Raw genomic sequence first — 72,089 nt, forward strand, 5'->3', positions numbered from 1 at the left:
TCTCTTCAATTAAGGAAACAAAATAATCAGGTTTGACCTAATCCCTCTCTTTTAGCTCACGTCTTCTTCACCTACAAAAGAAAAAAGAAATCAAAGGAGTCGGCTTCACAGTTTCACCATCATCTCCATCGCCGATCACCAATCGTACATACACACCACCACCAAATTTTTCGTTCTTCAAGGAATCTAATGGCTTCAAGAAACTATGCAGGTACCGAATAGTTGTAGGTTCGGATAGTACACCGACTGCCTTCGCTTTCTTAATCGACAGCTCTAATGTTCTTCAGTCGCACTCGCAACTAGGTATATTGATTTTTTTCCTTTCTTATAGTTTCTCTATATGAGGCATAAACCTTCTTATCAATATTCTTCCTGTTGTCTTGATTTAAGTGTTAGTGCTTTAATCCTTAGTTGTTTTGCAACAATTTATTTATACAAGTTTATTCGTCTCGAGATGTTTGTTTTGATTGTCAAAAGTGTTAAATTACGTAATATCACTGAATCATTAATATGTTAGTTCCATTACTAGATGTTAAACACCCATGCCCCTGAGGTGCTGTTAACATCATCCATGGAAGCTTTAAAGTCTTCGTTCCTAAACCCAATACAATTAAATCCTCACCCTTCAAATTATGAATTTTATTTTGATGTTCAAAATGATTTTGATCAATTAAGAATTCATTTTTTACCTATTGATTCACAATAAAATTTTGGTCACTTCTTTTGTTTTAATATAGTAGTTTTCTGTTGCACTCACATCTCGAGGATTGAATCCAGTTTTTTTTGGTTTGTTTAACATTCTAAATTTTCTTTTTGCATTGATATATAATATTGGTGAGGGGTCATTCTGCCAGAATTGAATCCATTTCTGTCGGAATGGAATCAAGAATTTCAATTCTGTTGCAATGGAATCATGATATTTCATCACTAATATGTGCATTTTCTACAATTATTGGTTATGGATTTTGGAGCAATTCACAGGTCTTCAGATTTGTACAAAAGACTTTAGTTTTTTATTTTTCATTTGTTAATGTGTTATTGGGTTCTAAACTTCAATTAGATTTCATTTCACAGATGCTTGAAGAACGGACTGCAAAATTGAAAGAGATTCTCACCAACAATATTCTTTTAGAATGTATTTGTGTCTTTTGTTAGATTTTGATGTTTTTTTTTCAATTTTTAATTGCTCTTAGTTTTATTTTTTAACAATAAATGTAATTTTTAGCAATTGTTATCCATATTCTTTAAGAATTAGTATAATTTTTGTTTTTATTCTTCAATTGTTGGTTCAAGAATTTGTTATTTTTCAAGAAGTCCATTCCGTCAAAATATGTATTTTGTCAGAATATTTATTCTTTTATTATTCAAAAATGTTTCAAGATACTCATAAACGTATTCTGTTACATTGACCTGAATTAAAAGAATTTTGTAATATATGAACTGATATTCATTCTATACGAATATGTATTCTAGCATTCAATATGTATTCTGGCATTCTCATAGAATATATTATTTTAACAAAATGTCATTCTGACAGAATAAATTCGATTGTTATAAAAAATACATTAGAATTAAATAAATTAATATTGAATTACTTTAAAAAATTCAGATTTTTAAAATCAGGAGAATTAATTATCCCTAAGTTTCTGAAAATTTCCTTTTCTAAATATAGTTAATTGTTCAAAATACCTTTATGCCGAAAATTATGTGATTATTGTACGTGCTACCTTACTTTAATATCATAGACTCTCAAATCAGGACCATTGATTATATTCTATCCAATAATCCAGATCTGTGCATTCTGACACACAATAGTTAGCAAAAACAAAATAGCTTAAACATATATATATATATATATATATATATATATATATATATATATATATATTATTTAACCTAAATCTTAAGGAAATGTAAATTTATAGTTTTTATCACGAACTTTTCCCAGAAATATGATCGTGATGAGTCAGTTTTCAACCAATTATACATAAAACAACTTATACAAACAATTATAAGGATGAAAACAAAATTAAATGTTGGTAAAGAAACTAACTGATAAAATAACACTGATTTATTGTAAAAATTAGGTATAAGATTCATGTGTTAAATGAGTTAATTATAAAAAACTTAAATATAAAAGTCTAAATATTTAAAAATTTGGATTATAAGAAAATAAGAAAAATAATAAATTATTAAAATTGATTTTTTTTATCTTTTAAATTTAAATAAATAAACAAAATAAACTAATGAGTTTTAATTTGAGAATTTTGAAATAAAAAGGTAAGTACATTAATGAAATTAATATTCAATTAACTATTACATTAAAATATTATGTAGAATTTATCAAAATAGAAAACCAATAAAATAACATGTGGAAAAGAAATTAATCTACTATAATAAATGAAGATAATTTTACCACATGTGAATATTTAATAAGTTTTGTCACTTATCATTTTGTGATATTTTTTAAATAAATAATATCCACATGTCGATTTATTGTTTTTTTTTTCAAATTTTAAAATTAAAAGACACATAATACTTATATTTATATATGTAAAGTAGAAAATGTAATAAATATTAGACAAACTGCAAAAATGGTCTCTGTGGTATGCATTTTTTCTGAGATTTGGTCCAAACCTCGACTTATTTAGATTGGTAGTCCTTTTGAGCTACTTTGGTTATGGTTTTGGTCCCTCGTTAAACTGAAATGACTAATATGTCCTCCTAGTATTTATTTATTTATTTTTTTTTATCTTTTTTCTATTTAATTTAATGTTTTATTAAAGTAAAATATAGAGCCTACTCTCTCTCTCTCTCTCTCTCTCTCTCTCTCTCTCTCTCTTAATTCCAACTATCCATCTTCTTCTTACAAACTTAGTCCTAGATAAACAAACCCAGATGAACAAAAAAACACCCATGCCAAAATTGCCCATGCTGTTTTCTTTCAGAATCAGATTCGTGTTTCTAGAAATAGGACTGTGTGGCAATAGCGATGGTGGATGAGAAGGAGAAAGAAAAATCAAACCTGAGGACCACCAGATACTCGATTCAACCAAAAAAAGAAGAAGATGATTTCAATATTTAACTTCAACTAGAAATCCAAACCTGCGATGGTGGGTTGTATTTGAACTTATGAAATTGAAAATCAACTTTAACTAGAGAATCGAATTTTCAGCTTCAACCAGAAAATCAAGTTCAAAAACCAAAAACAAAGTTATAATATTAAAAATCAACCAGGAAGCAAATATCAAAATTCAAGCAGAAAATCAAATCAGAAAATAAAACTATAAAATCCACCAAAAATTCACGTTTTAAGGAGTTGTGTTTGTACATCTGAGATGACTTATTTTTGGAATTAATCAAGGGTTTTAACAATTTCTAGGTTCGAGAGGAACCCAGGTAAACAAATAGGGAAGAAAGGGGAGGGTTATCAGCTCTGATTTTATTTTGAAAATCATTGTCTTCGTCACTACCTATTCGTCTGGAAAGCTTCGTCTTCTTTAAAGCTTACAGAAGACCCAACAACACATGAGTTGAATTTTGAAGTTTCTTATAATATCCCAGTTGGTCTCCTTATTTCTTGAATCTCATAACTATTGGCTTCAAACTCATCATTTTCGATCTTGATTACGAACCATAAAATCAACGACAAATTTTGAACAGTTTTGCATCGTAACGGTGGAATTAGGGTTGTTATATTGAAAAAAATATATAAAAAATATGGGGAGAAGGTGGAGATTGAAAAGAAGAGGGAAGGTTCGTCTTTTTGTGGGCGATGGAGAGAGAGAGAGAGAGAGAGAGAGAGAGAGAGAGAGAGAGAGAGAGAGAGAGAGAGAGAGAGAGAGAGAGAGAGAGAGAGAGAGAGGCCTAAATTAATTAACTATTTTTTTTTCTTTTTTTTCCATTAAATTAAAATGAAAAAACATAAAAGTATATCAGAAAGGATATTTTAGTCTTTTTAATTTTTCAAGAGACCAAAATCACAAACAAACATGGTCAAAAGGACCACAAAACCAAAAAAATCTAGGTTTAGACTAAAACTCTAAAAAAATACATACCACACAACAGATATCATTTTTATTTTATGTTTTTCAATCAAGAAACAAACTCACGAAAATACTCTCCTAAAATACGTGCTCTAAGCATGTCCCACAATTTCAAGAACCTGGCTTTGAAAAACTACTTTAGATAATTAGACTAAAATGAATCAAGAAAGGAAAAGAAGCTACAGTAAATATAATACTATATCCTTGAAACACGAAAATTAGGTAGTCTAGGTTCGATAGTGATTTGTTTAGAAAAATGTAAAGACTGCTTCCGCATACGAATCCGTTCGTTTAGCTTGAAACGATCTTACATTTCCTATAAAAATGCAAATAATAATAATAATAATAATAATAATAACAAAAATAAAAAATACAGCCAGCCATTAGCTTACAAGTCATATAAACTTACTCACAAAGGAAAGGAAGCGTAGAGAAAAAGATGGTAAGCATTCCTGAGACGACCATAAGCTCCTCCAATGGTCGTCGACCTATTCCGCTCATTGGGATGGGTATGGCAATGTTGGTAGAAGGCAGTGATAAGGTGAAAGCAACGGTTGTTGAAGCCATCAAAGTGGGTTATCGCCACTTTGACACGGCGGCGCTTTATGGAACTGAGAAAGCTCTTGGGGAAGGCATCACAGAAGCTCTGCGACAGGGTCTCATAAATTCTAGGGCGGAGATTTTTGTTACTACCAAGTTATGGTGTAACTCCGCCGAGGGACATCTTGTCCTACCTGCCATAAAACAAAGTCTGCAGTAAGATCACCACTTCCATGAACAACATATTTATTTTTCTTTTAAAAAGTTATTCTTTTTCAAATATTTACTAAACTTTTGTTTATAAAGTTTTTGAAAATCTTTACTTGAATAATAAAAAGATATTGCAAAAGTTTTTTAAGTGGTAATAAGAAATAATAACCTTTCGTGGAGATGCTTTTAACATTAAAGGACACACACAAAAATTTACATAGTTAAATTATGCTTTTTCTAAGTACATGCCGGCATGATTAGTATCAAAAATATGGTACATCAAAGCGATATGTGAAATTAAATTTACATGAACAATCGACAGGTATTTTGTAAAACGAATACTGTGAAACATTATATTCCCAACTTAAACTTAAATGATATGTGGTGTACAAAACTAATATATATGTAACAGAAAACATAATATTTTTGAAACTATGTTTTATTTTGTGATACTAAGCTTTAAAGATAACTGTAAAACAAAGTGAAGGTGGTGTATCATCTCATATGAAACCCAGATATTGATGATTTATAAATTAATGTAGAAACTTGGGACTAGACTACGTGGATTTGTATCTGATACACTGGCCATTAAAGCTAAACCAGGAGGAATTCAAACTCCCGATTCCAAAAGAGTGTATAGCTGCAATCAATATCAAGGACGTTTGGGAAGGCATGGAGAAGTGTCAAAATCTTGGACTCACCAAATCCATTGGTGTTAGCAATTTTGCTCCTCGAAAAATCGAAGAGATCCTTTCCTTTGCCAAAATTCCACCAGCTGTCAACCAAGTGATCATTTAATTATCAACTCTTTCTTCTCAATTTGAATCATGATGTTTATAGCATATATACTTAGGGGGTGTTTGGCTTAGCTTTTGAAAGCCAAAAGTCCTTTTTGAAAAAGAAAAAAAAGCAAAAGATGTTTGACAAACTTATTTTTAGAAGCTATTTTTGAAGTTTTTACATAAGGAAAATGAACTTTTTGGAAAAGTCAGGAAATCCTAACTTTTTGTAACTTTTTCAAAAAGGACTTTTGGGTTTGAAAAGCTAAGCCAAACACCCCCTTACTCAATGTTTTTTCTTTTGTACTTTTTAAAGGTTGAGATGAATCCACTTTGGCAACAGAAAAAACTCAATGAATTTTGCAAAAAGAATGACATCCTTATCACTGCTTACTCACCTTTAGGTGCATCTGGCACCAAATGGGGACACAACAGGGTCATGGAATGTGAAGTTCTTCAAGATATTGCCAAGTCTAAAGGGAAAACAGTAGCCCAAGTACTACAATTTTTATTCTTCTCTATTCTTCAAAAACACTAAAAACTAAGCAATATATAAGTTCATATATTAATCTTTAAGTATTTATATGCAGATTTCTTTAAGATGGATATATGAACAAGGTGTGAGTTTTGTGGTAAAGAGTTTTAACACGGAGAGGATGAAGCAAAACTTGGAAATATTTGATTGGTCGTTGACTGAGGAAGAGTTGAACAAAATCAGCCAAATTCCGCAACGAAAACATGTTTATCTGATCGGTTCGTTCGTGACTGAGCCTAATGATGTAATGGCTGAGATTGATGCGGATCTTTCATTTCAATAAGTAGTTTGATCTTATATAACAGAATTCTTGAACTACATTTTGGTCATATAATCAAAATGACATTGTTAATTTCTTATTATTGCGTTAAAACTTTGATTTGTAGTTGTGTTACGGAAAATTAATCATTTTAGCATGGCCTTCTTTATGAAAATGCACGGTTAGTTCCATATAATCGTATAAAATATAAATGGTGATTAAACAATGGGTCAAAAAGAGTTTGGATCTATTTATTAAAAAATATCTTAAAAATCAAATAGGGTGTATATATAGAAAAATAGGGTGTTTTTTTGATCTACCACTTAAAAAATTATGAAAGTGGTTTCCTTAGGGAAGAGGGAGTCGTTCCCTTCCAACCCATCGAACTCACTGCCACATCAATTTTTGTCTCTTATTTTTCTTCATCTTCTCCAACCCATAACATACGGAAATCTTATCTTTTTAGAAGATATGGACTCACCTCTTTTCAAATCTACAATATCCCGGTAAATTAAAAAAATGCATAATTTCATTCATATAATTACAAACTTTAAATATTGTTTTTATTTCCTTATAAACTACATATAAATCTGTCTAAAACTATAAAATTCAAATTTATGTCAAAACTAAAATCCAAAATATCATATGATATTACTAAATTACCTTTCTCAAATAAAAAATTAAGATTAAACCAATTTAATCTTTAAAAGCTTCAAACCTTCGACTTCATTTTCTAAAGCTTTCGACGAAAATATATTTAAAGTATAAAAACATGTTAATAAAAAGGCAAAAATCATAAAACAACATTATTTAATATAAATATTAACATCTAATAAGTTTGGGAAAAACAAAACTAATGTGATGTTAGTATTGGTTTAACCGACTTGATTCTCATATGTTTAAGGATTTTAACAATGCATCTTTTTTTTTTGTTTATTACTTCTAAATCATTTGTTTCGATTTTCCATAGATGGTTTAATTCATATAGTTTTTTTTCCATTAATTCTTTTTAGGGATGATTTCTCATAAGATGATTTCATAGCATGTTTGTAATTTTTTTTTTTGAAACCCGTTCATGCTACCATGTTGAGTCATACTAATGATTTGCCTTCATAAACACCTTATCATTGTTTTTGTTTTTTTTACAAAGTAAAATGTTTAGAGTCTGCGGACCATATCTGCATAACACTGCAGAAAAAAAAAAGGTGAACTAAAAGTATGCCGTATGTAAGAAGAAGATTGTTTTTTTTTTTTTTTTTTTTTTTTTTTTTTTTTTTTTATATAATCTATAGGCTGGTAAGTAAATTGAAATTTATATAAACTAGTTTTTTTTTAATTTAAAAGAGTTTATTTTCTCAATTAATTTTTATCAGTAGTTATCTTTAAGGGAGGAGGGAGTCGTTCCCTCCCAACCTACCGAACCCACTATCACATCAATTTTTGTCTCTTCTATTTCTTCATCTTTCTTAACTCACAACACACGGAAATCCTATCTTTTTGAACTCACTCAACCCACTTAATTAAAAAAAAAAATACAAAATAACTAAAGTACCAGTTTTAAAACACATGGTACAATAAAAAATAAGAAAGAGAAAGTAGAGAAAGATGATGAAGTGAGCTAGTGAAACCAATCAACATACTCGTTGAAGCGTAAGTGGTACCGTCGATAACTCTATTGCTAATTAAGATTTTGACAAAACTGCAAAAATGGTCCCTGTGGTTTCTCATTTTATGTGGTTACGGTCCAAACGTTTGAAAAGTTGCAGATTTGGTCCTTTTTAACAAGTTTTGTTGTGGTTTTGGTCCCTTATCCATTAAGTTCCTTAAAATGACAATTTTATCCCAATGACCATTTTCACAATTTTGTCTTTTACTATACTATAAGGACCATTTTTGCATACATTCTTTTTTATTTTAGTGAAGTATTATATATTAATAGATATTGTTTTTAATATATAATATTATATATTAATAAATATATTTTTATTGGATTATTAATTTATTTTAGTTGATTTTTTTTTTAAAAATTGTTGGAGTAATTCTTTTTTATTAAATTATTATATATCAATACATATAGTTTTTAATATATAATATTTATATCATAACAAATATTATATTAATTGATTATTAATTTTTTTAGTTAATTTTTGTAATTTTTAATTATTTTTATTGTATTATTACTTTAAAGTTATTATTTTCTTCATATACTAAATATTGTTTTATTGGGTTATTAATTTATTTTAGTTAATTATTTTTTTTAATTTTGTTGTCGAAGTAATTCTTTTTTATTGAATTATTATATATTAGTACATATAGTTTTTAATATATAATATTTATATCATAATAAATATTATATTATAGGATTATTACATATTACAAAACATTATTTTATTGGATTATTAATTTCTTTTAGTTGATTCTTTTTATAATTTCTTTTTGTTGGAGCAATTCTTTTTTATTAGATTATTATATATCAACAAATATTATTTTTAATGTATAATATTTACATCATAATAAATAATACATTATTGGATTATTAATTTTTGTAATTTGGTTTTTTGAATTATTAATTTATTTAAATATTACTTTTAATTTATTATTTTTTTAATATAATAAATATTATCTTATTGGATTATTATTTTATTTTTAATATATATTATTAATTGTTTTTAATTTTATTAGTTTCACCACAAAGTCGTCGAAATACGTAAAAGTGTCGATTATCTTCGTCAAAAATTAGTGGGATCACCTTCAAACACGTTCATCGGAGGTTCAATAGGTACCATACCCTATTCCACCCAGCGTTGTTGGTAGCCACCTGCGACAACCTCTTCATAATCCACTAGAATCCTTCATATCCCACATAATGCACAACAAACCCCGATAACATTTATAAGTGGTGGTGGTGACCGAGTGATGGTGGTGATATTTTCCCAATGGTTTCTCATTATAAGTTAGATGAATTGAAAGTGTTTGGCAGCGATCCTAACGATTTCGATGATGAGAGACGACGATTTTGCGTATCCCTTGACTTTGTGGTGGAACCAGTAAAATTAACAAGAACTATTATTATAATCCGATAAAATAATATTTAGTATATGAAGAAAATAATAAATTAAAAGTAATAATCCTATAAAAATAGTTAAAAAAAGAGATTACAAAAATTAACTAAAAGATAATAATAATCCAATAATATAATATTTATTATGATTTAAAAACTATATGTATTGATATATAATAATTCAATAAAAAATAATTACTTCGACAATTTTTTTTTAAAAAAAAGAGTTAATTAAAATAAATTAATAATCCAATAAAACAATATTTAGTATATGAAGAAAATAATAAATTAAATGAAATATTCCAATAAAAATAATTTAAAAAAATAAAGAATTAAAAATATTAACTAAATGAAATTAATAATCCAATAATATAATATTTATTATGATATAAATATTATATATTAAAAACTATATGTATTGATATATAATAACTCAATAAAAAGAATTACTCTAACAAAAAAAATTAAAAAAAAATCAACTATAATAAATTAATATTCCAATAAAACAATATTTAATAATATATAATATTATATATTAAAAATAATATTTATTAATATATAATACTTCAATAAAATAAAAAAGAATGTATGCAAAAATGGTCCTTATGGTATGGTAAAAGAAAAAACTGCGAAAATGGTCCCTGAGGGTAAAATTATCATTTTAAAAAAGTTAACAACCAACCAGTTAAACTTAACGGATGAGGGACCAAAACCACAATAAAACTAATTGAAAATGACCAAATCTTCAACTTTTTAAACGTTTGGACAATAACCACATAAAATAAGAAACCATGGGGACCATTTTTGCAATTTTGTTTAAGATTTTACATTTGATTGTTTTGTATTTTTTTTTTAATTGAGTGGGTTGAGTGAGTTCAAAAAGATAGGGTTTCCGTGTGTTCTGGGTTCGGAAAGACGAAGAAAAATAAAAGAGAAAAAATGATGTGGTAGTGGGTTCAGTGGGTTAAGAAGGAATGACTCCCTACTCCCTAATATACAAAAAGAAACACAAAATTGCAGTCTAGGACTGGCCTTGGGTCGGTTTCAAAATGGACAGATTTTTTTTTTTTTTTTTTTTTTTTTTTTTTTTTTTTTTTTTTTCTGGATCGATCCCAAACGGTCGTTAGCATGTCCTTTCTCGGTCCGGTATTTTTTCAAACCAGTCCTTTTCAGTGCGCTCTTTTTGTGACCTAAGAATTATCTTCCTTGATTAATTAATTGACTTGATCACCAATGTTAAATAAGCCAGGATGGCTTAATGAAAAAAATTATTATTAACTTATATATCACCACACGTAATAGAAGTTTTACCACTACAACACATAATTAAGGAATAAAACTTTAAAAGGACATCATCCTTTTATATAGATTCGTACATATCACATATGATTAGTGAGATCAATTCCAAAAAGAGAAATGAACATTGGATAGGTTACACAGAACAAGCAATGTACTTGCATTTATGCTTAAATTTATAACACAATAATATCAAAATAAAATTCTATGTCAAAATATACCTGCTACTCTACTAATCACATTTTATAGCCGCGTAAAGATACCGAACAAAGAGCAACGAGGCATTGAAACCCACGCTTCCAAGTATAAGAAATATTCCCAAACATGCACAAGCCATATATCCAAAGAAAAAGGACGTCTGCATGAAACCATTCATGTTTGATCTCTCGAAATAATAATAGATGCAATAAACATATATATACAATCCAGTAGATCCACCACACAAAAATGACCTGTGTCAAATAAAAAACTTTTATTAAATATTATAATCCCGTTTAGAAATCCAATCACACCAACTATATATTTAAACGTACCTCCACCACCATTGATGATCTTCAGCAGCAAGCTGGAAGTATGTCAGTGCCACAGAAACTAAAGCAGTCATGATAAGAAGAAGAAAGAAGACTATGAACAGAATACTATAAACTGTATAAAAGCGAAGTCCCCAAACACTTGCCAATATGTAGTACAACTGAATATATACGACACTGAAAGGCAAAATTCCTGCCAAAGCCATCTGAGGAAGAACACCCCTATACCAACGCAGCTTAGGAATATCTCTAGGAGTTTTAGCGGTTTTGCAGGGAGCTTGGAATTCAGACATTCTTGTTTTCCCAATAATGCCTCCTAAAAGATGCAATGGTGATGCTATGAATATCCACAAGAGAGATAGCATGACTATTGCTCTTAATGGTAATGCAGTAGTTGATCCATAAAATGTTGCAACAATGTCTAGGAAAGTAAAAGTAACAAAGAGTGGCCCAAAATATAATCCTCCTGTAAGTATTAGGTTCTTCATCTGTCAATGAGAAAACACGAGAGCCAATCAGTATTTAACTTTTTTTATATAAATAAACATCATTCAAATATATAAATTTGGAACTAAATTTTGATATTTTCACATACCCAGTTTGTTCCTTCGAGTTGAGAATAGAAGGAAACAGAAGTATATCCTGAGACCACAGATGTAACTGCATATACAATGATAAGTGCGTTCCAGAATACTCCTAATTGCATATAGGGCTGAAAAAAACCTAGGACACCAAGACCAAGAATTGCTAAGCTCCTGTAAATCCAACAAAAGAAAGGGTACAAAAGTGATTTCAGATACATGACCAAAAAGTCAAATATAAATAACAATAAAATAAATGGATGATGACAAAATGACAAAAATGGTATAACTCCATGAACAAAATGTCCACCAATTTCCGAACACATCTCGTTACGAAATTTCTTTTTGAATGGTCCCCACCACAAAAATCTTCAAATTGAAAAGAATTATAATTTTCGAAAAAAAATATAATTCTCAAATAAGTGTCACGTTATTCGGAGGTACTAACAATATAAGCAACTGGTTTCCAGCACCAAGAGCCGCAGCAAATAAAGACTTGTGTTGTGGGAATCTAAATACATCACCATGAACATTCTTCCATCCTATCTCTTCTTGTTTATTATAACTCAATATATCCTCTTCCACATCAGCTAAGTTCCTTTCACTTTTCATGCATTGGAAAAACAACAAACGCAACATAAGGGTTTTATGAGATGGAAACACAAACTTAGATTATTATTTTTATTTTTTTATTAATAGAATCAATACCTAGAAATGTCTTTGCGAAGGACAAAAAAGTAAAATGTGAGTAGGGAAATGATCAGAATGAGGAGTGTGACACTTGAGAATGTAACTGAGTGATGATGCACAGACATATGGTTTTGTGCAATCGAAGAACTAATGTATTTATCTATTCTCGTATCAAATGATAGTTGTGTTTGGCGCCACATAACAGAGTATGTGAAGCCCACATCAACTTCCTTGTCTTCTGTTACATCTGTGAATGAATCCCTACGCACTCGGACACTGACTTCAATAACATAATCCTTGTTATAAAGAACCTCGAAATCAAAATGTTTGAAAAGAAAATACTTGTTCTTCATCTTTTCATCGATAGGATCCTTTTTGAACTTTCCAATAAAAGCCCACATTGGCAAGTCATCGTAATACAATTGCATATAGTAATCCTTCTCTATTGCCTTTCTGAACTCAGAAACTTCTCTTTTACTCAGTGTCTTATTGCATAATAATTCAAAATGTTTTTCCACAAGAAATTCAAGCTTATATGGAGTTGAAACAAGGTGGTCTCCATTCAACATCTCCCCTAGATTAAGTTTCTTCTCTTTCACAATATCTTTTATTACAAAAACAATATAGGAATTAGAAAAGTTTTTAGTAAGTTGTAAAGATAACAAAAGGAAGACCGACATATGCAATAAAGAAGTACCTTTAGAACAAAAGGGAAGATCATAATAAGCATATGTTTCCCTGGAAACAAAGTAAACAAGAGTTAGTTAAAAAAATAAAAAATAAAAATAAAAACTTTGGAGGAGATATGGCTAACCGAGGATTAGAGTATGGGCCAACTTTGTTGGCATAGAAAGGGACAATATCTCCTTCTTTGTAGTGATGATTAGAGGCATTTGATTCTACTTGGTTTCCATGGAAGATCATTAGAAGAGTGAGAAAAGCGATTTTTGGTAGCAGTGTCATCCCTGTTGTCGAAGTAATTCAATGGCTGACCTAGCTTGTTCCAGATTGGATATTAAAATGCTCAGAGTCAACCCCTGTTTTGTCAATGCAATGGAGTACTCGATAAATGGATCTAAGTGTTATGAGTAATACATTCTAATAATAAACAAAAACGAAGATCCAAAGTGAATCGAAGTATCAAGATATGAACAATCAAACACAAGTAATTATCCGAAAACCATTGCAATTGCAAATTTGCAATTCATCGAAGCGTTAAGATAGACGACAAAATCAAACACAAAACTATTGTTGTCAGATAAAGATTGAGAATGGAGATGGGTGATAGTGAAAGAGAGGACCTTTTGCAGGTAGCGAGGAGGTTGCATTGATCGAGAAGGTCTTCTCTGCTTGGAACCAGAATTAGTGTTGGGGTTGGAGAGACGACTTTGACTTTGACTTTGCTGGCAAATTAGATGCACTACTCTGGTATGCGCCTTTCTGATTTAATGTTTTTTGATGTAACCTTAATAGTAATTACCAAAATGGAAAAATGATTTTATAGTGTACTAAACAATTATTTTTTATTTATCTAATTTACTGTTAAAATCAATCAAGTTATTCAAAACGTATTATTTTAACTGAGTATTACATGTTAATGTTTTTTAATAGAAGATTTACGATTGATCTAAATGGCAAAGCTTTGGCATGAAGCAAAGTCTTGCGGATAAGTAGCTTTTCAAAAAGTTAGCTTATAAACTATTTTTTTACTTTATCAAACATGAAAACATAAAAAAGTTCGAAAAATAAGCTAGTTGTGCCAAACCAAACACAGTCAGCCTATGTTTTTATAATATCTTGTTATTTATTTACTATATTTTAGAAATCAAGAATTTTAATTAATTAATTAATTAATAATAGTAATAATAATATTTAAACGGGAATGAAATAAACCTAGGGATAGGGGCAGCTTAATAACATTTATTATGTGTATATAAAGACCAGGGACCAAAATTATCAAACTATTTTTTTTACATGAATAACACTTTTATGTTCCCTTACATAGAGCTTTTTGTTAAATAAATCTAAAGACTAAAATGACTTATCTAAAACATGTCATTGATTTTAAAAGGGTAGTTATGTCAATTTGTAAATTTATAAAAAAACTTTTTGTTAAACGATATTTGAAATAACTTTTGAATTGGAAGTTTTTTATTTTAGTTAAAAGATAGAAGCTCCTACTATTGAATGAAACATTTTTTGAGTTTTTTCTTAAAAACTAAAAGTTAGAAATTCTTAAAAATTACTTGTCGGACACACCCTTAATGCTACATCAAGTAATAAAAGATTTACCGCTCTAACACTTAAAAAGAAAACTTTAAAAGGACATTGTGTATGATCTCTCGAAATAATAATAGATGAAATAAATATATATATATATATATATATATATATATATATATATATATATATATATATATATATATATATATATATATATATTTGTAATCCAGTAGAGTCATACCACAAAAAAATGACTTGTGTCAAATAAAGAACTCTTGTTAGTTATAACTTATAACTTATTAGCTCATGCATATAGCAATTCAAGACCATAATCACACCAGTATTTAACCGTTGCTAAGGTGTGAATTCTAATTTGCAATGATGACGGGTTTTGGGTAAACTATGAGGAAAATAATCCTAAAAATTAGTTTAGGACATTCATTGACGAAAAATATTTAAATCATTACCACCTTCTTTTTAGAAACCGTCGCCAAAAGTTAATTATTATTTTTACTTGTGGACGTAACCATATGTTTTAATTAGCCGATGGTCATCCTAAAAGGATTCACTGATTCTAACTTGAGGTATTATTGTGTTGATTCGAGTAAAATCACAAGTTATGTGTTCATAATATGGGAACAAACATCAATCAAACATCAATTGAATGTTAAGACTATAGAAAAATGTTGCTCTTTCAACCACCAAAACAAAATGTATAACTATAACAGAAGCTAGCAATAAGCTTATTTGGTTGAAAACTTTTATCAAAGTAGTGCTTGAATAAAGTAGATTGTGTCTTACGTTATGAAAACCATAGAGAAATTCACCTGGAGAAGAATAGTTGTTTCACAAGAAAATAAAACACTTACTATTTTAACATAGAATTAATAAATAGAGGTTCAAAAACATAACGAATTTCCCTTTGATTGATTTCTATTAATCATTTGAATATATACAATATATATTCGGCTCTACTGGGCTAATAATACAATACCGATACTTACATACATACTTACACACACACACACACACACACACACACACATATATATATATATATATATATATATATATATATATATATATACATGGGATAACTAATACAATGAATACATATACACTAATACGCCCCCACAGTTTGAGCGCGAGGTCGAGAGTGGATGCTTAAACTGGATCTAAAGTCCGTAAAGAGAGATGTTGGCAATCCCTTGGTGGAAATATCGGCATACTGGAGCAAGGATGTCACATGAAGTACACATATTTGACCTATAGCAACCTTAACATGCACGAAGTGAATATTAATATCTATATGTTTGGTACGTTGAGGATGAACAAGATTAGATGATAAGTACACCGCACTGACGTTGTCACAGTAGACAATAGTAGCTTTGGAAAGCGGAGAGTGTAGTTCTGAAAGATGGTTGTGGAGCCAGCGGGTTTCAGCTACAACATTGGCAACACTTCTGTATTCTGCCTCTACACTAGACCGGGAGACAATTTCCTGACACTTGGAAGATCAAGATAAGAGGTTGTCGCCAAGAAATACATAGTAACCACTAGCAATGTTGTAAAACTCGCCGAGTTGACCGATTACTCCTCCGAGTACTCGCTACTCGGTTACCGAGGCGAGTTACAAAATCTCGAGTACTCCCCGATCGACCCCTTACTAAACTGAGTAATGTTATAAAACTTGGTAATTAATATGTCTAATATACTTAATGATTTATTATTTAACACACACATGATTATTACTAAATATATATCTTAAATTTTCAGTAATTATTCATGAAGTGAGACCATTATGTGTTTTTCAGTTTTTGTGTATTCATATGTTTCTAATTTTGTTATATATTTCAATCAAATTATGATTTTGACATATAGAATTTCCCTAAAAATGTTTCTACATGAATTATCAAATCCGAGTACTCTCCGATTACTCCCGAGTACTCCTGAGTACTCGCTACTTGGTAGTCGGCTGAGCAAGTACCGAGTAACGAGTTCTACAACCTTGACCACTAGTACTAGAGCGTCTAGTAGTGTGAGAATCCCTCCAATCTGTATCACAGTATAAAATGAGGCCCATTGCGGACAAGGGATGAAGTTGGATCGTATAATCAAGAGTACCACGAACATAGCAAAGAATGCGCTTTAAAGCGTGAAAATGTGGTTCTCGCGAATCATGCATGAATAAACAAATTTGATGCACAACATAAGATACGTTTGGAAGGGTGAATGTGAGATATTGAAGACAAACCTCTAGGCTGCGATAGAGTCTGGAGTAAGAAAATGGAGAGCCCATGTTATCCATTTTAGACTGAGTGTCAACGGGAGTTCGGCATAGGTTGTAGTTTGACATATTTACCCATTCAAGAAGCTATAGCGCATATTGTCATTGAGAAAGAAAGATTCCCTTGTTGTCTAGAGTGGCAGCAATACCTGAAATGTATGATAAATGACCTAAATTCTTCATGAAAAAAATCAGAGGCCATGAGGGAAATGATACATTATAATAGAGTTGTGGATGATGTTGTGAGAAGTACGTCGTCTACATAGAGAAGTAAATATGTCACATCAGTGCCCCTGCAAAAAATAAACAGTGAAGAGTTGCAACAACTATAATAAATCAAATATGTTAGATGTAGGTGACAAATCATCAAAACTAAGCACGAGGGGCTTGTTTCAAACCATAGAGAGACTTCTAAAGACGATATACATTATATGGGTGATTCTGTATCTCTGAAACCTGGGGGAGGGGGCTAGTGCATGTAAACATTTTCATTTAAGTGGCCGTGAAGACATGAATTTTTCACATCAGATGAATGGGCCAGTTACGAGAAACTACTAGACTAAAAACGGTCCATATAGATGTTGGTTTAATAATCGGGTTAGAGATCCCGTAACAATTAATCCCGAGTTGTTGTCTTTTGCCATTTGCAACTAAGAACTCAAGAGATCCATCCGCCTTGTATTTCTTTTGGTATAGCCACATAGAATGCATAATATTTTCCTAGGGAGGACGGGGGACAAGAACCCAAGTTCTATTAGTAATAAGAGCATTAAGTTCATCCTTCATGACAATGGTCCAATTAGGGTCTTAGAGAGCTTGAAGGTGAGATTTAGGCATGGGTGATTCGGTGGTAGTGTGAAGGTTAAGGTGTTGAGTAGGCTTGGAAATACCTACCTGAGATCGAGTAACCATGGGGAGAGGAGAGGGAGGAATGATGGAATTTTAAGGTTGAGATTTAGTTCCAAGAGGGGAGAATGGATTAGAGGGAGTAGAGATTTCATTTTTCGGAGAATTAAGTGGAGTAGGAGTAGTGTTTTCAATCTCGATTTGAGGAGGGGAAGCGAGATTGGGATCTTTTGAAGGAGGGTTAGACATAAGTTAATAACAAGAGGTGGGAGAGATAGAACACGGATCATCAAGAAAGGTATACGAAGGTGGGTTTTTAGGAGTCATGGAATAAAAGGGAAAGCCATTTTCTTTGAATACAACATGGAGAGAAATAATGATTTTGCGAGTGGAAAGATCAAAACAACGATATCCTCGGTGATTGGATGGGGTAATTGAGGAATCAAATGAGTTGGATTGAGGAGCAAGTTTATGTGGGGTAGGAAGGTGGGGGTAACATAGGTATTCGGACACACGTAAATGAGAAAAGGTGGGTAACTTTTGGTATAGTTTTGTGAATGGTATGTCATTTTGAATGGACAAGGAGGGCGTTATGTTGAGAAGATGGGTGGCCATTTGTAGAGCTTCTACCCAAAATGTGGGTGGAAGGTGACCTTAAAAAAGTAGAGTGTATAATGTTGTTTATTGTGTATATCATGCATTCCTTTTCACCTTTTTGTTGGGATGTATGGGGACAAGAAAAGCGAAATATGACGCCATGTTGGTAAAAAAGGTTATGGAATTGTTTGTTGTCTAATTCACCTCTATTATCACATTGAAATTTTTGTATGTCGTATGTAAAATGGTTTTGCACATATACGGGAAAATGAAGAAATTTGTTAAAAACATTAGATTTGTGTCGTAAGGGGTACACCCATAAGAATGTGAAAAATGATCTAGAAAGATGATGTAGTATTTTAAGCCACTTATACTTGGGATAGGGAATTCCCATAAATCAGAATGAACAATTTCAAAGCATTTAGTAACATCGGAATTGGATTTATAAAAAGGTAACTTGAAGTGTTTTCCAAGCTGAAAAGCAAAACAAATGACATTTTAAGATGTTTTATTACAAGGAAGAAAATAAGTAGAAACTAACTTATTTAAAGCATGAGCGCCAGGGTGATTGAGGTATTCAACAAGAAGCTAGGAGTGGGCTTGGAGGAATGATGGAGGCAGGTCCCAGTAGCGAAGGAGAGATGCAATGCACTCGAATTGGGGAGATAAACCATTAAGGAGATGGGCGACAAGAGTTTTCTCGGGTATAGGATTCTCAATATTAACCAAGAGATCGGAGATAGTTTTGATTCGTTGGTAATATTGAGCAAAAGTAAGATCACAAAGAGTCATGTTTCTCAATTCATTCTCACGTTCAATGGCTCGAACATCTTTGTTATCCGGGAATAAATTCTCGAGACTAAGCCAAACAGTGTTGGCAGTGGAGTTTTGGGAGAGAATCATATTGAGAAGGGACAGAGTAAGTGTTCCATATACCCATATTTTTACCACAGAGTTGAGTTTGAATCATTCTTCATCTTTGTTAAAGGTTGGTTTGGAATCGCCAGTGAGAAAGTCTCGAACAGCAAAGCCACAAAATTAGGTTTCAAAAAGCTCCCGCCAAGCATCATAATTAAGTTCATTGAGATCAAGGATGATGGGAACGTATGTCTTGATGACTTCCATACGGATTCTGATTGCTTGATGATGAGGGATTTTCGTTGACTATTGTTCGAAGACAAAAGAAGATGTGACGGCGAGGGTTAGAGAAGAAGTAGAAGACAGGATCAGGGAATGATATGAGTAGATCACTCTGATACCATGAAACACATTAATGATTTTCCCATGATTGATTTCTATTAATCATTTGAATACATACAATTTACATTGGGCTCTATTGGGCTAATAATACAATACCGATATATATATATATATATATGTATATATATATATATATATATATATATATGTATATATAGGGAAATGTTATATGAAAAATAAACAATTAGGGCAACACATGTTGGAACCAATGAAAGCATGACAACACATCACTTTGGAATAACTACATAAATAACTTCCATAATACATTGCTTATGAATAAAGAAATGGACACGTGTCACTTGATCATTGGTTCCAACATATGTTGCCCTAATTGTTCATTTTCCATTGAACCTAACCCTACACACACACACACACACACACATATATATATATATATATATATATATATATATATATATATATATATGGGCTATGCTAATACAATTATATGTATACACACTAATAGGTTCTGATAAGCAAAGTTGATCCCTTGCATTTCACCTTCGGTGTATAAATTCTTCAACCCTTACGTGATCGAGAAGCACTCCTTGACTTGGCTTCGATTTGACGAGTCAACAGTTGGATTAGTGTCTAAGCCTGTCACTATATTTGGTAAGTACTTGACCCGGTTGTGCATGGTCCTTTTGGGTTACCTTCACCGAAGCAACATGATAGGATGATTTATTAAGAAAGAGGTTATTATGATTTATTAATATGTTATATGAATAATATATTAATGGAGAAATCATATAATTAAATTAATATTAGACAAGAATTAATTAAGAAATTAATTATGTGGCTAAAAGACATTAATTTAATAACGGGGACTTAAACTGTCAAATGTGTGATAGTTGAGTATTGGGCTGAGAAGCCTCTTGGACTAGGCGTGGACGAAATTAGGATGTTTCCATCCATAATTTCGGCCATAAGGCCCAATTCCAGAATCTTACTTGGGTAGCTTAAGGCCTAAGCTGTCTATTAGGGTTTAGACTGAAACCCTAGCAGCTTCAGTATAAATAGGACCCTAAGGCTTACAATTTGCGGCTACTTGAAACCCTAGAAAGATCATAGCCGAAATTGTGCCTCTTCAACCTCTCTCCAAGATCATTCTTTTGCTATTGGTGTTTGTAAGCCATTAGAGGAGTGACACTTGTGACTCTAAGCTTCAAACACAATAAGATTCAAGCAAGCAACAAGAGGTAATCATTTAGATCTGATTTGTCTCATTAATTTCGAATTATACTCATTAGATTTAGGGTTTGAAAGTGTTGGATGAATGTATGTACAATTAGAGAAACCTAGATCCAAGCATTAGCGTTTGCATGAGCACATATGATGTTCTTTTGGCTCAAACCCATCAGTGGTATCAGAGCTTTGTTTGGTTTCTATTGTATTGATGCCTTGTTTATTCATTCATGATTTAAAAATCAATTTTGGGCTAACTGTCTAATGAACTCGACGAGTTCCATTGGGAACTTGACGGGTTGGATGAACTTGACGAGTTCCAATGTGAACTCGACGACTTTAGCAGTCAAACAGAATAATTTTCGGGATTTCTTGCCGTTTTGCTTAAGGATACTTACCTAAATCGTTTTAGACTAATAAAATCCGAATTTTATTACTGTTTTGTGAATATCCTTAACAAATCAAAAGATAATTACCAATTATTTGAATAATAAATTCCTTATTTGATAATATTTGATTATTTGAATTAATTGTTGAATTATCTTGTAAATAAATTGATTAGTCAAATTTAGACAATCATTAAATTAATTGTTTAATTTAAAGTTATTTGCTATTTGATCCTTTGTGTTTTAAAAAGTTCAAAAACTTGTCCTCAAGTTTTGAAATTTAAATTATTGATTAAAAGTTAATTTAAACTACTTAAATTTCAAACCCTAGACTTTTACAAGTTTAGAATTCGACCTTATACTTTATAATATTATAAGATTAATATATATATATATATATATATATATATATATATATATATATATATGTATATGTATGTATGTATGTATGTATAAATTAAAATGCTAGTCTTACAGTTAGTAGACCTCATTCATGAAACCGATCTAGAAGGGGGTATAAGGTTATGGCCTATAAAATGGCCATTTAATGGGTGTCCACTTTCACCCACCGCTTCCTTGATTGGTGGAGGTTTGTTAGCCGAACGGGTAGGATAGGGCAACCCTTTCTCATTAATAAGTATAATGAATTATAAAAGTCCTAAATGTTTTTACAAAATTCCCAATCTTAGTTACTTTAGGCAAAAGTAAATTGATGCAATTCCATGAAATTACACTTTGTACCCTTGCTAAGACATTAGTGGAGCGTGTGGGGTTAACTGACACACTAATTGGGTTCTAAGAAAAGGTGGAAAAGGGTGACTCATTGTTTGTCATAGTTCGATGGAGCGTGTGTGGTTACCCGACACATCGAATAGGTGACTGTAACAATGAGGGCACCATGTACATTTGCATGGTTATTCACACCCGCTTTGTGATCCTTGGCATCCCAATCACAAACTTGAGGGGCATATCGAGATTTAAACATTCCATTGAAAAGTTCAATGAATCTCAAAAGGATCTAGGAATTTTCAATACATTTAAAACTTAATCTCTTTTTCGTTTTTTCATGGTGGAGAATTAGTGAATCGTTACTCACTTACCTTCAAATTATTTGCATATTAGATTACGGTATCCCTCTTCTAATATGTAAATAGTGTTGTTGGATCCTAGCCCTAATTTCTCATTTGGGTGTTTAATTGGGGATTCATTTCTAATCAAACTTTGTTCTTTTCCTTTTTAGATGTCGAACATGAACAACAACAATGCTTCCGGCTCGAATTCTTCCTGCTCGTTCTCACTCATGAACTTGTGTGGGAGGGTGATATTTGACGGTAGCAATTTCAATGATTGGATCCGTAACATAAGAATGGTCACCCGTTACGAGGACAAAGAGTATGTCCTTGACAAGGAGCTGAAGGAGATCAACATGAACACTGCCACTCCCGAAGAGATCGCTGGATGCCTTTGAGGCCCACGAGCGTGATGCCACGAAAGTCCATTACATGATGCTAGCAACAATGACTTCCGAACTCCAAAAGTCCTATGAGGACTTGTATACCAATGAGATGCATCAAGACTTGTTGGACCGGTACCACAAAAGTGCGAGGCAAGAAAGGTACGAGATCATCACTTCAATGATCACTACCCGAATGGGTAATGGAGAGTCCCTTACTGCCCATCTGTAAAAGATGCAGAGATATGTTGATCGCCTGCTAAAGTTGAATGTTAACTTTGATGAAGAGTTGGCGATTGACATCATCCATCACTCCTTTCCTTCCTACTACAACCAGTTCCGCATGGCCTACCACATAAATAAGGAAGAGGTCACTTTGAGCAAGCTTCAAGGCTTGCTAAGGACTGCTCTGAGCAATCTTAAAGATAAGTCTGTTGCATCAAATCCCGCTCCAACTACTGCCCCTATTTTGGCTATTGGGCAAGGGAAGGGTAAGAATAGGAAGGCTCCCTCAAAGAGCCACCACAAGGAAAAGTCCCAAGATGGTACCTCTTCTAGTAGAACCAAAGTTGGTTCTGCTAAACCCAACTCAAACCCTAAGGAGACAAAGTGCCACCGCTGCCACAAGATACGACATTGGAAGAGAAGCTGCCCAGAATATCTGCAAACAATCAAGGATGGGAAGATCAATCCATCCTATGCAGGTATCTACACATTTAAATCTAATGATTCATCACATTCCATTTTTGGGTACTTGATACATGATGTGGTTTTCACATTTGTTCTGATTTGCGGGGCCTAAGAAGAGATAGGGACGTGGAGCATGGGAAGATAAATTTGATCATGGGGAACAGAAGATCGTCGCTTGTTACCATGATCAGAGTTTACTCTTTAATGCTCAGTAGTGGATTAGGATTAGATTTAAACAATTGTTACTATTCTCCAGATATGGCAAGAAACATCATTTCATGTCATGGTTTATCTAGACAAGGTTTTAGATATTCATTTGATAATGAAAAGGGTTCTATTAATGCTTATCTAAATGGTATTTTTTATTTAGAAGCATTGCCTTGTAATGGATATATGAAACTGTGATGGTTGTAGATAACTTAGGAAATGATGTGTTGTGTATTGATTCATCCAATGGTTTGGATAAAGCATGCTTGTAGGATTGTCGTCTTGGACATGTTAATAAGAAACGCATAGCCCAACTCTAAAAGGATGGAGTACTTGAGTCATTCGACCTTAGGGATGATGACGTGTGCGAGTCTTGTTTACTTGGAAAGATGACCAAGTCACCCTTCACTGGCACTTGTGAAAGTTGTGAGGGTTTATTGGATCTCATACACATTGATGTGTGTGGGCCCTTTAGATCCACTACAAAGGATGCGAGTCGCATCAACGTGACTTTTACCGATGATTATAACAGATATGGGTATATCTACTTAATCAAGCACAAGTCAGAAACCTTTGAAAAGTTCAAAGAGTTTAAACAAGAAGTGGAGAATCACTTGGGCAGGAAAATCAAGATGCTTCGATCCGCTCAAGAAGGAGAGTACATATGTCTTGAATTCCACGACTATCTCATGGAGTGCGGAATCGTTTCGCAAATGACGTCACCTAGGACACCACAGTTGAACGGTGTGGCTAAGAGGCGTAATCGAACCTTGTTGGACATGGTTCGTTCCATGATGAGTCGTGCTTCACTACCTATCTCGTTCTAGGGGTATGCCTTAGAGACTGTCGCCCATATCCTTAACTTAGTCCATACGAAGAAGGTTGCCAAAACACCTCACGAGATGTGGATAGGGAAAGCTCCCTCGTTGGCACATATCAAGGTTTGGGGTTGCGAGGCTTTCGTAAGACGAGAGACTCACGACAAGCTCGAACCTTATAGTGAGCGGTGTATTTTCATCGGCTACCTGCAAAAGTTCTTTGGATATCTCTTCTATAGACCGAGTGACAATGTTGTCTTCATTGCGAGGAGAGGGGTTTTCCGAGAGCAAGAACTCATAATCCAAGGGGATAGTGGGAGGAAAATCGATCTTGAAGAGCTTCAAGAGTCGAGCGATGAAGGAACCTCTAACGCCGACGCTCAACCCGAGGAGGAAACTCCGGTTGAACCGATTGACGAGTGTTTACCTCTTAGACGTTCCGAAAAAAGTTAGGGTTCAACCCCAGTTTTATGGTTTTCATATCACTACCGAAGGGGATACGTTCATTAGTGATAGTACACTAGTGAATTTGGATGAACCTAACAACTATAAGGAAGCCATGGCAGGCCCATAGTCTGCGAAGTGGAAAGAGGCAATAGACAACGAGATTCAGTCCATATATGACAACCAAGTTTGGAATTTGGTTGACCATGTACCAGGACGTAAGATGGTCTGGTGCAAGTGGATCTTCAAGAAAAAGACCGACATGGATGGGAATGTGCACACATATAAGGCGCGGTTGGTCACGAAGGGTTTCACTCAAACTCCCGGAGTTGACTATGATGAAACCTTCTCACCAGTTGCTAAGATAAAGTCTATTAGGGTGATGTTAGCCATTGCTGCATTTCATGATTATGAAATATGGCAGATGGATGTCAAAGCCGCTTTCCTTAATGGGAAGTTGGTTGAGGATGTTTACATGGCTCAGCCAGAGGGTTTTGTCAATGCGAAGCATCCCGATAGAGTGTGCAAGCTTGAGAAGTCCATTTATAGACTGAAACAAGTGTCTCGCTAATGAAAATCTTTGCTTCGATGAGAAAGTTAAAGAGTGTGGTTTTCTACGAAGCGAGGATGAATCATGTGTATATGTCAAAGCCAGTGGGAGTATAGTTAGCTTCCTCGTATTGTATGTCGATGACATACTACTCATAGGAAACGACATCCCAACACTGCAGGAGGTCAAGTCTTGGCTCGGGAAGTGCTTCGCTCTGAAGGACCTTGGAGAGGCTTCCTATATTTTAGGAATAAGGATAGTGAGAGACAGAAGTAAGAGACTAATAGGACTTAGCCAGAATACTTATTTGGACAAGGTACTAAAAAGTTTTAGTATGGAGAATTCAAAGAAGGGAGAGTTACCGATCCAAAGTAATGCCAAATTGAGTAAGACTTAAAAGCCCAAGTACCGAAGTCGAGATAGCAGAAATGAGCCGAGTACCATATGCTTCCGCAGTTGGCTCGATTATGTACACTATGAGTTGTACTCTCCCTGATGTGGCTTTCGCTCTGAGCATGGTCAACAGATATCAAGGGAACCCTGGCAAAGCACATTGGACCGCAATCAAGAACATTCTTAAGTACCTTTGGAGGACCAAGGAATGGTTTCTAGTCCTCGGTGGGAGTGATGAATTAAAGGTGCGAGGGTACAGTGACACTAGTTTTCAGACCGACAGGGACAACTACCGTTCGAAGTCGGGCTAGGTCTTTTCCCTTAATGGAGGAGCAGTGACTTGGAAAAGTTCCAAGCAGGAAACCGTAGCTGATTGAACGTGCGAATCATATCACATTGCAGCGAGCGAAGTGTCAAAGGAGGCAATATGGTTGAAGAACTTCATTGGAGACCTTGGAGTTGTGCCAACCATAAAGGAGCCCAGGGAAATTTTTTGTGATAATGAAGGAGCGGTTGCCTTGACCAAGGAACCGATGGATCACAGAAGATCTCGACATATCGACAGAAAATATCACTTTATTCGAAATTGGGTGGAAGAAGGACTCCTTGTAGTAAATAGGGTATCGTCAGAGGATAACCCAGCAGATCCGCTTACAAAGGGACTTAGCAGGGTTAAGCACTTGCAGCACACTAGGAGCATCGGGCTGAAGGACAATATTAGTTTAGATTAGATAGTTTAGAAACGTGTAATAGATAAATTGTAATTAACATTTGATGATTAAATAAAATAGTATTATTTATTAGTAATGTTACTGTCTTATTTTAATTGCTTACCTATTGTTTCACTTTGCATATTTTGACTTCCTGAATAATGAGATTATTCGAACCGTCCACAGTCGTTCATATGTTGGAAGTAGGTATGAATGAAGACTGTCATGAATTGGTGTGTAGATTGTCTAAAGTGTATTAGACATAACAAAAGTTTGCTACAACGTTCATGAGTGCTTATGAGTTTGATTTGAGCATTGGATTAAACCCACGCTTGCTGGAATCACTTCATGGAATTTATCTCGAGTGATCGTAAGACGATAATATCATATGGTCTTAAAACCTAGATATATGGTTTATTGTTTGCTAGTTGATTGTGCATTGATAATGCATAAACGCATTAGTAACTTGATGTTATAAAACGCATTGTTGTGTATGGTTTAATTAGTGGATAGTAAATGCATATAAGTTGAAGTTTATCTGTTCCTTTTATCCTAAGAGGGTAAAAGCGATATCAGGTCCCCTCGATGATTTGGTTTGACTTATGTGCTGAGCCCGGTCAGGACTGAGTTGATATGTTCAATTAAGTTCTATGTCAAACGAATCAGAGATCGAGAAACAAACTGTTGGACAAGAAGTATGACTATGTTCCATGTAATTGTCCGCACGATATCTAGAACGGAGGACTATACGATCCCTTATCTAAATGACAGGTCACTGATAAGATCAAAGTTTGACAGCGTCTTTGAGAGCTACGATTGCTAATCGTTTTGTGCTTACATTTGTAGTTACTAGACTTATCCAAGTGGTAGACTGTTGGATTAATGTCTAAGCCTGTAACTATATTTGGTAAGTACTTAACCCGGTTGTGCATGGTCCTTTTGGGTTGCCTTCACCGAAGCAACATGATAGGATGATTTATTAAGAAAAAGGTTATTATGATTTATTAATATGTTATATGAATAATATATTAATGGAGAAATCATATAATTAAACTGATATTAGATAAGAATTAATTAAGAAATTAATTTTGTGGCTAAAAGACTTTAATTTAATAATAGAGACTTCAACTGTCAAATGTGTGATAGTTGAGTATTGGGCTCAGGAGCCTCTTGGACTAGGCATGGAAAAAAATTAGGATGTGTCCATCCATAATTTCGGCCATAAGGCCCTATTCAAGAAGCTTCCTTAGATAGCTTAAGGCCTAAGCTGTCCATTAGGGTTTAGATTGAAACCCTAGCAGCTCCGGTATAAATAGGACCCTAAGGCTTACAATTTGTGGCCACTTGAAACCCTAGAAAGATCATAGCCGAAATTATGCGTCTTCAACCTCTCTCCAACATCATTATTTTTCTATTGGTTTTTGTAAGTCATTAGAGGAGTGACACTTGTGACTCTAAGCTTCAAAGACAAGAAGATTCATGCAAGCAACAATAGGTAATCATTTAGATATGATTTGCCTCATTAATTTCGAATTATACTCATTAGATCTAGGGTTTGAAAGTCTTGGATGAATGCATGTACAATTAGAGAAACCTAGATCCAAGCATTAGGGTTTACATGAGCACATAGGATGTTATTTTGGCTCAAACCCATCATCAACTTGGAAAGCAAGTTTGGTATCTTGGGTTAACCTATGTCTTGGGCCCATAATTTAGGTCAACAACTACTATAAATGAATCTCTTAGGTATTGTTTGTTTTTTCTAAAAAACCACTTCTGGCCACTTATTGTTGCGACTCGCAGCACTTGGCTCTTTGCAGTTGTTTGTTTTTTAGAAAACTTCTGACTTAAAAACTGTTGCGCGTGTGCTGCGTGACGCATCACTTGACCCTCTGCTTCAAACCTCTTCACATCTTACTTTAACTTATTGCAGCAGTCTGCAGAGGTTAAAAAACAAACAGATTTTTTATTACATGTTGTAGCCGTTTGGTCCCCATCTTCTGCTATGGGTTGCAGAGATGGTTTGCAGACTTCAGACATTTTCGCTTCGAAAAAACTAACAACGCCTTAGTATTGATTGTAACCCTAAAACAAGAGCATGACATTGTAAATGCACTAAATACATAGAAATCGTATAGCACTAAATATCAAACAAAAGAACTCTTTAGTTTTGCATGTGGATGTAGCTTGATTACTCTAATCAAATGAACTATGTTAAATCCTTGTGTTCTTCGTTATTCTTCAGAGTTTGTATCATTGTGCTTGTGTTTGTCGAAGTACTTAACTACCTAGCTAGCAGGATGTGAGAAAAATGGAGCAATTGACCTTGATTAAATGGTTGATTTTATCATCTATGTTGAATAAGCCAAGCTTAATGGAAGGAAATTTTATGATTAGCTTTAATGCTACCACAAGCACATACAGATTTACCACTCTAACATATGAAAAAATAAAACTTTAAAAGGAAATTATGGATTTATATAGATGTCATAGGAGAGATTAATTTCAAAAGGAGAAATGAACACTCGTCAGGTTACACGGAACATGCAATGTTCTTGCATTTATCCTGAGCTTAATCAACAGAAATATATCTCAACAAACTCTATTAAATGTACGTATTGTTCTATTAATCACACTTTATAGCTGCGTACAAGTAACGAACAAAGAGCAATGAGGCACGAAAACCCACACTTCCCAGTACAAGAAATATGCCGAAACAGACGCATGCCATATAGCCGAAGAAAAAAGAGATCTGCAAGAAACTATTCATGTATGATCTCTCAAAATAATAATAGATGCAATAAACATATATATACAATCCAGTAGAGCCTCCACACAGAAACGACCTGTGTCAAATAAAGAACTCTTATTAGTTGTAACTTATAAATTATTAGCTCATGCATATAGCAATTCAAGACCATAATCAGTTATCACACCAACTATATATTTAACATACCTCCACCACCATTGATGATCTTCAACTGCAAGCTGGAAATATGTAAGTGCCACAGAAACTAAAGCAGTCATGATCAGAAGAAGAAAGAAGACTATGGACATAATACCATAAAGTGTATAAACCCGATATCCCCAAACACTTGTAAATATGTAATACAACTGAATATAGATGACACTGAAAGGCAAAATTCCTGCTAAAGCCATCTGAGGGAGAACACCCCTATACCAACGCAACTTAGGAACCTCTCTAGGAATTTTAGCGGTTTTGCAGGGAGCTTGGAATTCAGGCGTTCTTGTTTTCCCAATAATGCCTCCTAAAAGATGCAATGGTGATGCTATGAATATCCACAAGAGAGATAACATGACTATTGCTCTCACTGGCAATGCAGTAGTTGATCCATAATAAATGGCAACATTGTCTAGGAAAGTAAAAGTAAGAAAGAGAGGCCCGAAATATAATCCTCCTGCCACTAATAGGTTCTTTATCTGTAAGGGAGAAATAAAGACAGCCAATCAGTATTAACCTTTTTATGTGAATAAAAAATTAAAAATAGATCAAATTGTATAAGTTTCAAACCAAGTTTCATATTTTCACATACCCAATTGGTTCCTTCGAGTTGACAATAGAAAGAAACAGAAGTATATCCTGAGACCAAAGATGTAACTGCATATACAATGATAAGTGCGTTCCAGAATACTCCTCGCATATAAGGCTTAAAAACACCTACGACCCCAAGACCAAGAATTGCTACGATCCTTCAATTTCAACAAAAGAAAGGTTCGAAAAGTAATTTAAGATGCAACCCCAAAAAACAATATATAAAAACCATAAAATAAAGGGAAATCCACACAAATGACAAAAATGGTATTGGTTATTTAACAAAATTGCTTTTGAATGGTTCCCACCTCAAAAAAATATTTAAACAGAAAAATAATATTTCCCAAGAAATCATATACTGTATTTCGCAATTTTAGAATGTAATTTTCAATATATAAACGTTTATTTTGCAAGATAAGACTCGATTTCGCGTATTATTTTTCTCAGAAAACAATGTTTTCCAAATTTAGTTAAGGTTTTTCGTGGTGAGGCTACTAAAAAGCAATTTCGCAATTTGCAATGAGACTATGGCAAAATCTGTGGTCATTTTTTTTGCAAAAAGTCAAAAGATAAGACATATTTCATATTGTTTGGAGATACTAACAGTAATAGCAACTGGCTGCCAACACCAAGAGCCGCAGCAAATAAAGACTTGTGTTGTGGGAATCTAAATACATCGCCATGAACATTCTTCCATCCAATCTCTTCTTGATTACTTATCACTTGATCCTCTTCTACATCGACTGAGTTCCTTTCATTTTTCATGCATTGGGAAAACAAGAAAGGCAACACAAGAGTTATTCTGTTTGACAAACATAACAAACACAATAAGCTGAATATGAAAACTTATTTTTTGTGAGTAGAATCAATACTTGGAAATGTCTTTGCGAAGGACGAGTAAGTAAAATGTGAGTAAGGAAACGATCAGAATGAGGAGTGTGACACTTGAGAATGTAATTGAGTGATGATGTATCGGCATGTTGTGAGGTAAAATGGTAGAATCAATGTATATCTCCATTCTCCTATCAAATGATTGTTGTGTCATTGTCCACTTAACAGAGTATGTGAAGCCAACATCAACTTCCTTGTCTTCTGTAACGTCTGTAAATGAATTTGACATTTGTAGAATGACCTTAATAACTTGATCCTTATTGTAAAAAACCTCGAAATCAAAATGTTTGTAAAGGGAATACACTGTCTTGATCCTTCCATTAAAATTTCCGTCATTTCTCATTCCTATAAATGCCCATATTGGCAAGTCATCATAGTGCAATTGCATATAGTAGTTCTTCTCTATCGCCCTTCTGAAATTAGAAACATCTGTTTTACTCAGTGTCTTATTGCATAATACTTCAAAATCTTTATCCACAAGGAATTCAAGCGAATATGGAGTTGAAACAAGACGATCTCCATTCAACATCTCTCCTAAATTAAGCTTCTTCTCTTTTACAACATCTGTTATTAGATAAAAAAAATATATGTGAGGAATGACTAAGCAAATATGGAGAGTTAAAATGACTGAAAGAGAACAAAAGGAAGACCCAACACATTCACCAAAGATGTACCTTGAGAACAAAATGGAAGTTCATAATAAGCATACGTTTCTCTGAAAACAAAGTAAACAAGAATAAGAAGGAATACACACAAAAATAAATAGAAAGGAAAAATGCTATGGAGATGTCTAACCTAGAATTAAAGTATGGCCCAATTTTGTTGGCATAGAAGGGGACTGTATCACCTTCACTGTAGCGATGATCATTGGCATCTGATTCTACTTGGATTCCAAGGTAGATCGGTAGAAGCATAAGAAAAGGGTATTTTCGTAACTTTGCCATTCCTGTTGATCTACAAATAAAAGTGAAAAAACATGAGCAACTGTCATACCAAAAATCAGATATATCATAACGAAAGCATCTTGCAAGTAATACAAAACTGGTTCTCATGAAGCCATTTAAGTTGCACAAGTATACCATATTGTTTTACATCAAAAAGTTACAAGAATCTTTGTAGATTTTGGAAAAGTTGAAGATTGGACTAAAAAGAATTTTGGGTTATGTGATATTTTGGTTATATGATATTTTGGTTGCCTAGTTTCTCATTGTTCCATAAACAAATAAACATATTGTTCAATCTGCTATGCCTCACACTATTAGGCGTTTATCTATACTTCTTTCAAAGCAATGAAGTACAGGATAAATGAATGTAATTGTTGCGAAGGAAACAAAAGCCAAGTTATAAGGTGAATCGTAGCATTAAGATATGAACAATCAAACATAAGTAACTATCCTAAAAATACAATTCAGTTGTAATTTACTGGAGAGCTAACAGAGACAACAGAATCAAACATCAAACTATAATTGTCAAGTAAATACCAAGAACGTGAGATGATCAGTGATGGAGAAAGAGAGGAGTTTTTACAGTGATGGAGAAGGATGCGGTGATGGAAAAGGTCTTAACTGGTTGCAAACCATAAGTATTGTTGGGGATGGAGAGACGACTTTGACTTTGAGTCTTCCACTCTCATCAGCCGACTGTTAAGTTTACTTGTCTCATATGTTGGTCGTTATTTGTTCAATAATTTTGAGGAAGTTACAACTTACAAATGTTTTTTTTTTTTTTTTTTTTTTTTTTTTTTTTTTTTTTTTTTTTTTTTTTTTTAATATTTTGAGTAAATTACACGAACGGTCCCTATGGTTTGGGATAACTTACATGTTTGGCCTCTAACTTATTTTTTATCTTGGAAGATCCATAATATTTGTTTTTTCTTTCGTGTTTGGTCCTGTCTGAGCTAAAAAGACTATTGTGCCACTTGATTTATAGGCAAAAAAATAGTTTTTCAAAAAGCCATGAATTCTTGAATTTTCCAAAAAGCCAATAAGCACTTTGAGAAGCAATTCCAAACACTCACTCAAGACTCGAAAACAAGTTATGTCTAAGTATCTGCTGCTAATTTGTACAACCTGGATCTGAACAAGTGCCTTAGTGTCGCCGTCATCGTTTTTGTAACAACACGAGATCCGCCGTCGGAGAAAACATACAGGGTTTGTCACCCACCTGTTCGCCGTTGGAGTAAACCACTAGAGCAAGAAAAGGAGAAAGAGGGGGGAGCCTTGAAGAATCGATATGAGATCTAGGTTTCAATTGTTCATTGTTTTGTCGATGAGGCTGTTGTGTGCTAGCAACGTTTCAAAGCGGGAAATCCAAGAATTTAGGGATGGATTTATGGTTAGGATTTTTAGTCTAGTTTCGATATTTTTATTATAGTATGATTGGATAGTATGATTAAATTGAATATCAAGTGTGAATGAATTGATTTTAGATTTGATTTCCTTTTCGATTTAATTTTCCATGGTTGTCTCCTCCGTTGCCGGTTGACGAGCTTTTCGTTATTATTTTCATTTGAAGACCCAAAAACAATATCTGTCCAGGTATATGATGTTGATTTATGCAACCTAGATTTGATTTTGGTTCTAATTTTAGATTTGATTTGCATTTGGGATATGATTTATGGTTTTGATTTTAGATTTAACTTTTGGTTTGAATGGATTCGATGTGGTTTTTATTTTTCCCGGTGTGAGAGATAGTGGTTATTTGCTTCGATAATATAGGTGATGGTGGCGTAGATGGTGGTAGTTTCTTCTGGTGGCATTTTACTCCGTCAAGAGAAGAAACTGGGTGAAAGACTAGAAGGTATAAAGGGACGATGTTAATTTTCTAGATTAATCATAAATTTATAATAATAAATTATAAATGAAATACATAAATAATAAAATTAATTAAAAGTCAGTTAATAAGGGACCAATAGTCTTTTTAGGTTAGACAGTGACAAACCTGCAACAAAACAAACAATAGGGACCTTCTAAGTTAAAAAAATAGTTAGGGACTAAATGCATAAGTTACCCCAAACCATAGACCATTCGTGTAATTTACTCTAATATTTTTAAAGGAAAGCTCTAGAAACACCCTACCTATTATCATTCAATGCTAAAAAAAACCATTATTTTATTTTTTTTGTACAAAAAAACCATTTTATTTGTTCATCATGCCTAAAATAATGATTGATAATCGTGACATCCCCAAATTTTTCGGCCAGGAAAGGATGTTTTAGTTATACTTATTTTAAAACATAGTTTATTTATAAATGTGGAATTTGTACCATTAAAATATATACAAATAAATTTTTTTCATTGACTGATTAAAGCTTGGGATGTCATAACTGATACAAGAAACATAAGAATAAACGTAATCATTACAGGCCTTACACATTTAATGGTTTATATTTCCTTTAATCTCTCATCAGATCTGAACATCAAGTACCTTCGTATCGATATATGTGATGCAAAGAAACTGAGTGAGTTAGGTTGGAAAACCTGGTAAGTACCACTAGTACAAAAATGACATATGGCTAGGCTTTTTGGAAATAGGATTGTCACGAATTTTGTTAATTGCATCACTAAAGGTCATTAATCAAATTCCAGTAATGTTTTAGTTACATATCAACTAAAAATCGTCACTATTGCAAACTATTTTCACACATTTTATCATTATTTTACATAAAAAGTATGACAAATACTTGTCAATAGTCACATTATATTATTGTGACTGTAAGTATTTTATTATGAAATTTAAAAAAAACACGTGATTGTAAGTGTTTTATGATAACAGTTAAATTTCATATGTATGTCTAAAATTAATGATTTTGAATATATAAAAAAATAACAACAAGTGACCATAAGTATTTTATTATGATATGTAAAAAAATAAAACATGTAACTAAAAGTATTTTATAGTCACATTTTAATTTTTATGTGTCTAAGTCCATAACTATAATTGGTATGTACTTGAACTGATAACAACACAGTCCTTTTGGGTTGCCCTCAAACCTAGCAACTAGACAATGAAATTATGAAAAGAGAGAGATTAATTAATTTATTATAAGATTAATAAATTAATATAAATGATTTATTAATATGTTATGAGATTAATATATTAATTTGAAATCATAATGTTTGACTAATAGTTAGCAAAAAATTAATTGGAATTGATTTTGGGGTTAATTGTATTAATTATAAAGTACATGGACTAGTTTGCAATTATCAAATAGTTGGATGGAAGGTTCCATAACCTCCTTGGAGGAGGTAGACAAAATCAATAGGGAAAACCCTAATGATTTCGTCCAAGTGCCTTGGTTGGTTTCTGGATAAGCTTGGGCCATAAGCAAAGGAACATTAGGGTTTTCCCTTAAACCGTAGCTGCCTCAGCTATATAAGGAGCCTCATGGCTCCTGAATTTCGATCATCCCTACGCCTGGAGAAACCCTAGCCGAAAATTGCATACTCTCTCCTCCTCCTCCTCCTCCTCTCTCTCTCTCTCTCTCTCTCTCTCTCTCTCTATATATATATATATATATATATATATATATATATATATATATATATAGATATAGATATAGTTTCCTTCTTGCTAGTTCTTGGGTATGATTCCATTAGAGGCATTATAGTTGTGGTGCAAAGCTTCCAACAAGACCAAGATCAAGGATTACCAATTGTTTACTATAACAATTGAAAGGTATGTGATTCTAAAACCCTAATTAGTTATTTTTGAAAATAGCATCCTCTCATAGGGTTCTAGTTTTGCAATTCAAAGTTATATGTTCAATAGTTAAAACATAGATCCAAAGTAGGTTGCATGTGAACTTAGGAATTGTTTTTCTAGTTTATTTGCTTTACTTAAAACTCATCAAAGGTATCAGAGCCATTGGTTTTGTTTTAAATTGAATTGCTATAATAGTTTAATTGAAACTTAAGGTTTATAGCTATTAAACCCTAAAGGCCATGTTTTTCATTTTTAGGGTTTTGGTTTCAGGGGTTTTTGAAAAACCCTAGCCTCCATAAACCCTAATCTAAATTAGGGTTAGGGTTTTAAAAAATCCTAGCCACCTTCCTTAAATTTCGAAATTGCCTTAGGTTTTTAGGGTTTCTTGTTTGAATAATTGTTACATAATTGAATTAATTGGATAATTATCCTATACCCTAAATTTTTGAAATTTAGAGGGTTTAGGATTAGGATTAAATTAATTGTTTATTTTACTTAGATAATCCTCCCAATATTTAATAAATTAAAAGTTAATAGATAATTATTAAATCTAGTTTTTGGTTTATTTTGAATTTGAAATTAATAGTCTAATTTTCGAAAATTCATTTACACCTTAAAGTTTTAAAAAGTTTAAAACGGACCTTATATATATATATATATATATATATATATATATGTATATATATATATATATATATATATATATATATATATATATATATATATATATATATATATATATAAGAACTGGTCGGTAGAATCGCTAGTATGCCTCATTCACAAAGCTAGTCTATAAGGGGGTATAACGAAACTGCCTATAAAATGATAGTTGAATGGGTGTCCACTCTCACCCACCGCTTCCTTGATTAGTGGAGGGTCGTTAGCAGAACGGATTTGATAGGACAAGTTAATCTCATTAAAAGTATAATGTTATTAGTTAAGTACTAGAACATCATTTTACAAAATCTCAACTCTAGTTACTTTAGGAAAAATGTGAATAATATGTTAACCCATGAAATTGCACATTAGGATTTATAAGTCCTTAGTGGAGCGTGTGTGGTTAGCCAACACACTAATTAGGACTAATAAAGAGTCGTAATGGGTATCTCATGATTATCATTGTTGAGGGAGTGTGTGTGGTTTACCAGCATATCAATAAATAATGATAAAGACAATGAGGTTACCAAGCACATTTGCATGGTTATTCACATCTTGTTTGTGATCCTCGGTATCCTAGTCACAAATAGAAGAACATAATCCGATATTAAAACATGCCATTGAAAAGTTTCAATGTATCTCAAAAGAATTAGGAATTTCACTTAATTTCGTTTCGTCTAATGGTAGAATTAGTGAATCGTCATTCACTTACCTTTATGAAATTCACACTTAGATCTCGGCATCCCATTTCTAAGTTTTGAACCCTCATAGTTGGATCCTAACCTTAATATTGTATCTTTGGGTTATTATATTGAGGTATCTTGAAATCTAACTGAAACTATCTTTCTTTTCAGATGTCTACTCCTGGAAACACTTCTGCTTCATCATCCTCCAACCAAGGTTTCTCTTTGCTCTTCATTTGCTCCAGAGTCGTTATGGATGGCACGAACTATAACGACTGGATACATAACATAAAAATAGCGCTTCGCTTTGAGGACAAAGAGTATGTCCTTAAGAAGGAGCTCAAAGAGATTGATGAAACCAAAGCTGCTCCCGAAGAATATGCTACCTACAAGAAGCATTATGACGATGCAACCAAAGTGGCTTGCATCATGGTCACAACCATGTCTCCCAAATTGCAGATATACTATAAGGACTACTGGTCCTTTGAGATGAACAAGGACCTTATGGAAAAGTACAATAAGCAAGCTCGTCAAGAGGAGTTCGAGGTATTTAAATCAATCGTGGCTTGCAAGATAAAGGATGGGGAGTCGGTTGTCAGTCATGTGCAAAGAATGCAACACTACATAGAGCGTTTGGTCAAGCTCAACATACACTTTGATGAGGAATTGGCCATTGACATGGTCTTGAACTTATTACCTGATTGTTATGGTCAGTTCATCCTAACTTACCACTTGAACAACATCGAGCAGACATTGGCCCAATTACACAATCTGTTGCCAATAGTTGAGGTAGGAATGAAGGGTAAAAGTATAGCCTCCACTCCTAATAGTGCTCGCATCTTGGCTATTGGACAACTAAAGGGTAAAAAGAGGAACGGTCTTCCTAAGCAAAACTGGAAGGGCAAGGCCCAAGTTGGGTCATTTAGCAGTGGCCCAATGGCCAAGCCCAATGTTGTCATTCCCCATGATTCTGATCCAAAGGATGCTGATTGCTTTTATTGCAATGACAAGGGGCACTAGAAACGAAGTTGCCCGAAGTATCTACAAGACATTAAAGATGGCAAGGTGAAGCCATCTTCAGCAGGTATTTACACTATTTCTTCTAATAACTCATTATCTTCTCGTTCTTAGGTCCTTGATACCGGATGTGGTTTTCACATCTGTTTTGATTTGCATGGGATAAAAGAAAGTAAGGAGGTGGAGCGAGGGAGGATAAACTTGATCATGGGAAACAAAAAGTCCTCACTAGTAACCAAGATCGGAATTCATCAACTTTTTCTTAATAATGATGTTAGATTAGATTTGTTGAATTGTTGCTATTCATGTGATATGATGAGAAACATTATTTCATTTCATGCATTTTTAAAACACGATTTTAAGTATTTTTTAATGATTTTAATGGTTTAATTTTTGTTTGTAAGAATGGCATTTTTGTGTTTGAAGCTTTACCTTGTGATAGTGTGTATGAAACAGTGACTTGTGTTCATAGCTTAGGTAATAGTGTGTTTATAATTTACTTGTCTAATAATGTAGACAATGCATGCTTGTGGCGTTGTCGTCTTGGACACATTAACAAGAAACGCATAGCACAACCCCAAAAGGATGGAATGTTGGAATCATTTGACCTAAAATCATAGATGATATGTGTGAATCTTGTCTTTTGGGAAATATGAAAAAATCACCTTTCACGGGATCTTGTGAAAGAGGTGAAGGTGTTGGATTAGGTGTCTAAGCCCATAACTATAATTGGTATGTACTTAACCCGAGAGTAGCATGGTCCATTTGGGTTGCCTTCACTAGAGCAATTTGATAGGATGGACTTTTGAGAAGAGATTATTTGTGATTTATTTATATATTATAAGTTCTAATATATTAATATGAAATTATATTATTTAATTAGTATTGATCAAGAATTTATTTGGAATTAATTTAGTGATCAAAAGAGACTAATTAAATTTACGGGGACTGATTAAGTAAATCAATGATTATTATAGTGTGGGCCAATGATCCATGGTTATTTAGGATGGGCTAAACCAATATGGATAGTCCATGGAGGTTTAACCCATGGAGCCTACGTAATATGAAGGGTCGTGTGAATTAGGGTTTGTATGGATGTAACCCTAGACTTTACCACACTATAAAAGGAACCTATAGTCACCAAAATCGGCTCTATGCATTCTAAGAAGAGTGATAAACAATTTTGTGTGCTAAGTAGCATCTCTCTCAAGTTATCCTTTGTTCATGGTGTTTGTGAACAATTTGAGGCATCACATTTAAGGTGCTAAGTTCTTAAAAGCCAAAACTACAAGCTATAACAAAGAGGTAATTCTATAACTCACTTTTATATTGTTTATGTCAATTGTATGCTAGTTGTAGGCTTAATGCTTTGGAAACAATATTGCATGTATAATTAGAGAACACATAGATCCAAAGCATTTAGGGTTGTATGTGCACCATACGATGTTGTAGTATACAAAACCCAATAGTGGTATCAGAGCATATGATTGTTTTCTGTTATATTTGATGCATGACTTATTTTTTCCAAAGCTGAAAAACTGTTCTGACAGCACCTACTCGACGAGTACATTCTTGGACTCAACGAGTAGGACAAATTTTTCCTTGAACTCGATGAGTCCATAGCTGGGCTCGACGGGTTGGATGATCAGACAACATTTTTCGGGATTTTTGGCCTGTTTTGGATTAGGATCATTACCACAAAATGTTTTAGTTCATAAAATTTGATTTTGTTGGTATGGTAATGATTATACTCATCTAATCAAAAGATAATTTTCAAAATTTCAAGATTTGTATTAGTTTATTTAGTAGGATAATTTCTTGTAAATTGTTGATTTGAATTGTCTTGACTTATGAGTTTAACTAGATCAAAGATAAATTATATGATAATTTCTATTTTGATCTAAATGTTCTTTAAAGTCCTCAATAACTTTTCCTCAAGTTATGGAACATGAAAAGTTTTTTCATAAAAACCACATTAAACTTATAGGAAATCAAAGGTTTTTCAAGAGTTACAAACTTGCCCTCAAGTTTTGGTATTTGATAAGTCTCAAATTAAGAAACTCTTGTAATTAAAAAGGTGTAACTCTTGGGTTCAAAAATTAAAAAAATTAATTAAATAGGTTTTAATTTTGAATTTTTTATATTTAGAACCTTGAAGTAATTGAGTAGTTCAAATTGCACCTTATGGACTTTATAAAATTTGTAACATCCAAAAAATACAAGCCAAAAATTTCGTTTTTAACTCATTAATAAAACCATAATTATCTTTCAACATATAAAAATCATAAATGATGTATCTCAAGAATAACATAACATCTGTCAAATATATCAAAGTATAAACATCCCAGGCTGAACAAATGGAGTGTGTACTGCAAACTTCCTGAGCTCGTCTTTTGAAAATTGAGTACTTGAAACTAAAACTGAAAACTGTAAGCACGAAGCTTAGTGAGTCTCCCCAAACTACCACATACCATACACATAATCACATAACCTGGGCCTAGCCCACTGCATCAGGCCCTACGCGGCATCGGACCGTAAACCGGTACACATATAAACATATCCACAATGCAGATAACATAAACACATAACATAAATATAACTCTGGGACTACTCCCAACTGCATCAGGATGAATGCCGACATCGGATTACCTGACATTGGACTCCTGTCCGGCATCGGGCTCACCTCGACATCCGAGGGCATTGGGCATCAGGCTCACCCCGACATCGGGCTTGCCCCGGCATCAGGCTTACCCAAACACATACACAACACATCATATATCAATAACATAATCACATAATCTGTATCGGGCTTGCCCCGGCATCGGATCAAATCCCGGAACATATAACATATAACATATAAACTAGCATACATCGGGCTTGCCCCGGAACACATAACACATAGCATAATAACTAACATACATCGGGCTTGCCCGACATCGGGCTTACCCCGGAACACATAACACACAACATGTAAATTAACATATAATGGGCTTGCCACGGCATCGGACCGAAGTCCGGAACACATAGCACATATCATATAACCTTCATGAATCACAAAGACATCACACATACTTAACTACTTCTCGGGACCGCCTCGGCATCGAACTAAAGTTCAGAAATATATAAACTGCATCGGGCTTACCCCGTCAATGGGCTTACCCCAACATACTACAACTACTTAAACGGGTCGGCATTGTGGCGTTAGACCCGTTCCTACTGGAAGAGGACTCACCTCACACTGCTGAAGTCCCGCTGACCAAACCATAGCTGCTGGATGACATATTCCCAGTTTTGTCAATATCAAAATAACACCCAATTAATAATTGGGTTCCAACTCATAACCATAAGTCCATGCTTGGGGTAAAAGACTACTTTACCCCTATCTTAGCTTGACTCAAGCCCAAAGCCCAATCCAAAGGCCCAAACATCTAATAATGGACCAAGGCCCAACTATGGCCCATCTACGGCCCAATTTTCCCAATTGGGCCCAAGTCTCTACATGGTCTTGATCAAAGGCCCAATCATTCATTCTTGGTCCAACGCTTGACATTCTCATAGTCCAACATATCATAATCATCAAGGCCCAGACTATGGCCCATCTATGGCCCAATTTTCCTAATTGGGCCCAAATTCCTTACGTGGGCCTTACGCAAAGTCCATTAGATTATTCTAGTCCATTTGCTTGCTTTTGGATGGTCAATTTTCATCCCAATCACCAAGGCTGAATAGGAAGGCCCAACTCAAAGTTCAAGTGAAATTTGGGTTTCACATGAAATGACAATTAGGGGTAAGTGTTTGTCACTTAACCCATTAAGGACTTAATCCATTAAGTCCTTTACTCTACTAGATAAGCGATATGTGATAATTGGGCTTAATACACAATCCAATCCCAATGGCTCAAAAGTGGGTCCAAATAAGTCCAAGGCCCAAATACTCACAATTAGGGTTTTCCACCCAAACATGGGCCAATAAGCCCAAAACTAATGTCTAAGCGTATTAGGGTTCGTTAGTGGGGCACCACCCACTACCACCTCAGGTAGTGGTGGTCAATGGCGGCACGCGGCGACGGCCACCAACTTACGGTGGTGGTTATGGTTCTTTTCATTACATTTTCTACTAATTACAATTACAATTTTGTAATCCACAAATAAACACACACATACTAACTACTCTAACACACACACACAACCACTCTAGTGGTGGCCGTCGGCGGTACAAGGCGGCAACCACCAGCTCACGGTGGTGGTGGTGGCTTTTCCCATGAACTCCAGCTAGACAAAACACACACACTTCAGATTGCATACAACACTCCAGCCACCCACTTGGTGGCTTAAGGAGACAACAGCGACAGTTTTTAGGATGGCAGCCACCACCTCACGGTGGTGGCGGTGGATTCTGTTGATTCCTAGACAAGCAACAACACACCCACGAGTATACAACTCTCGAGCCGATAACACTTCATCTTTAACGTAACTACAGCAACGTCATCGGATGGTGGTGGTGGTAGATTGCAGTTGATGGCGGAATAAGAAGGAAGACGAATAGGGTGGCAATGCCAAGTCACGACGGCAGCAGCAACGACGGACGGCGAGACGAATTCCGAATTGGGCGGCAGTCACAGGCCATCCCCGGCCTTACACTGTTGGATTAGTGTCTAAGTCCATAACTATTTTGGTATGTACTTGACCCGATGGTGCATGATCCTTTTGGGTTGCCTTCACCAAAGCAACTTGATTGGAGAAATAAATAGAGAGAGAGGTTATTATGATTTATTAATATGTTATAAGAATAATATATTAAAGGAGAAATCATATTTGTTTAATTAATATTGGTCAATAATTAATTAAGAATTAATTTTGTGATCAAGTGTAATTAATTAAACTAGAGGGGTTGATTTGTAATTATGTGATAGTTACAAAATAAGGTAAGGATTATCTTATAAATATGGTGGACGAATTTAAGGTTGGAAAGCCTTAGAATTCGAGTATGATAAGGATTCAAGGATTATCTTATTGGTTGCTTAATGGATAATCAACTAGATAAGGATAATGACTGAAACCCTATCTCTACACCTATATAAACAACCCCAAGGTCATGAATTCGGGTATCCCTTCCCAAGAAGTCTTAAGGACGAATTCTAACCTCCCTCCTCTCTCTTTATAACTTCTCCACTTGCTTATGGTGTTTGTAAGCCATTAGAGGAGTGACACTTGTGACTCTCTGCTTTCCAAGGTCAATTCAAGGAGGAATTGGATTGTTATTGCTACATAACAATCAAGGTATGTTCTTAAACCTATTTACATGTGAATTCTGATTTCCATATGCTAGAATTAGGGTTCAAAGTCTTGGATTCAAAGTATGTACAATAGAGAAACCTAGATCCGAGCTTTAGGGTTTGTATGAGCACATAGGATGTCTTATGACCAAAACCCATCAGTGGTATCAGAGCCATGATTGGTTTCTATTGTATTGATGCTTGATGTAACTGAAAATCGTGTTTTGGCCTCACTGTTCGACCTGACTCGGCGAGTCACTCTTGGACTCGGCGAGTTCCAGAGGGTGACTCGGCGAGTCGGTGTGTCAGATAGTGCTTATCTCGGGATTTCTTGCTGTTTTTCCATTGGGATAGTTACCTTATCATGTTAGATCAATATTAATCCGATTATATGATATATTTGACTATATTTTTGATCAAATTGAGGATATTTATCAATTAATAAGATAATTGTTTCCTTATAAGATAATTGATTAATTATTTTGAGTAAATTGATAAGTTGTTTTGCAAGAAATCATTAAACAAATCAAATATGGATAATTAGGTAATTAAATGTTACTTTAGATTATTTGTTATTTGATCCTTGTTGTTATGAAAAGTTTCATATTTTGCCCTTTAGGTTTTATAGTTTAAATTTGAACCCAATAGTTTTGTAGTTTTGAAATTTAAATAGTTGAAACCCTAATGTGTTGAAATGTTTCAAAACTTGCCCTCAAGTTTTGGAATTTAAAAGTTGATTAAAAGTTTAATTAGGAATGTTAAATTCTAAAACTCAAGTATAGTTTTGAAAAAGTTCAAATCACACCCTTATGGTTTTATTAACTAATTAAGGTGTTTAATTAAAGAGGTTTAATAAATCCATAAAAGTTTAGGTTAACCTTTTAATAGAATTAAAAGTGTAATTGTTAAAGTTAACCACATAGTATTTTAAAAGTTATAAAATACACCCTATACTATATATAACATTAAAAGTCTAACATTATATATATGTATAACTAAAAGTCAGTCTTACCGTTAGTAGGCCTCTTTCACGAAGCTGGTCTATAAGGGGTGTTTAAGGAAATTGCCTATAAAATGGCGATTGAATGGGTATCCACTCTTACCCACCACACTCTTGACTAGTGGAGGGTCGTTAGCCAAACGGGTAGGATAGGATGAAACCTTCCATTATAAGTATAATGAATTACTAAAGTAACTAAATGTTTTCATAAAATTCCCAATCTTAGTTACTTAGGCAAAAGTGAATTGATGCAATTCCATGAAATTACACTTTGTGCCCTTGCGAAGACGTTAGTGGAGCGTGTGTGGTTAACCGGCACACTAAATGGGTCTAAGTAAAGGTAGCAAAGGGTGACTCAATGTTTGTCATAGTTCGATGGAGCGTGTGTGGTTTACCGACACATCGAATAGGTGACTGTAACATGTGAGGGCACCATGTAAGTTTGCATGGTTATTCACTCCTCGGCATCCCAGTCACAAACAAGAGGGGCATATCGAGATATAAACATGCCATTGAAAGTTCAATGTATCTCAAAGGATCTAGGAGTTTTCATAGATTTAAAACTTAAATTTCTTTTTCGTTTTTCATGGTGGAAATTAGTGAATCGTCATTCACTTACCTTCAAATATTCTGCAACTAGATTACGGCATCCCTTTTCTAGGTTGTAGCGTATTGTGTTGGGTCCTAGCCTTGGAATTTCATTTGGGTGATCTACCAAGGACTCAATCTATCAACTAACTTGAATTCGTTTTTCTCCCATTTGTAGATGTCAAAGTTCGACAACTATGGTCTTCTCAAATCCCGTGGAACAAGCATTCCACATGAAGATGATATTCCACGATTCGATCGAGGAACAAGAAATCATGCTTCACTTCCTCTACCTCCTCCAATTATTCTCCCTAACCCACAAGTTCAAAGGCTTGAAAAGTTCAAGATCACTCAAGCCCTTTTGGCAAGTAAACATAAAGAAGGAAACTCCGTGTGTGCGCACGTCCTAGGGATGAAGTCACACATTGATAAGTTAAGAATGTTGGGATCCGTTGTCTGTGAGGAAATGGCTGTTGATTGGGTTCTTCAGTCACTTCCTAACTCATATAGTGAGTTCGTAAGAGAGTACTATATGATAAACTACGACGTGACCCTTATAGATCTCACCTATATGCTTATTGCTGCTGAATCAGAAATGATTTGGCGCAATAGAAAAGCAATGTTGATTGGTGAATCTGCCCTCGAGACCTCTATGGATATAGACAATGGCAACGAAAGACATGCTATGATCGAAAAGTTTGATCATAAGAGAAAGGCAATGTCTGAAGTAGTTCCATGTGCTGTTCCAAAAGAGTCGATCTGTTTTTATTGCCAAGAGAAGGGGCATTGGAGACGAAGCTGCCCTATTTACCTAAGAGATCTAAGAGATGGGAGAGTCGAAACGTATGGCTCTAATATAGGTAAAATCCATTGACTAACTCTTTTAAGCTTCTATTCTAGATTCTTAAATACATAATGTAATAAGATTACAATTGATGTTTTGTAGGATCGAAGAAAAGAAAGGGAGCTTAAGGGAAGAAGTGAGCAAAATCTAACCGTAAAGGAATGGATTTCGATCGCATTTCTCGAAGATTAGATTCTTGAGCTACTACTTAGAGTTACAATTAGATTGCTAAGAAAGATGTATTAGCATAAGTTTTTCAATGAGTTGCATTGTAAGGACAAATTTTTCCGCAATAAAATAAATTTTGATTTTAAATTTTATTTATTTATCCTTGCAATGGTGTGTATGAAAAATTGATGTTAAAATGTTTCTATTATTAGCAATAATGGATTTGGTTCTTATTATGTTATTTATGGAAAGTCGAGAGTTTACCAAATAGGGAGAGTTTCTCATCGCCCAAGTTTCAATTGGACAGAAACTTGGAATCATGCAACGTGGATGCACGATGAATGAGAAATTTCGTATTTGGAAATTAGACTAATTCATTGACAAAGTGTCAAGTGAAGGACTAGGAGATCGAGTACACAAAATTGTGTGTTGATCAAAGTCCACCATAAGAGTAACAAGATATTCGTCATGATTTACTAAAGGTTTAGTAAATATGATTATACTTACAAGATTAAGTGTAATTCTGAATTGATTAAAGGGTTTAGATCAATAGCAGAACGAATAACAAGAATCAAGTAGGCAGAGAGATAAAAGTTTCTCCATTCTAAGAAGATGGGAGAGTACCTTTTATGCTTTATGATAGGTCTTAATGATTAAGAACCATATCTCAATTGATCCTCTAAGTGAGTCTTGGTACAATTGTATGTCCAAGAAGAGGAATCAAGAATTGAAGAAATGGTTAAATCAATAAGTCAATCATACTTCGTTCCAAAACAAGTCTTAGAGTTAAGATTGTGGCAATGAGTGAAAAGTATTAAGAAGGTTTAAAACATTCATTAAATGTGGTAAGTTGTGATGTCTTGGATAAGACAAAGACCAACTAGGACCAATTTATGAAGAGTTTTGATAAAAGCTACACTAACTCTTGAATATTTGTTTGTCAAGAAATGTTTTGACAAGAGAATCTTATATGTCAAGGAGTCAGTGGGAGTCTTAATGGTCTTGAAAGGTTTCAAGAACAAATCAAATAAACCTTATCGATCATCACTAGCACACGAGTTGAGGTTTACAACCTATCGTGTTGACATTATTTAGTTTCTGTGCCAATCCAATCGAGTTAATTATGCATGTGAGTCCTATGAGTTCTCATTTGAATGCATAAAAGGCAAGGACCTTGATCAATGGAAAGTACATTGATAAGAAAAGGTGAGCTGCTTAACTACTTGGAAGACATGGTGGGCAGCTGTGCTACCATAAAGGCAAGAAATCAAGAAAGTTCGATCCATATGAGTTTGCCGCAAACTTTGGTTTTGACAAATTCACATGGATAGGAACACATACATCGTTTAAATCTAAGTGTCATAAGATTTCCTCCTTCATGAAAATGATTGTGAAGAAATGCTTTCACTAAGAAAGATTTTAAGAAGATAGTGATTGTAAAATTGCATTCTCAAATTCGATTATGGTTACGACATCCCTTTCCATAATTTGAATTGTGAGGTTTGGCAATTAGTCTTAAGTGTTTAGACACACATATGAACTATCGAAGGCAAATGTGTATAAGTTCAAGAAACCTTGATAAAAGATTATCAAAGCACTAAGAATTAAAAACATGAACTTAAGAAATTCAATAAGTATTGTTTTCTGAAAGTTAAGATGTTTATGAATACATGTCGAAGCTAGTGGGAGCATAAGTGTTATGTTTTATAATAATCATCATGATAGTGGGAGCATAAATGTTATGATTGTATGATTATTAAGGAAAGTATTGCAAGGTTAGCAATATTAATTATAGAAAATATGAGTCATACTTTGCAAAGTCGCAATAGTTGAAGAGTTGTTTTGCTATAATTAAGGGAGAGAATATTATGCTTCATTTCAAATCTAAAGGTTTAGGTTGAGAAATGTTAATAAAATTTAGTCAAAGGTACAAAGTGTGTTCTTAAAATTTCGATTATGATTACGGCATCCCTCTTCACAATTCGAATTTTGAGAACATAGCAAATAAAACATTATGCGTCGTGTCCCATACGCTTCGGGTATAGGATCGATTGCATATGCTTTAATGTTTGACCATTCTAAAATTTTCCAAATGTCGAGCACATTTAGAGGGAAAAAGGACTAGAATCGGTTTAGACTAAAATAATTAAACAACTATCAAAGGACAATCCAAGTTCGACGAGGATTGGTCGCTTGTGAGTAGTTGGAAGTATAGTATTGGAAAATATGGAAATGTTTCCATAATTGGATGGACCATATCGACAACATTACGAATAGATAAGACTCTATTAAGAATGAGTTGTCATATGGAACATATGGAAGTGTGTCCATATTGGGAATTGAATATTGAGAAATCTATGACTAGATTAGAAACTTATATGCAAAAGGATGTTCAAAGAATGTACTTTGAGTGAGAGACATCACGTTTATGGAATTGTCTTGTAACAATCTCCGATAGAGGACTTTGTAATATCATTGGCAATAGTCTTTGTGACTTTGGTGCAGTGACATTACGAAAGGATAGTTGCATAGAATGTTAGAATCTAGCATATTCTATAAGTAGCAAGAATTTGATATTCTTTTACTTATGAAAAGGATTTGGAGTTGTGAAATGAGAAGGATTGGAAATGTATTCAATGAGATCTATTTCACAAAGTAAGAACCATAGGTAAACATTGTGTTCATGCTAGGAGCATGGGACAAGTGTTGGAATTCAAGTAAGAAGTTGATTACCCGAAACGACAAATAATGAGTAATCAATATGGTGATAAATAAAAGGTGTTTTATTTATACTCAAAGGTTTGAGGCCATATGGGATTAGTATTATTCTTGTGTTTCACATTTGCATGTTTTGACTTCCAGAATAATTGAGTTTATTAAGAATAATCGAATTATTCAAACGGGCCACAGTCGTTCATATGTTGGAAGTAGATATGAATGAAGACTGTCGTGAATTGGTGTGTGGATTGTCTAAAAGAGTATTAGACATAAGCAAATGTTTGCTGCAACGTTCATGAGTGCTTATGAATGTGATTTGAGCATTGGATTAGACCCACGCTCACTTGGATCACTCCATGAATTGTATCACGAGTGATTAGTGAGACGATAACATCTTATATTCTTGAAACCAAGATGTGTGAGTTGTATCTTGCGAATCGGTTGCACATTGATAATATGTAAACGCACTAGTAACTTGGTGTTATAAAACATATTGTTGTGTGTGATTCGGTGAGTGAGTGCAAGCGAGCATTGTATCAAAGTTTATCCATTCCTTTTATTCAAAGTAGGATAAAAGCGATATCTTTGGGCCCCTCGATGGTTTAGTGATGACAAACGTAAATGCTCGGCCGGGCTAGGGCTAATTTGATTTGTTCAATTGGTCAGTCGTCATAAATCAGAAATCGAGAAGTAGTACAAAGAGAATGATTAGAAATCATATCTCATATGATATCTAGAATGGAGGAATATATGATCCCTTATCTGAGGACACGCGTATCTGATATGATCAGAGTTGACAGCGGCTTTGGAAAGCTACGATTGCAGATCAGGATCCGAAGTCATACGCAGAATAGTTGTTAGACTTATCCAAGTGGGAGACTGTTGGATTAGTGTCTAAGTCCATAACTATTTTGGTATGTACTTGACCCGATGGTGCATGGTCCTTTTGGGTTGCCTTCACCAAAGCAACTTGATTGGAGAAATAAATAGAGAGAGAGGTTATTATGATTTATTAATATGTTATAAGAATAATATATTAAAGGAGAAATCATATTTGTTTAATTAATATTGGTCAATAATTAATTAAGAATTAATTTTGTGATCAAGTGTAATTAATTAAACTAGAGGGGTTGATTTGTAATTATGTGATAGTTACAAAATAAGGTAAGGATTATCTTATAAATATGGTGGACGAATTTAAGGTTGGAAAGCCTTAGAATTCGAGTATGATAAGGATTCAAGGATTATCTTATTGGTTGCTTAATGGATAATCAACTAGATAAGGATAATGACTGAAACCCTATCTCTACACCTATATAAACAACCCCAAGGTCATGAATTCGGGTATCCCTTCCCAAGAAGTCTTAAGGACGAATTCTAACCTCCCTCCTCTCTCTTTATACCTTCTCCACTTGCTTATGGTGTTTGTAAGCCATTAGAGGAGTGACACTTGTGACTCTCTGCTTTCCAAGGTCAATTCAAGGAGGAATTGGATTGTTATTGCTACATAACAATCAAGGTATGTTCTTAAACCTATTTACATGTGAATTCTGATTTCCATATGCTAGAATTAGGGTTCAAAGTCTTGGATTCAAAGTATGTACAATAGAGAAACCTAGATCCGAGCTTTAGGGTTTGTATGAGCACATAGGATGTCTTATGACCAAAACCCATCATACACGACATAACAGGCGTCATCAGGTGGCAGAATGGTGGCCTTCGTGGATGAGGAAGCAGGCGGAGACGAGAGCTGTCGAACTTGGTGATGCCATCGGCGGTTGAGGGGCTTCTATGGTGATAGCGACGATCGGAGGTGAAGGAAGAGGGTGGGGAAATGGCGATCGATGCTTAGGGGGTTGGCGGTTTCAACACATGCCTTAGGGTTAGGGTTTCACAAGCTATATACCCCGACCAAATAGAAACTTTCCCATAATTACAGTTCTGGTCCCTCCCCATGGGATCTTTTCAATTTAAACCCAATATTTATCCTTTTGCACCTTATTCCCTAATTTTCTTTCATCATAAGTCCTAATAATTACCGAACATATCCCTGCTTCTAAAATTCTTCTCAAATCAACTTTGTAGTTTACTAAACAACCCTCCACTATCCAAATTCTTCACAAATTAATCCGGGAATTACATTAATTAATTTATTTAAATAAACGAGGTGTTACAACTCTCCCCCACTTAAATTAGATTTCGTCCTCGAAATCATTCCTTACCATTCCTTTCACTTCAAACCACTCTAGTAACATGGTCACCATCCTGGGCACACCCTAGCCTTTCTAGGGTAACCATAACCAACCCTCGCAGGGTTCTAAAATTCGTAGATAAATGAATTCCTCACAACAAAATCACATCTACTCCGTCCGAAATCTGTTGTCTCGAGATGGTCTGAATCCCTGACAGACCGCCCATACCGAAACACTATCTCCGAAACCAGTCCACTTGTCTCTTAGCTGCTTACTCAACTTTCGATAACTCAAGCCTCCCACTAGAGAACATACTCACAAATCCTAATTATCCCTGAAGATCACTTATGCTTGGGCTAGGCTCAGATAATCCCAACATGCTATTACTTCTTGAGACACTGAGACGGTCCGAAACACTGATCTGCATGAAACACTGAACTGCCTGAAATAGTATGCTGCTACATGGCTGCTTTCCAAAATATATCGAGACCTTCTTGGTCTCAATTCATTCATCAGGCATTTGAAATACCGGGTTCCAGCTCGGTTGTGGAGCCAAAGGGCTCCCTACTTAGTCGCTTCACACAACTCCTGAATGAAATCCTTCTCTGGAACCAACTGCTACTAGTTATATTATCACTGTGTCCCTAGCGGCCTTCTGATCTAACTGATCGATTCCATACATCGGATCCTGACGTCACCAAAGCCAAGGCTAAAAGTGATTGCTACATGATCATTGATAGCCTTATGCCATGAAGGACCTTAATCAATTCACTGCTTCCTTGCTCTCTTAGCTGTAGTGGCGCTTTTATAGTCTTATCATTGGATTAACCAGGTCTAATCTGTCTGGGTAATTTCGAAATCCAATCCGTGGATTTCCGTATCCTCACTGCTACACCCGAACTGGTGGGTACTACTGTTCTTTTCGTGTCCTAACAATGCATTCATAGTATCTACCAACCTAGTGAATGCTACGACTACACCTGCAGACTTACAACACTCTACCACTATATGGATGCTAGTGAATGCTACGGCTACTCCCGCAGACTTATAACACTCGAATATTATCTGGCTGCTAGTGAATGCTACAGCTACACCCGCAGACTTACAACACTCTAACACTATCTGGTTGCTAGTGAATGTTACGGCTACACCCATAATCTTACAACACTCGCCATATTGGATTGACACGTGCTTGACCCGCACTCAATTGAACTCATGTCCTAACTGGAATCCCCAACATGGTTCCCTAAGGCTTGCTGGAAAACATTACGGGAACGCAATCTCCTTATTGGCAAGTTTTTCCGAACTTCCATCTCACACTATCCTCAAACCATACAGCCGCTTGGGCTGTCTTCCTTCCTGACAAGGATGCGAAACTCATCCTAGTTTCAAAACTGCTCCTACTTCTGAATCCTTGGATGATTCTCCCCCACTTTGATTCAACTAACGTCTTACAGCACACAATATAAGCATTCTCAATCCTTCTTACCATTCTATGCCCAATCTGCGGAAAACCACGCTTACAATTGCTAGTGTTTCAATACTAGCCAGTCCAAAAGATCACACCACCATCAAGAACCTGAATAAATCTCCGGTAATAACCTGCTAGACCCAGGAAGCTCCGAATCACAATTGGAGACCTCATAATCTCCCACTGCATCTCGACCTCTATCTTCGCCGGATCGACTAGAATACCCTTCTGATTGACAAGGTGCCCAAGAAATTGCACCTCGCGCAACCAGAACTAACATTTGAAGTACCCTACAAAAAGTCTCTCCCTCAAAGTCTCTAGCACCTCCCTCAGGTGTTTCTCGTGTTGCTCCCCAGTCTTGGAATAAACCAAGATGACGTTGTACTTTCCCAATCTCGTGATTTGGGATATGATCTTTCGCTATCCACTAATAGTTCTCGGTATGCAATTGGCATATGACATTTCTTGGAAGTATAATTCAAAAACAAACAGAGGATAACCTAGAGTCACACTTACTCAAACCCCTGTAATGAAAGACTCTATCATGCATTTTCCCGCATGTGTTGTACTAAATCTAACCCTGTTGGTCTCTCAAAAGCTGATCCAAAATCTAGGGTCTCCTCCCAAGACCCTTCAATATAAGCAACTGATCTGGTCCTCTCTTACCGATTGTACTCCAAGTCCATATCCCGTTCTTAAGCTCTAGAAGTCATATCATTCAGGGTCTTGCACCCCGAGATATTCACGATCTCCTTGCTACCATTCTACAGTACATTCTGATAACTTACCTTCTTCATTTCCTCATTTGCTGCATACTATGGTACCATATAAGCTCTTTCCCGAGCAGTCTCAGTCGTCTGGTGGAGATCTAACAACTCCTGCACCAATTGTTGCGCCTCAATCACCTGGGCACACTCTACCCAGAATCTGGTCTGAAAGTCATCCAATGACATAGCATCAACCGCTTCATCACTCCACTCACTACCAACCTAATCTCGTGCTCTGTACCTCAGGAGACAGGAAGTAAGTTGGATCTTGTCTCCTTTCGAGACAACATCTAGTACGAAAACTGTTGGCAACATCTGCCAACCATCTGCTACTAACAATGGGGTCCCTAACCCCCATTAAAATCTGAAGCTTCACGAACTCTGAATTCCCAAAACATTAACGTACGGATCCTTATCATGACTGCAATCTCGGTGCAGAATGTACTCGGCCTCTCATCACAATCTCTATAATGCCCTCCTTGATCATATTGAGGATCTCAATTGTCTGGTCAATGATACCGCACGTAACCTCAGATGGAATGAACTCCCTGATCTGATCATCGAGCTGCCCGACTATAAAGTCTGAGCCTGATCCCTCGTCGACATCAGAACTGCCATTTGGTCTACCTTTAAGCATCACTATACATTGGAAACATACCATCACGATCATCATAATACTCATCAAAACTCGAGGGATATCACACACTACAAGTTCCCTGGTCTTATCTCAGCCTTCCTTGATTCGAGTACGGATCCTCTGCTTTCAGTAGTACGGGCCCAAACTACCTTCCACATATATCCGTACTTTCCTCAAGAACTGCCTTGACTCCACCAAGTCCCTTCTACTGCTACTACTCTCTGCTACTCTCATCCTAGGCTTTCCCTAAGGTAATCACCAACCCACTCTCCGCTATCAGCTGCACAAGAAGTCCCGACTAGCTCCCCCTAACTAGCTCGTGAATACTATTACATATCACTAAGACTAGATAATTCTTCTAATGAGAGATCCTACCCAACTACGGTTGGACTCAGACAAGAGTTGCGCAATAGAGCTAGACCTAACCTTCTAAAATTATTTAATACTTGTAATATGTAACTTAACATATTCGTTTACTAGTTAGTGAAGGACAACTAGAACTCCTAAAAGCACAAAGCAAGCAACATTTAGGCATTAAGTACACATAATCAAGCATATACTACTCATGTTATCACCTTGACTAATCTGTACTAGCATGCAGTTTTCATAAGGTTGAATAACATATAACAGGCACATAAAGCATCCTTCCTAGATCCTTAGTCCTAATCTAGCATGTTGTTCTAATAAAGCTGATATCATAACATAAACTTGTATGGGTAATTTGAGAGTACTTACTTGAGCTCGGTTGATTCCATGCACCACACCCTTTTTCTATTTTCAAATTTCTTTGCTTTCTAAATTTTTTTTCTCTTTTGTAAAACTCTTTTCTTTTGAAAACTTTATACCACTTCCTTAGTTTGAGTTCAGACACACTCGGAAGTGTGCTTGAATCCCTCAAACCAAGGTTCTGATACCAACTTGTAACATCCCAAAAATACAAGCCAAAAATTTCGTTTTTAACTCATTAATAAAACCATAATTATCTTTCAACATATAAAAATCATAAACGGTGTATCTCAAGAATGACATAACATCTGTCAAATATATCAGAGTATAAACATCCCAGGCTTAACAAATGGTGTGTGCACTGCAATCTTCCCGAGCTCCTCTTTTGAAAATTGAGTACCTGAAACCAAAATTGAAAACTATAAGCACGAAGCTTAGTGACTCTCCCCAAACTACCACATACCATACACATAATCACATAAATTGGGCCTAGCCCATTGCATCGGGACCTGCCCGGCATCGGACCGTAATCCGATACACATATAAACATATCCACAATCCATATAACATAAACACATACCATAAATATAACTCTGGGACTACTCCCAAATGCATCGGGACGGATCCCGACATCAACTTACCAAGCATCGGACTCCTGCCTGACATCGGGCTCACCCCGACATCCGACCGCATCGGTCATCGAGCTCACCCCGGCATCGGGCTTGTCCCGACATCAGGCTTACCCTGGCACATACACAACACATCATATATCACATAAGATAATCACATAATCTGCATCGAGCTTGCCCCGACATCGGACCGAAGACCGAAACATATAACATGTAACATATAAACTAGCATACATCGGGCTTGCCCCGGAACACATAACACATGGCATAATAACTAACATACATCGGGTTTACCTCGGAACACATAACATACAACATGTAAATTAACATACATCGGGCTGCCCCGGCATCGGACCAAAGTCCAGAACGCATAGCACATATCATATAACCTCCATGAATCACAAAGACATCACGCATACTTAACTACTTCTCGGGACCGCCCCGGCATCCAACCAAGTTCGGAAACATATAAACCACATCAGGCTTACTCCCCGACATCGAGTTTACCTCGGCATACTACAACTACTTAAACGGGCCGGCATTGTGGCCTTAGACCCGTTCCTACTGGAAGAGGACTCACCTCACACTACTGAAGTCCCGCTAACAAAACCATAGTTGCTAGATGACAGATTCTTGGGTCTCTCAATATCAAAATAACACCCAATTAATAATTGGGTTCCAACTCATAACCATAAGTCCATGCTTGGGGTAAAAGACTACTTTACCCCTATCTTAGCTTGACTCAAGCCCAAAGCCCAATCCAAAGGCCCAAACATCTAATAATGGACCAAGGCCCAACTATGGCCCATCTACGGCCCAATTTTCCCAATTGGGCCCAAGTCTCTACATGGTCTTGATCAAAGGCCCAATCATTCATTCTTGGTCCAACGCTTGACATTCTCATAGTCCAACATATCATAATCATCAAGGCCCAGACTATGGCCCATCTATGGCCCAATTTTCCTAATTGGGCCCAAATTCCTTACGTGGGCCTTACGCAAAGTCCATTAGATTATTCTAGTCCATTTTCTTGCTTTTGGATGGTTAATTTTCATCCCAATCACCAAGGCCCAATAGGAAGGCCCAACTCAAAGTTCAAGTGAAATTTGGGTTTCACATGAAATGACAATTAGGGGTAAGTGTTTGTCACTTAACCCATTAAGGACTTAATCCATTAAGTCCTTTACTCTACTAGATAAGCGATATGTGATAATTGGGCTTAATACACAATCCAATCCCAATGGCTCAAAAGTGGGTCCAAATAAGTCCAAGGCCCAAATACTCACAATTAGGGTTTTCCACCCAAACATGGGCCAATAAGCCCAAAACTAATGTCTAAGCGTATTAGGGTTCGTTAGTGGGGCACTACCCACTACCACCTTAGGTAGTGGTGGTCAATGGTGGCACGCGGCGGCGGCCACCACCTTACGGTGGTGGTTATGGTTCTTTTCATTAAATTTTTAATTACAAGTTTTTAATGCACAAATAAACACACACACATACACACACTAACTAATCTAACACACACACAACCACTCTAGTGGTGGCCGACAGCGGTACAAGGCGGCAGCCACCACCTCACGGTGGTGGTGGTGGCTTTTCCCATGAAATCTAGCTAGACAAAACACACACACACATACACACTTCAGATTGCATACAACACTCCGGCCACCCACCTGGTCTCTCAAGGGGACAACAACGACGATTTTTGGGATGGCAGCCAACACCTCACGGTGGTGGCGCTGGTTTTTGTTGATTCCTAGACAAGCAGCAACACACCCACGAGCATACAACTCTCAAGACGATAACACTTCATCATCAACAGAACTACAACAGCAGCATCATCGGATGGTGGTGGTGGCAGATCGCAGTTGACGGCGAAATTGGAGGGAAGGCAAAGAGGATGGCGATGCCAAGCCACGACAGCAGCAGCAACGGCAGATGGCAGAACGAGTTCCAAAGCGGGCGACGGCCACAGGCCATCTCCGGCCATACACGACATAACATGCGGCATCAGGTGGCGAAATGGTGGCCTTCAGGGATGAGGCAGCAGGAGGAGACGAGGGCTGTCGAACTCCAGGTAAAGCTATTATATCCTTCCATTTTGTCAAGTTGTCAAAAGTGGTCCTTTGAAAGAGTTCTTGTAGCAAATGAGTATGCTGGGCGTACTGGGGAGTACGCTGCGCATACTCATGCGCTTAATTTGGACGCGGACTCGCCTGGGTATGCTGGGTGTACCCAGGGTTACGCTGGGTGTAATGGGTCCAGACGCAAACCCTAATATTTGACTTGTGCACTATATAATGGATGCTAAGGCTCATTTCTCAGCCTCCATATCAGTGAGTGAAACCCTAAGAGAGCCTCGCATCATCCTTAGCTTGAGAGTGAGTGTTTTGTAGCTAAAAGTGCCTTGGTGAATTAGTGAAGAAGAAGGAGAGGAGCTTGTGGAGGCTAGAGCTTGAAGTGCAAGTTTGGATCTGAGATCTACAGAGGAAGGAGCTGCATTTGGAGGTATAAAGTTCAAAACTTTGCTCTTCATTTTAGTTTGATGTTGCATGGGCCATTTTAGGGTTAAAAGTCCCAAAGGTGGACAGTTTATGAGTGTAATGTGCTCCATGGACATAGATCTGTCCCATTTCAGTGGTATTTGTGTTATGAATCCATAAAGTTTCCATCTTGGTCGTGGATATGAGGTCATGCTTGAGTATTCTAGTGTTAGGAAGTGGAGTATTATGGGTGTTAGTGACTTGTCCAGCCATGCAAAGGCTTAAAGTCTCCGAATTTATGGATTAAGAGGGTTATAAATGGTCAGATCTAGAAGTTGGATGTGGGTCTTAACTGATTAAGACCCCAAAATGCTTAGAGTCTGAAACTGGGAGTTACATGGGCGTAATCCCAGTACGCGCGGCGTAAGGGGTCGCGCACCCCGTTTTCTGAGAAGGCGCCAAGTACGCCCAGTGTACATGTGTGGTATGTGCAGCGTAACCCGAAAAGTTGACTTTTGTTGACTTTTAGGGTTTGGTCAACATTAGGGTCTTTGAACCATGAGAGGGGTAAAATGGTCTTTTACCCTTCTGAGAGTACTAAGAGAGGGAATAGCCTAGCCTTAAGGGATGCATTGATTTAGAGTGTTTATTTCATATGATTAAGCGGAGGCTAGATCGAATTTTACAGAGTTCGAGATTTTACCAAGTTACCCGAGGTGAGTCTTCTCACTATACTTTACCTAAAGTGGTAATTAGAGTTATGTGACAGAGTATTTTGTATGCTTTTGCATGATGTGATTTCTATGTGATTTATGCCATGTATGTACCAGAGTTTTCAGAGTTAGGACCGGAAGGTCCACAGAGACACATTGAGCAGAGGGTCAAACAGAGTTATAGGCTCGAGTGGCTAATATGTGTTGTGTGTGGTATATTTGGGGAACTCACTAAGCATTTATGCTTACAGTGTTGTGTTATGTGTTTTAGGTACCAGTGAGGATCACGGGAAGGCGCCGACCTGATCAGTACACACACGAGGAGTTTTTATATTATGATCTTGGGATGTGATCTTATGATTTGACTATGTGATAAAGTGATGTTTTATAACAATTATGAATGAAATGGTGTTTTTAAAAGAAATTAGGTCTTTATCCCCCCGTCGTCACTTGCTGCTCGATCAAAAAGAGAAACGCGAACGAAAGTAGATAGAACAAAGACGGCATCAAAGATCATAATGGCTCGCATGCGAGGTTTCGTCGTCTCTGGAGTGACGCGAGCAGTAATCAGTGGCATAGGCGAGGCTTCGACGGTTGTTATCGATGGGAGGAAAAGGAAAGGCGTGAGGGGTGAGGTCAGAAGAGAAATCCGTGGATTGTGGATCGGTGGTGCTCCGGTCCGGATGTGAGGTGCGAAGGCAGGGGATTCGGTGTGGCTAAGAGGTTTCGTTGGGAAGGAGGCTAGAAAAGTGTTCGGCAGAACAAGGAAATCAGGTGGAAGCTTTGGTGGGTTTTTCTCGACTGGAGGAGGTGTGGGATGCGATGGGGAAAATGATTCAACAACAGCAGTGATCGAAAGGTGTTTGGCTTGCTATTGTTCGATAATCACAGGTTTTCCCCTGTTTTTGTTGTGTGTTTGACATAAATCTATGGTACCTAAGTGGGTGTTTGGGTTTTGTTGTTTTACGGGGAATGAAAAAGGAATCACTGGGTTGTTGTCCATTTGATTGACTGGTTTTACAAGAACAACAAAGTGGAGGTGTTCTTAACTGCAACGAAGGAGAAGAAGATAGAAGACCGGATGTTGATTTTTGATGATTCATTTACAACTTTATTTGAGGAAGGAAACACGCTTCCTTTGTGTTTGAGTGTAGTATTGTCGAACATAGATGTTTACTTTGTGTGAAATTAGGCTAAGGGGGAAGTAACAGTTCCATTAAAAGGTGGCTGTCAATTTATTTAAGATGTGTATTTGTTTTTAAATTGAATGTATTGGTTTATTGGTTTAGTTATTTATGTATTGTGTTTGGATTTAGAAACAATGTAAAACCTCTATTATTTGTGCATTTGGGTCTGTATTTGAAGTATTGTACTAGTTTGTAATGTTGTCATGTAAATATATGCAACATATATAAATCGAAATCTATATGTTAAAAGTGTTAGAAATACTAATATATTATGTCTTGATCTTTAAAGTAGTCTTTGATAGATATATAAAGCATGTATATATTAGTGTTGTTGAAATGCTATACTTTTCTAACATATATACATTATGATTAAAATTTGTTGCTTATTAAACACATGTATATAGTACATTTTATGAAAACTATATCAAATTCTTATAATTGTTCGTAACTTATGTTCAATGCACAAATGTATATAGTTGATCACAAATTTAGAAATATAGAGATATTTCCATCGTTAAAATCCACATCAACCGGATTTGGATTTATATATTATTATGGAATACATTACAAATAATAGAAATCATGTCGAAATAAACAGTTTAAGGGTTCGCGATTAATAAATCTAAAAACATCTAATTTTTCAAATTTTATGAATATTTTTACTAAAATGTTTCAAGTGTGAAATTAAATATTAGGCTATGACCTGAGTCCAAAAACGTTCTTGGAAATTTCCATTTGAGTTGTGCAAGTCCCTCAACGGATAGAAACGGTTTTAGCGGTTTTAAGAAAATCATTATTATACTGGTTTTGGATTCTTAAAATGTTCGTATCTTTTGTATACGAACTCTATTTTGGACGTTCTTTATATTTTCGGAAACAGAGAAACACGTACTACGAGACTAGAATGTTTTTATTGTGTACAACTGCTTAACACATAATTTTAATTTTTCTGACGCATTCCTATGGTTGCAGTTTAAGTTGTTTAATTTGTTTGCCATATTACAGATTTGGAAGTAAGATACAATCTGGTACCTTATAATAGTTGAAATGAACTCATTTATTTCACATAAGATACACTAAAACTCAATGAGTCAAATTACCAAGAGATTTACTGTGAACTTGACCGTTCACAGTCTTTGACCTAAATTTCAAGATGTCACATTTGGACCCTATTTAAACATATTTATGGCCACATTCACCTTCTTATCTTCAGCCTCATTCCATAGTTCAAAATGCGAAAGAGTTTTTGTGCGTTTTGAAGCTTGTTCAGGCATTTTTGGTGTCATTTGGAGTTTTTGGAGTAGAAGTGAGAGCATTGAGGTGGTGGTGTTTCATTCAAGACTTTAGATCCAACATCTTGTCCCCTTTGTGCACCTTGTGGAGGTAAAACGTTTCAACCTTGATGTAGAAATGTAACGCCCGTAGATCCGGGCTAGTCAATTTAGAGATAATAGGGGTTGAAAACGACTTTTCGGTAAAAGATTATTTAGAATAAATATTCTTAACCAAGTTGTAGAATATGTCTCAAGGTTTTCGTACATATAAAGAACGCCGAAATTCGAGTTATAATGAAGAAGTTATGACCCGTCGAAGTTTCACGACGGAACCGACACGATACCAGGGAGCGTAAATAGTGAATTTAAGATAGAGCGATATTCAGCCTTAGCGATCTAAACGAAAGTCGTAGAGTATGTTAAACCGAGAGTGTCCATAAAAGGAACGCCCAAATCTGACTTCGTATGAGGAAGTTGTGATTTTTAGAAGTTTCGGTTTAGCGATATACAGCCCAAAGTTTGAATATTAGATCGAGTGGTTTTTAGCCGACACAAGCTAAACGAGAATCGAAGATTTTGTTAATAGTAGCATGATGATAAAAAGACAGACGAAAACGGATGTTAGATGAAGAAATTATGAGATTTTAACGGATCAATCCTGTCCCGGCCTGTTAAATAATATAATTTTTAAAATAGATTCAAAATTAGCCAACGGCGTCTAAACGAAAGTTGTAGAGTACGTTACCGCATACGCGTGGATATAAAGAACGTCGAAAATGGAGCTTGTATGAGGAAGATACGAATTTTCGAAGTTTGGACTCGGACTTCCGAAGCCTGATGCGATTATGATGATGTGGCCGATTTCCAGCTGTCCGATGCTGATGACAGAGCTCGCTTCGGATAAAGACACGTAGCCCTCGCTACGCCCAACGTCCGAACTCGGAACACGTCACATACGAGGAGCTCTTCCCCAGACCAGCTTCGCCCACGTTGCACCTCCAAGACCTCACCACGTTTCTTTTCCAGCTGCTGATCTTATCCATCGAACGCGCCACGTACTTTGATCCTATGCCCCGCGTAGCGAGGCCTCTTAGCCTATAAAAGGGAACCGAGGGCAGCCTCATTCTTCACTCATTTTTCACTTCTCTCTCTAAGTGCCCTAACCCCCCCCCCCCAAACCCTAGGGAATCCCCCTAGCACCCGAAGGAAGCCCCGACACTCCCGAAGTCCCGAGAAAAAGGGTCTTTCAGTTCGGAAACGCTGCTCCAAACGAAGCCCTATTTTCTTTAAAATATGTTGTAAGTGAGCTACGCCTATGAAATTTTTAACATAGCTTTTATTTAATTATAGGAACATTATTAGGACCTTAAAATAATTATTTGGGAAATTATTATGAGTTATATAGTGTTATTTAACGCTTATATAATAATAATAATAGCTAGACTATTAAATTTGTCTCGGTGAATATTGAACTAAACCCTAGTGGTAATGATACTAGGTTTTATCGAGGGAAATTGTTTTAAGAGTAACAAATTGCTGTCTGAGTGCCGAGTCACCACCTTAACAAGTCAGTGCATACTTACTTTCTTCTTACACATAGATATGAAGTATTTTATATAAATTACGTTCTATGTGTGTATCACACCCCAAAACCGAGAACGGCGGAAAAGTTCTGGGGCGGAGGACGTCATGTAAAGTATCACAACAATGTAAAGTAGTAAACAAGCAACAACATCATCCATTGCATTAATAGTATAATTTTAATTACAAGTGTGTTCTTTCATAGAATAAAACAACATAATGAATAATCAAAATAAAAGACGAGTCTTGACTGCTCCGTCTTCACAAAACCTGGTCATCGTACCTGTCTATTTGTGACCTAAGAATACAAGTTATTTTGAGAGCGAGTATCAGCAATAAAGCTGGTGAATTCATAAGTATTTATGTGTCTTTGATTTGTAAAACTGTAAAGAAAAGACTTGTAATTGTTTGAAGGAAAGTTTGTAGAAGTGTGAAAGTGTTTGTAAGTAATTGTAAACGTTTGAAAACCCTAGAAAATCTCATATTTCCTACTAGTATTAAAAGTAGTCTTCTACCAAGACCCGACTGTTTTGAAAGAAGCCTTCTACCAAGACCTGCCCATTTTGAAAGTAGCCTTCTACCAAGACCCGACTGTTTTGAAAGTATGAACCTATACATAAGTGAAGGTTTTTCCTTGTACAACTATTATTATTCAAATCTAATCTACCTCATCGATTATGAGAATGTGACACAGAGTAAAGGTAATAAGGAAAATAATATAAAATAATTGTAATTGTATCCTTTTGTATTTGTTGATTGTAAAGTGTAAGTACGGTAGTATTTGTATAAAGTGACTACTTTTGTACTAATTGCCTTAAAATGAGTATTAAGGTATAACGTGATGGCTAGATCCCATACTAAACGCTCTCCCTATCAAAAGATTTTGGGAACCAAACGCGACCCCTGTAATGATTGCAAGTCGTGAACATTCACATTATGATTTTATGATCATGTATACCCAATATAACTATCACCTTTTGTTTAGAACAGTGCGTTAGTGATTCATTGGTATAGTTAGATCCTGTACTTGTTCCATGCTATAACACCTTATTATGTATGCTCTGTTATCGTGTATTGTATCTTTTTTAATTGTATGTCTTGCAATTGTATGTAATAGTATCTCTTCATATAGTATGTAATGTATTAGTATTCTTGTAATTGTATTTATGTAATTGTATCTCTTCATATACTATGTATTGTATTAGTATAGACTCATGAATGAACTGGCTCTTGTGTGATTCCTTGTCTTGGAATAGTAAGTAGTATCTTCTAACTATACCTATTATAGCTACTAGTAATGTACGTGTATAAGCGAAGTATGCCTTTGCTACCTAAAGGTACTGAACTGACTAATGGAACTTTTATGTCTATATATGTATACATGATATATATAACTAATATTTAGACAACATTCGGATGAATAACCGATGCCCTAAGGTCACATCCCAACGAGGAAAAGGAAATAAAGCGAGCTAGCCGTCCTAAGTCCTTTAAACATTACTTATATAACTATACATATATAGGCATGCATTTGACAATATAAAAGTATAAAAGAAGTTTTGTAAAACCTTTGAAAAGTTTAATAACTAAGAAATGATGACTTGATGTCAGTTTATAAAATGATTTGAAAGCAGTTTGTTTGTTAAGAACAGTTTTAAGTATAAGTAAACCTTTGTTTGAAACACAATTGTAACAGAGTTTGAAAGGAAGCATACAGTATGTAAGACAGTTTGATAAAGTGCTTTAACATGTAAAAACGTTTTAGTAAGTCATTTGGAAGTAGTATCCTGAGTAAACAGCTAAAAGTGTAATAAATCCATTTGTATGCTAGTTATTAATCACATGTGATTGATGTACTAACTAGCATGATTCAACTTGTATTCCCCCCCCCCCCCCCATAAAAGAATTTATAAACATTTAAAAACATTTAAAAGGGTTATTTAAGGGGTATGAACTTACCTGCTGTGAGTGGATCGTATGGAAGTGTCACAGAAGTGCTTGTTGTCAAGTGAAGACTTAAACACACACAATGATCCTAATAACATATAAAGACATATGTATATATACAATTAGTGATTATAACACTAATTACACAAGTTAAGACATCCTAATACATGTTAAACACTTGATTTAAATGCTATAAGTCCAAAGGGTTGCATCTAAGGGTTGTCAGACTTGGGTTTTGAGTTTAGGGTCCAAGGGTAAAGTCCTTATGAGTTTACGGCCGTAAACTCATGATTTTACAGCCGTAAACTCATGGTACTTCTACCATTTTGTGTCTTGAAGCCTACATTCCTACTTCATGTCTAAGCCTTTGAAAGTGATCGTGGCATCAGTTCACTCCTTTGTGGAGTTTAGGTCCCATGGACCATTTCTCCATGTGATTACGTCCGTAAACTCTAATGACTCATGGTCTTTTGATGTTTTAAGGTCCTAAGTACATCAAGGATATGATCTAGACTAGTATCCAAGGCTTGGTAAGGGACTAGGGTGCATTTAACCTCACTTAGAAGGGTTTATGGCCCAAGAACATCCCTTGTCCATAAACACCTTTGATCAAGTGTTTCTTGGTGTTTTCTAAGGCCTAAACATGTTAAACCTAGTGTACAACGAGTTAGAACAAGAGAACTTACGATTTAGGAGCTTGAATGGTCGGTTTTGGCCAAGAACACTAGTGTGTGTTCTTGGTGTTCTTGGTGAAACTTGAAGATCTACAAAATGGAATGATTTCACGAATGAAATCATGTAAGATCACTAGACATCTAAGATATCAACTATTTAGGACAATAAACTTACGAGTTTTGAAGATCGGGGACGAAGATCGGGATGGTACTTGAGAGGATTTCAGCCAAGGAAAGAAAGAAGTGAACTAATGGCCACCTTTTCATCATATAAGGTGGAGTTTATGGCCCACATGGAGTTTACGGCCATAAACTCCCATGTGGTGGCCATGAACTCCAGGTCAAGGTGTTTTAGGCTTGATCTTTGTACTATAGCTTCAACAGATAAACCCCGTCACTTATCTCTTAAGTGTACAAGGCTTAGAACACTCAAACAGGCTCCTAATTGTGCTAAAAGATAGCATAAATGAGTTTGATTTCCAATGAAGTGTTAGACTAAACAGGATAGAAAATTTTGGGTTGTCACAGTATGCATATTATCTGAATACTTGTTGTCTATGCTGGATGAATGATTTTATACATGTTTTAAATGATTTAAACTGTATATGTATTTTACATCTACGATAATGTTGGGGTAAAACATGGGTAGATGTAATAGATGGAATATGAGTTGGATGATGAGTTGAGAGGTGTTATATACCAAGAGGTGAGGGTGTGATGTGGACGATGTGAGAAGTATTTTCCCCAAATGATGTCCCCGTCATTCAGCAGAGTATGGATGACAACCACAGACTATTCTAGACAGCCTAGTGGAACACTAGCAGGCTGGCAACCTCTAGGTGTTGTGAACGATGTGTTCACCCAGTGTACTCTAAACCTTGGTGATCATGCAAACTTGGTGCCTAAACTCTGGCGATCATGCATACTTGATGCCTAAACCCTGGTGATCATGCATACTTGATGCCTAAACCTTGGAGGTCATGCATAATTGATGCTTAAACCCTGGAGACTATGCAGACTTAGTGCCCATTGTGTAAACTGGGGCAACGATGGACTTCATGCCGATTCCTTAGGATGATCCTTAGGAATGAGTGAACGAGAAATAGCTGATTCTTAGGGTAGATCCTTAAGAATAAAGAAGATAATGGGGATGGGTAATTGGGTTGATTACTTGATTTTTTGAACATAATAAATATATTATTGTGGGTTGAAAACCCTATGTACTCACCAGGTTTCCTAACCTGACCTACTCAATTTATTTATATCACAGGTGTAGTTATGATGTCACATTAAACTGAGAGATTAAGGAGATGTAAATCACTAGTGATAATGAATGTAAGTTCTGTTTATGCTTATGTTTCTGTATTGACAATGACATCCCAAATGTTTTAAAATGAATAAAAATACTTTTCTTCGGAAATGCTATGATAATGTATTTATCATGTTTTACTGGGATCAAATTCCGCAACCTTTTTATTAAAAGAGATACTCTGATTTCTATAAACACTACTAGAAAACAGCCCTTTAATGACGCGCAAACAATGACACTCGCTGATAGAGGATGCGCATTTGTGCGTGACCTAAAAAATAATGTCAGTTTTGCAAAATTTGAAGGATAGAGGACACGCATTTGTGTGTGCCCTAAAATTAGTGTCAAAAAAAGAAAAAAAAAAGAAAATGCAGAGGGTGCCTTTCATGAAATGTGCGTCGTCTAAATGTGTCGCTTTATAACATTTTAATGAAACACGCATTTTAAGGGGGGATTTCACCCGCCTATTGAGTCCCAAAATTTAACCCCCCCTCTTCCAATTAGCAAGGAAAAGCCCTAGCCTTTGTCTTCATAGAAGCATCGCACCACCACCCAACCTCCGATCTCGCACAGCCAAGTGTCTCCGACCATCTTCTCCAACCATTCTTTCATGTCGCACTACACATATAACAAAACCCCCATCACTATTTTAGGTCACCATTTACCAACAACCTCACTATTCTGAGACTTTAAATCGAGTGTTCATTTGACCATGAAGTCAAAATCAAATCGAATTTTCATTAGACACAAAGTCATTTATACGGATGACGACGCCTCCGCCTCTGCCTCTGGTCTCTAGTCGACGACACTGATGAAGCCTCGTCCTCCGAGCACTTCCGTCTCCCCCTTCTTTCACGTTGTTTACAGGTACGATCCATTAACCATGAGACCACAAATCAACAAGAAAGGTGCGTATAGTTTTAGTTTGTGTTTCTGTCAGGGGATTTTTATACTCTTCATTTCACCTTTTATTTTCAAGAAAATCATATTTATGAAAATTGTAATTATAGATCGTTAGAAGCATAGGAGTTGTGGCTGTAGGTCTGGATTTAGGGAATGAAGGGCTGCTGGTTCAAAAGAATGTTCATTCCTTTTAAACCATCATTACATGACTTCTGTTGGAATTCGTTTCTTGTAGTAAATGTCTGTGGATTTCTTTGTTTACAATTTTAGTTTAAAGAAGTTGTACAAATTTGAGATTAACTGTCTTCAAAGAAAACAATTGAAGAATTCCATACAACTTTTCTATTTAGAGAAACTGTTTTTCATACAACTTTTTCGTTTCTTCAGCATATATCAAGCTCTTAATCTCATGGAAACAGTAACAATGGAAACAACAATTGGTGCACCTGCTCTGTTATATTATACTTTAAACAAAAAACTACAATCTGGCACAACACCCGATGATGAAGAAGAAAGTGATAGCCTTGTACAAAGTCATGGTCCTTCAGGAGTTGAACGAGTATCCAATAGACTAATCTAGGCTCCTGCAACATGGCTGGAAGCCATTTCAACTTTGTCAGAAACTCTTCGATTTACATATTCAGAAAACTATAGGTAAATGGCCAATTGGAGATTTAGCTTTGGGCATCAACTATTTGATAAAAAGACAAGTTAGCATGTAACATGATGTCAATTTCACCATGATTTGAGGCTTCATTTGATTGATGGAATCTTATAACCTTGATCTACAAGGGAATATGCATGTTAGTAGTGTATATGGAGGTGAATAAAGCCTGCAACTTACATGTCCTGAAATAGTTTCTAAGCTTAAATATCTATTGGATTTGTTGACTCTTTGTTGGCATTTCACCAAAAAAACATTTCCCATGTTTCTAGAGGAGACAGGCTTTTCACCTGAAGATGTTCATATTCAGGAACCCAAAGCCGGATTAAGTATTCTCTCTCTCTCTCTCTCTCTCTCCTCTCTCTCTCTCTCTCTATATATATATATATATATATATATATAAAGCTGGATTAAGGACTATTTCTTTTTTTGGTGAGGCTGATTTTCTAATTGACTAAATGACCATTTTACCCTTGCTTTCTTATGTCAAAAGATTGGTTGATTTATATCAGATTTTGAACCCGACTTAAACAATCCTAATAAACCACAAGACAAAAACATTCCTTCTATTAAAGCATTCCAAGATTACCTTGATTATAAGCTTCAAGTATCACTTTTTTACTTTTTATCTTTTCTTTTCTTATATTCCAACTTTTAACATATATATTTAAAAAAAAGATTTTACATTGGATTCAGATTGGTGGATATTCTTTGGGTGGTGGAACTGCTGCATTTTTAACTTATGTCTTAAGGGAACAGAAAGAACTCTCTACAACTACTTGTGTCACATTTGCTCCAGGTAAATCTATCAAGTTATAGCATTCTACTTTATTTATTTATTTATTTATTCTTATTTTACTTTTGAAAAATCTAGATTGCTATAATTAAACATTGTTGATATGATAACAACCTTCATCCATCAGAAATATCTTTTGAAGAAGTTGACAAAATAGAAAGCAGCGAAATTTAAGTGATTTATGGGTTTCTTTTCTCTTAAGTTTATCTCTCTTTTCTTTGTGCTTCCATTCCTTGAGAAGTTTAACTGATTTCTGGGTATTGGATTATAGTTCGAACATTTTTTTTTCTATATCCCATTTAGTAGTGACCGGATTAAGTAATATAATTATAAAACTTTAATGTTATTTATAACTGTGTAAGTGGAATTGATGTTGTAAAGATTAGGCATTCCATCCAGCCTCTCACCTATCTAGCTTTGAATTCACAAAAAGCAAAAGGTAACCCACATGTTTAATGGAGATTCTTCTTTTAGATGATTAAGAAATTGCATCTCTTTTTCCTTTTTCTTTGACTGAAGGAATATGGAAATGTTGAATCTGCTCCTGGGATTATGAGGGTAACACTTGTGTCACCAATCATAATCAGAGAATCTGTTTGTTTCATGAAACCAAAGGTATACACCCCTCAATTCACGACAAAGGTCTGAAAGTTGCCATCTTTACAAATAAAAGTTTCCACAGTAAATTGGGAAGTTTCATTAGAAATTTAGCATAGTTGTTGTGTTAATGGACGTGTATAAAGATTTTAGAAGAAGATATTAAATTAAAAATAAGTCTAATTTGTTGTATATTTTTAGATACTAGGTTGCATATTGAATCATCAAAAGGGGAAGCAAATGGTGTTGATTCAACTTTTCATGGGAAAATCCCCATGAAAGACAACATTAATATAACAATACATAATCAAGAAAATGACTTCAATATAACAATACAAAATCAAGAAAACGGGAATGGTATGGACTTTGTTATCAACAACCAAATTGGTGAACAGGAAAAGCAAAATAACTTATCTGATAACAGCCTTCATGTGACAACCCTATATTTTTCCAAAAGCATTGTAACGCTCGAAAGCTAAGTACAACGAAATTAACCTCGAAAATAAAGTGTTCAAGTATCTAAGTTGGGATGCATCGAATATTAGATATCATGCCAAGGTTTCCAAAAACATAAAGAACGCTCAAAACCGGGTTATATTGAAGAAATTATAACCACTCGTATATTTACGACGCGACGTTAAAACATTATTTGACGTAAAAAGTAGAATCTCAATAAAATGCATTTTAAGCCTTAAGTATCTAAACAAAAGTCGTAGATCTCGTTGAAAGGTGAACGTGCATAAAAAGATCGCCCAAATTGGACCTCGTATGAAGAAGTTACGAATTTTCAAAGTTTCATAACGGTAGTAGAGGGCTAAAAACTCGGATTGAAGATCGAGTGTTATTTAGCTAACGCAACCTAAACGAAAGTTGAAGATCTCCTCAGTAGTAATAACACAATAAAAAGACAAACGAAAACCGACGTCGAATAAAGAACCTATGAATTTTTAACGAACTTTAGGTGGCCCGGCCTATTAAAAATATATCATTAAAAAATAAAGTCAAAACTAGCCGACGAAGTCTAAATGAAAGTTGTAGAGCATAATCTCACCTACGCGTGGATATAAAGAACGCGAAAAACGGAGCTCGTACGTGAAAGTTACGGAATTTAGAAGTCGAAAGCAGGGATTACGCCCCGCGTACTCTGGGAGTACGCCCCGCGTACTAGACCCAGCGTCGAGTCCCATCGTCCCGCCCAAGCTACGTTTAGCTAGACCCGAGTCGTAAGCCATGACGCCATTCTACGCCCCGCGTAACCAAGAACGCCCCGCGTACCGAGTACGCCCAGCGTACTCCAGAAGTACGCGCCGCGTACGAGGGTTTCCAGCCCTATAAATAGAAGGCATGAGCTCGAGTCTTTGCACACCTTTCTCAATTCTTCAGTCACTCTCACACCCTTCCAAGCACCAGAGACCATTCCCTCACCTCGGTTTCCGCACTCGAGCCCCGACGAAAGATTTACGCTGCAGAGATCCCCGAAGAGCCCGACGACGCAACCATCCGCGGACGAAGTTCTGCTCAACCCTAGCCTCTCTCTTCGAAACGAGTGAGTTCATACCCCTACTTTTCAATTCTTTTCACGTTTTAGGGGGGGATACAAGTACATTACAAATCAAAGTATCATTTTTATAATATCGTTCTTATAGGGTGTTGATACAAAAATAACTTTATGTTTTAAAGGGATATTATATCACCAAGTTGTTATTACCAAATGGGAACATACTTTTGACAAACTATAATGAGCATAGTATTCAAGTGATTCATACATTTTACATATACATCTCGACAAATGAAATGCTTTCAAAGGAAGTACAGTCTTTTATCATCGTAAATCTGTTTATATCTAGTAATGTGAGACAGCTTCACGTACGTTCGAGTATGCATTATTAAGTCCTGTATTATATACCATAATCCCTTGTAGGGGGAGCGTGATACTTGTGTATAGATCTATACGGGATTGACAATCCCACACCTAAGCTGTTAGCTACAGCTAGGCCGGCAGGCCTGGGGTGACAAATGTCATAACAGTTCCAACGCCTGAAGAACGTTGTTACAGGCCAACAATGTCGTTAGCATGGTTATAAAACTCACATAAAAGTATAAAAACAAGTTAGATTTACGAGATTCATATATGCATTTCAGTTTTTCCATTTTATCGTTAATACAAATTTTATCACTATTATTCAAGTATGGAAAACACAAACGCACTCCAACACGGGAAACTTGTCAAATCATTTATAGAAAATATTGGATTTTCTGAAAACCTCGTTCATCGGTTTACTATCAAAAAGGACATACTTTTTCAATACAAAACGCTTATGAACTCACCAACTTAATTGTTGACACTTTTTCGAAACCACTTGTATTTCTCAGGGAATCAGTAATACAGGTAACCATCAGCTTTTGGAGAAAGGAACACTAAGGATGTTTTATTATGGAACATTTATCATCTCATTGTAATATTCTTTTGCCATTATGTATAACGCAACAACATACGTTTTCATTATATATGTGATGGTTGTGTTACTTTCTTTACAATATTCAATGGTTGTGATACTACGTGAAGTCATCCACCCCCGAATGTTTCCGCCATTCTGGTTTGGGGGTGTGACAGATTGGTATCAGAGCATTGTTTATAGTGAACTAAGTATATCGAACCACATACGATATACAAACTATAAATACAAAAGGGACCAAAAACCCTCTGATGAAACATTTTCATGAACAAAATACATTCTTTTAAAGATATACATTTTTACAAGCATGCATAAATCTCGTATCATAACAAGTTTTACTAAAAAGTATTACGGCAAGTTACGACACTACGATTGAGCCTCGGGGTATGTAATCATGTCGAGAATA

At 35.4% G+C, this 72,089-nt stretch overlaps 3 protein-coding genes across 5 annotated transcripts; 1 reads left to right on the forward strand and 2 right to left on the reverse strand.

Moving 5' to 3' along the window:
• Positions 1–4,468: 4,468 nt before the first annotated feature.
• Positions 4,469–6,516, forward strand: LOC145066563 (D-galacturonate reductase-like). Its single transcript, XM_079013856.1, has 4 exons — positions 4,469–4,802; positions 5,339–5,582; positions 5,892–6,071; positions 6,166–6,516. The coding sequence occupies exons 1-4, from the start codon at positions 4,486–4,488 to the stop codon at positions 6,391–6,393; spliced, it is 969 nt and encodes a 322-aa protein (XP_078869982.1). The 5' UTR covers positions 4,469–4,485; the 3' UTR covers positions 6,394–6,516.
• Positions 6,517–10,764: 4,248 nt separating this feature from the next.
• On the reverse strand, positions 10,765–13,952 carry LOC145070174 (transmembrane 9 superfamily member 2-like). The gene is made up of 8 exons (XM_079017120.1): positions 13,829–13,952; positions 13,342–13,564; positions 13,225–13,265; positions 12,546–13,131; positions 12,286–12,441; positions 11,852–12,011; positions 11,260–11,744; positions 10,765–11,178 (listed from the first exon to the last, which is right to left on the reverse strand). The coding sequence occupies exons 2-8, from the start codon at positions 13,488–13,490 to the stop codon at positions 10,959–10,961; spliced, it is 1,797 nt and encodes a 598-aa protein (XP_078873246.1). The 5' UTR covers positions 13,491–13,564; positions 13,829–13,952; the 3' UTR covers positions 10,765–10,958.
• Positions 13,953–29,018: 15,066 nt separating this feature from the next.
• Positions 29,019–32,673, reverse strand: LOC145070028 (transmembrane 9 superfamily member 2-like). Of its 3 annotated transcripts, none has more exons than XM_079016945.1 (8): positions 32,548–32,673; positions 31,816–31,974; positions 31,695–31,735; positions 31,002–31,584; positions 30,734–30,880; positions 30,131–30,287; positions 29,533–30,017; positions 29,019–29,422 (listed from the first exon to the last, which is right to left on the reverse strand). In XM_079016945.1, the coding sequence occupies exons 1-8, from the start codon at positions 32,598–32,600 to the stop codon at positions 29,203–29,205; spliced, it is 1,845 nt and encodes a 614-aa protein (XP_078873071.1). In that variant the 5' UTR covers positions 32,601–32,673; the 3' UTR covers positions 29,019–29,202. The 3 variants fall into 3 exon arrangements, with proteins under 3 accessions (XP_078873071.1, XP_078873072.1, XP_078873073.1); XM_079016946.1 differs by having other exon boundaries at positions 32,587–32,667; XM_079016947.1 differs by having other exon boundaries at positions 32,502–32,639.
• Positions 32,674–72,089: the final 39,416 nt, after the last annotated feature.

This window comes from Lactuca serriola, chromosome 8 (assembly GCF_051521515.1).
Source record: "Lactuca serriola cultivar US96UC23 chromosome 8, Lser_US96UC23_V15, whole genome shotgun sequence".
Classification (NCBI taxonomy): domain Eukaryota; kingdom Viridiplantae; phylum Streptophyta; class Magnoliopsida; order Asterales; family Asteraceae; genus Lactuca; species Lactuca serriola.

What these genes read in the sequence shown, in the direction of transcription:
- LOC145070028 (XM_079016945.1), bottom strand. Translation starts at nt 32,600, where the DNA reads ATGGTTTGCAACCAGTTAAGACCTTTTCCATCACCGCATCCTTCTCCA. An exon ending in GGGCCATACTTTAATTCTAG is followed by an intron (nt 31,736 to 31,815) that starts GTTAGACATCTC and finishes CTTTGTTTTCAG; the next exon opens with AGAAACGTATGCTTATTATG. An exon ending in ACTTCCATTTTGTTCTCAAG is followed by an intron (nt 31,585 to 31,694) that starts GTACATCTTTGG and finishes ATCTAATAACAG; the next exon opens with ATGTTGTAAAAGAGAAGAAG.
- LOC145070174 (XM_079017120.1), bottom strand. Translation starts at nt 13,490, where the DNA reads ATGACACTGCTACCAAAAATCGCTTTTCTCACTCTTCTAATGATCTTC. An exon ending in GGCCCATACTCTAATCCTCG is followed by an intron (nt 13,266 to 13,341) that starts GTTAGCCATATC and finishes CTTTGTTTCCAG; the next exon opens with GGAAACATATGCTTATTATG. An exon ending in AACTCGAAGGAACAAACTGG is followed by an intron (nt 11,745 to 11,851) that starts GTATGTGAAAAT and finishes TCTCATTGACAG; the next exon opens with ATGAAGAACCTAATACTTAC.
- LOC145066563 (XM_079013856.1), top strand. Translation starts at nt 4,486, where the DNA reads ATGGTAAGCATTCCTGAGACGACCATAAGCTCCTCCAATGGTCGTCGA. An exon ending in GCCATAAAACAAAGTCTGCA is followed by an intron (nt 4,803 to 5,338) that starts GTAAGATCACCA and finishes AAATTAATGTAG; the next exon opens with AAACTTGGGACTAGACTACG. An exon ending in TTCCACCAGCTGTCAACCAA is followed by an intron (nt 5,583 to 5,891) that starts GTGATCATTTAA and finishes TACTTTTTAAAG; the next exon opens with GTTGAGATGAATCCACTTTG.